The following is a 70,959-nucleotide window of genomic DNA, read 5'->3' as shown; positions in this document are numbered from 1 at the left end:
TCATGGGTGTACTCAAAGACAACACCTTATGGGAGTAGCTCGACTGGTTACCAAAATACCTTCAGAACAATGCTCAAACTTTAGGTTAAGGTAGTAACGAGTTTTTTTTTCAAGATCCTTCATCTCAAATTCCAACTTCAGGTGCGAGACGGGTTTTTCATGTTCTTCTAGAGTTTTAATAAGATTCGTGCCATCAATAGAGACTGCAAACTTAGCAATTTTATGGTGTACTGAAACTTCGGGTTCAAGGTTTAGTATGAACTTCCGGTTCATAGTACCTGTATTTAAACGAAATACAAATATACAAAATATGCAATTAAATTGACAAATAAATAATCAATATTGCAAGATATAATCCCCAGTTAAAGTCATTAATTTAATTAAGTGGATAACTTCAAAATCTAGGAAGTCTTCCAAACTAGTCATCAGGTGTGTTTGAGCCTCAGGCGGAATGGGTTGGTCTGTGGGATAATGAAGGATACAGATGTGTGGGCTAAATAGCCTAATTCCAAAACCCAAGCATTTAATGCTACTGTTACTTTTGCACTGGCTCAAAGTGGCTGTAGGCCACAACCCAAAACAATAGAAGGTGACACATGCCCAAATTTAGGCTCGGGTCATGGATAGAACTCGCGGGTTGACCCGTTTTAGAGGCTCAAAGGCCTTGGGTTTTTTTTCGGTAAGGCCATCTCCAACCAAGGGCTGGCCAGATTACTCGGTTTAGCCCTCTGACTCTCCAAGATATAAATATTTTAATGAATAGTACATGGCCATATTTTCCTTCGTCTCCAACCGAGGGCCAAAAGGCCATAAGGCTTGTTTTAGCCATATCACAAAAAACCGTCTCCAACCAAGGGCCAAAGGGCCAAACATAATTTATTATTTAAATTTAAAAACTAGCACAACTTAAATTTAAAAACTACAACTTAAATTTAAAAACGACAAATTAAATTTAAAACTACAAATTAAATTTAAAACTTAAATTTAAAAACTACAACAACTTAAATTTAATATCCATAATCAACATCATCATCCGCCATTGTATGAGTATAGTCAGAGGTAAACAACTGTTGCCGAGTCATAATTTATTTCTTTTTTTCCTATCAAAATAGACCTTACTCATTGGAGTGTAATTCGAAGTGTTCCTTTTCATATTCTTATCATCCATCTCTTCTTGTATTTGTTTGGCCCGTACTTCATGCCTACACTTCCTTTATTCTGCCTCAAGGGCATTTTGCTCCGCCATTAATCGCAATGAGGTTGCCACTTCCTGTTGAGCGATGTAATCATCATTTGCCTTGCCCTTTTCCTTCAACCTTTGCCCCTTGTTTCGTCCCACAACCCTACGTATGGAACCTTCACCTGAAGACGGATTTTCTACCCTTGTTTGTTGAATGGTAGGACATCCATTTTCATCCATATCTGCAGCTGAAGATGCAGTTCCGAACACCAGCGTAAGAGCTCTATGTGGTGGATCTTCAAATAACACCCACCATTTACAAATTTCCCAACAACTGTGAAACTGAAAGGGTTTTGAGTTGCTCTCCATATACAATTCCTCCGCTTGGCGTACCTAGAAAAAAATTAAAGGAAATTAATTTATGAAATTAAATGTAATATAATTAAATATTTAAAATAAATTGTGAAAACACTTACTTCGTCGTAGTAATTAGTACCGTTTTCATGTCTACTTGCAGCTGCTAACAATGCTTGATGCCATTTGTTCAAACTTGGCTGAAGATATTTCTTCCATCTTGAAGAACAATTCTCGTGGTTTCAAATATTCAGTGGAGTGGTGCCTTCATAGAACTCTAAGTATTTTTTGGACACATGAGTCCAAACACCGTCATTTGTTTGACAATTCTCACTCACACTATGTTCCGACACCCATCTATAAGCCTTGCAAAGAGCTTCATCTTCTTTTTGACTCCAAATCCTACCTTTCATTGTAGACGAGCCCATTTGAAAATTATTGAAAAAATTGAAGGATAGATTTTTGAAAGAGGAAAGAAAATATGAGAATTGAAATAGTGAAAATTTTGTGAGGAATGATGAATGAATCGTTTAGGTATTTATAGGAAGAAAAAAAATTTAGAATTTAAAAAAAAAAAAAAAATTGGCCCAAAAAACCAAAAAAAAAAAAATTAATCCAACAATAACTAGAGTCAGCTAGCCGTTGGATTCAAATTTTTCTTTAAGCAATCCTGTCAATTAGAACCAACAAGATTGCTCTGATTTTCTGGCTAGCCCAGGCTGGTTGGCTGGTTGCATGCGGCCAACCCTTTGGCCCTTTCAGATTTTATGGGGCCCACGAGCCCTCTGGCCTAGCCCTTGGTTGGAGATAGTTTTTGAACTATTTTCGACCCTGTAGCCCTCTGGACCTATCGATTGGAGATGGCCTAAGCACCAACCAAAGTTGGATGGCTTACTTGGTACTCCCCATCTAAAGTTGGGCGTGTCCTCTTTCTTACCAGATAAAAACAGAATACCCACACCTGCTACTGCGGTTAGGGTTCATAGGGCTGAGCTAAAAGCTCAAAGACGTCATCACTATCCTGGATCTCATTTGAGGGATGATTTCAGACGAGAACCAAGATGTATGACAAGGTCATTGGGATTTGCAACTACAGGTGCAAGTAGTTGTGGTTTGGTGCCTTCGATCTTCCCTCAAAACGTCGTCGAAGGTTTTCATTTGAATGAACAAAATCCGTCAAGAATTCATTGAGATTCCTCAATCAATTTTCGTAAAGGACGACTTCTCCTCAATGAAGACAGCGTACAGGCTATCATGTGTATGCAAATTTATAAACCCTGTCTTAATGAAGGCATCACTGTCAACATTTCTGTTTTATTAAAACAACATTTGAAAATATAGTAATAAAGGTAAAAGGCAACATCTTTTGTTATATTACACTCTAACCGTTCAAAATTATCAAACCAACGGATAAGAAAACATCGATTGTCCTTCCCCATAACTATGTTTTTTCTTTGGGATTTTGTCAGTTTTAGGTTGACAAGAATCCTTTTGTAGATAGTGTCTATGGATTGCTTCATGATAATTAGGCTTATAATCAATCATTCAAGGTCTAAGTCCATGGTTTGTAGGAAGATTAACCCTTATTTCAATATTTTCCAACTCAATGATCTCATTTTACTGTGAACGAAAGGGAATATTCAAAGTAGGATTTGTACTAACCGGAATATTCAAAGGAGGACTACCCTAAATATTTTAAGGAAGATTTAAGCACTGTTTAATATCGTATTCCATTACGTAACTATATAATGAGAAAAAAGATCTTAGACTCTAAGTCCTAGAGTACTCTACAATGAATAATACTAATTAAACAACAATTCAAATAATCAATAATCATATATATTAAACAATAGTTCAATTAATCAATGACTATATTAAACTATATCAATTAAAAAAAATTCATATATTTTTTTTTAACAAATGATATTATTTACACTAAGACCATCTCAAACTCTTGGATTAAAATCTAAAATTTTTAACCCAAAAACAGTTTCTTATTTTTTCTTTTTTTATATTTTTTTTAGGGTTTAGGGTTTAGGATCGTTCCATTCCGTAACTATATAATGAGAAAAAGGGTCTTAGACTCTAAGTCCTAGAGTACTCTACAATGAATAATACTAATTAAACAACAATTCAAATAATCAATAATCATATATATTAAACAATAGTTCAATTAATCAATAACTATATTAAACTATATCAATTAAAAAAAATTTCATATATTTTTTTTAACAAACGATATTATTTACACTAAGACGATTTCAAACCCTTAGGTTAAAATCTAAAATTTTTAACCCAAAAACAAATTTTTTTTTCGCTCCAACCCTTATGGATTTAATTTTTAGCCCGAGATTATTAAATAATGAATTTATGTTATTTAAAAAAAATGTAGGTAGACCATCTTAATTTAATTTTATGAACATTTTAACCTAAAAATATTTAGATTCCGATAAGGGTAAATTACATTTAACCCCCTTAGGTTTGGATTTAATTGCAACCTCATACAACATCTTTAATTACATTTAAAAGAGATCTTCTAATTCCAATTACGAATTCGTTAGGTCCTTTCAGAACAACCTCTCAAATTTGAAAATCACTAATATTAATAGAGTTTTTTTAAGTAAATTTTGATTTAAATAAAATTTTCTTTAATTATTTTAGCCGTTGGATATAAATTTGGACTGTTAATATTTTTTTGTTCCGTTTAATTTGATCATATTAAATTTCAGCCGTTCGATTTAATGAATTTATAAATTTAAAACTACAAATTAACAAAGTTTAAATCTGAATCATTGGATGGAATCAACGGTTCGTTGCTCTACACTGTTAGATGAAAGAAAGAGCCATTGGGCTCATAAATCTTCCTCGACATGTCCACATGGGTGGGTCTCTTGCTGTTTGTTTGGGAAAAGTGGGGGGCGTGGGATTGTAAATGTCGTGTCAATCCTATGCAGTTTTGAAAAAACTGGGCTGGAATTTGGCCCACTAACCATACTCATACTTACGTTAGCCCACTAACCCGAACTCAAATCTTGGCTGGAATTTGGCCAATTTTTTAGTTTTTAACCTATAACTCCATTTTAGGCCAAAGGTTGGAGTATTTTGCGGGGGGAAGGGGGGGGGCAATAGAAGGCAAATTTTGAGAATTACTCCAAGGGTTGGAGTTGGTCTAAGAGGTGGAGAAATGAGTTAAGTTTCACAATGAGTTACCAAAAATGTGGTTCACAATGGGCTAACTGACGCAGGATAAGCCAAGGGAGTCTAGGGAGACAAGGGATGATAACCTAGGAAATGCTCAACCAGGGGGGATGAAATCACTCGTGTCTTTACGGGGATAGAACCTGGGAATCACTCGACCAGGGGCAATGGATTCACTCACGTCGCTAATTGTGGATTCACTCGACACGACCAAGTCTCACACTTGATTTTAAGGAGGAGAAAACTCACTCTCTTCTTAGATTAACTTTAATTCACTAATTTCACTTCTTAATCTTACATATAGAACCCTTTAAATAGTAGGCTACCTTACATTGATAGGATAAATAACTTGATACTAAAGATTATAGTTACTAGGCATCTAATTAAAACATGGCTTTGAAAGATGAAAAGTCTCCAACAACATGTTTAATGTAGAAACCATATTAATTGTTCTGCATTGCATCATTCTCCTCTTCTCTAAAAAAACTCTTCCTCAAGTTTCCTTTGATTTTTTTACCTCGATCTTTTGCATGACCTTTCAAAATTTTCCACAACAGCCATAATAGCAAAAGCAATTTCAGAGCTGTCAAGTTGTTCCGTCCCACAAAACATTCCTTTGAACTCCACTTCCATGTTATTCCAAAGCAAGTACACCTTAGTTCCTTGTTAACAGAAATTGACTTCAAATCAAGAACATACGCTTTCCAAATTATTGTTTCTTGTGATGAGTAGCGTTGGAGGGATATTGAGAAACCACAATAAAATTCACTGATTATTTTCTTCAACAATTTCCGCTTTAGATTGTGAGTAATGAAATCTTCCCAAATGTAATCATTATGCACAATCAATGTTTTTTGCCTCTTTATGAAGCTGCACATAAAACGTTTCCACCATTGTACTCATGTTATGTGGATAACCCCAATCCACAAAGCCTTCTTCTCCTGACAGCAGACAAACTTTTTGATGAGCCACATCAACGGTATACTTGTTGTCGTCATTAGATTTGTCGTAAATTGGTGAATAATTCCAATCGACGAAACTAATCTCTTCAACGATGTGATCTTGAAACGGATTGATAATCATAGCCATGATCTTCAACCGCAGCGGAAAACCTGCTCTAATGCCACTTGACGCAGGAGAAGCCAAGGGAGTCTCGAGAGATGAAGGATGATAACCTAGGAATCGCTCAACCAGGGGGACGAAATCACTCACGTCTCTACGGGGATAGAACCTGAGAATCACTCGACTAGAGGCAACAAATTCACTTACGTCGATAATCGTGGATTCACTCGACTCGACCAAGTCTCACACTTGATTTTAAGGATGAGAAAACTCACTCTCTTCTTAGATTAACTTTAATTCACTAATTTCACTTCTTTATCTTACATATAGAACCCTTTAAATAGTAGGCTACCTTACATTGATAGGATAAATAACTTAATACTAAAGATTATAGTTACTAGGCATCTAATTAAAACATAGTTTTGAAAGATGAAAAATCTCCAACCACATGTTTAATGTAGAAATCATATTAATTGTTCTGCACTGCATCACTAACGACATATTAAATTATCAATTAGAGATTTAAATTAAAAAAAATGAGAGATTTACCTCAAAATGAGCCGTGGAAGGCGGCGATGCGTGGTTGGCGGTGGTGGGCTGCTGCTTCCATGGGCAGAGCATTATATGGTCAAATTGACCCATATTTTCTAAGGACAATCCGGGAACAGATTTCCAAGTCGCTACAAGAACATAAATTAATCGCATGACATTGTTTACTCATTCTTTTTAATGAATGGGATTTTGAATTACGAAGGCGGCGTGTCCAAACCCTTGCTTGCAGTGCAGGTAACTGAGCTTGTTGATGGCATTTTCATAGGTTGCACTATGAACCACTCCATCGTTGATGGGTCTTCATTCTGGCACTTCTTCAATACTTGGTCAGAAATCTCTCGGCGTGGTAGTACTAATGGTAAACTCTCACAACCTCCGCCAATTTTTGGACGTGAATATCTTGACGGCATCATTGATCTCCCAGTTCGCATTCCCTTCTTTCAAAATCAAATCCCCAAAACTAAGTTTTTGGCACCCATCCTTAAGCAAAGAGTGTTTCATTTTTCCAAGGAAACAATTGCGCAACTCAAAGCCAAAGCGAATTCTGAAATGGGAACTACCAAGATCTCATCCCTTCAAGCACTGTTGGCTCATCTTTGGTTATCCGTAACCCGCAACCAATGTCTCAGCACTGGTCAAGAAACTATGTACAAAGTACTAGTTGGAATGAGGCAGAGATTGCAGCCACCATTGCCAGACCAGTACCTTGGAAATGCGGTTCTATTTGGCATAGTAACATCCAGTGTAGGTGAATTGCTTGAGCGCGGACTAGGCTGGGCTGCGTGGGAAATGAACAAGATGATTGCTGCACAAACAGAACATGATGTAAGGAAGCTGTTGGAGGATTGGATTAAAAATCCCAAAGTACCAAACCTCGGTAGCTTGGCAAGTAACTCATTATTGACAGGAAGCTCGCCGCGATTTGATGTGTTTGGTAATGACTTCGGTTGGGGAAGGCCGCTGGCTGTTCGAAGTGGCGCTGGGAATAAGTTTGATGGCAAATTAACTGTATTTCAAGGGGCTGAAGAGGGAAGTATTGATTTTGAAGCTTGCCTTTCGCCTCAGACACTGCATGCTTTGGCACACGACGCAGAGTTTATGGCGAGTCTGACTAGGCGAATTTAGTTGTGATGGTATTGGTACAAGCCAATACCATCTAGATCTCAAGCTTGATTTACACTTTCGTGCTTGTTTGTTATGTATGAATCAGACTCTGAAAGGCGGTACTTAGATAATAGCCAAAAACTGGATGTTGTTTATGCAGTTAGAATTCTTGGCCTATAAATTGGACTCAGTTAATTGTATCAACAAATTGTTTCTCCTGGGTGTTATTTTTCTTGCTTCTCAGTGCCACATAAAGGTTTGAGAGAAGAGAATAGCGATCGTGTCACTCTATGCTTAGATTGTGTTAGTGCGAGTGTAATACACTTTTCTTAAAATATAAACCAAGCGGTTGTGCACTAAGACCCTGTTTGGCAAACCGTATAGGGCACCGGATAGTACTAATAATACGGTGTACGGTGTTTGGTGCCGTTTGGATTAAATAGGCACCGGATTAAATAATCCGGGCCCACGTTTTTTATTTGGCGTTTACCCGACTTATACCGTCCAAATTCATGGTATAATTTAGTCGGCCTTGCTCTCCTTCCTCTCCGCTCGCTCTCCACTCGAACTCGACCCCCTCTCTCTCGCCCTCTCTCTCGCCTTCTCGAACTCGACCAACTCTGCCATTTTCAGCTTTGCCGTACCGAAGTGGCAGATTTTGGGGCCGAGCACGAGGTGGTCCTACTCGGAGACGATGATGCTGGAGCTCCTGATGTGGTTGTGGACGAATGTAGAGTCGAGGCCGGAGCAGTGGTGGATGTAATCGAGGCCGTGGGCGAGGTCGGTAGCGATTTGCATCCAGGAGAGCCACAACGACATGACGATGTAGCTCGGGTTCTTCGGGTTGCAGGACTTGCGCTGGAAGACGACGGCATCTTCGGAGCGGATGGAGCAGCGCCAGGAGGAGGAGGAGAGGCAATGGTTGGGGAGGAAGTTGGAGGTCGCGGAGCGGATCTCAGAGAGGTCGTAAATTTGGGGGTTTTGAGGGAGGGAGGATTTAAAGTACTTGAGGGAGGCGACGGAGGAGGAGGTGGAGGATTTGGAGAAGTTGTAGCTGGAGTTGTCGATGGTGGTGCTGAAAATGGCGGAGCAGACGAAGAAGAAGAATGGAGAGAGGGAGGGATTTGGGGGTTGCGACGGAGAGATCTGGGAAAAGAGATGATTTCTGTTTTTTTTTTTTTTAATTTTATTTGAAGTTTGATTCTCCTATCCGATATAATACCAAACACAGTATAAATAATACGGTAAATAGTCCGATACTGCACCAAACGCCCGACTAATTTAGTCAGTACTATCCGGTGACTATTTATCCTATCCGACATAAATAGTCATTACAGTCCGACCTGCCAAACGAGGCCTAAGTGTGAAGTTGACTTATTTGGATTCTTTTATATACCTCGAATGTTAGAGAACTTTAGATTATTGTGGTTTGTATTCTCAAAACTTAAAATGAAATAAATGAAGAAAAAGTGATTTTAATCATTCCTTACTTTAGAGCAAATGAAAGCATAAAAGACTGGAAATCAAATGCAAGAACTAGTACATCTTAACGACAATACGCTTGAAATGTAACATGAAAGGAGGCTTCTTCGTCCTTGCTAGTAGGTTGCGAGTTAGGGTAAATCGGACCTTTTGTCCTGACAACTCCTGTAATGGATGCTGCGAATTCACTCGCCACCGCAGGCGAGCAATCCTATGAGAACACGCTGATCAAAGCCTTTCCAGCTAACGTGGACCTCGTACCTTGAAGAGGCACCCATCTCCAAAAATAGAGATCAAATATTCGATACAAAGTTGAGTTCTTAGGTATATAATAAGGGACATCTATCCTCTCCAGATCCATTGATCCTAATCCACTAAGTCACATCATTTGGAACATTAAAATTTGATCAAACGGTTAAAGTTATTATAACTTTTAAAATGAATCTCCGTTTGTAATCATTAGATTAAATTTCAATGGCTTGGATAATGTGACTTGATGGATTAGGACCACTGGATCATAAGAGGATCCATATCTTATAATAAGGGTAATGTTAGAGATATTAAAGTTTTTAAATTGAATTTGCAAATCAAATGATATGGATGTATATAATTGGATTATTAATTACGTGTCAATCAACGTACTTGCTTCTTATTAGTAATACATCATTCGATTTATAAATTTGGTTTAAAATTTTGTTCTTTCTAATATTATCTATATATTAAGATAACAATAATCAGTTTTTGTTTGATTATTTATTTGGTAGAGGTACTTTCACTATTGTGCATATTTTCTCTGATGCTAATTAACTTTTGTTATCTGGTCATGTGCTAAATTCACTATTTGCAAAAGAATCCACCGACCCACATTTAGTTGGCACGCGAGACAGAGCTTAGTCTATATTATATTAAGCGCAGGAAAGCGATAAACACATTTTAACATTTCATACAATTTATTTGATTTTGTTCGTTGTTTTGTTTGTTTTATTTAATTTGATAATTATAAATAAATAAAAATTCTGTGAGAACTAAAAATAGTGAGTGAAGATCACTCCCTTAAATATATATGAATTCAATAAATATGAATCATGCACTGTATTAATTATGGTGTTATAATAAAGACAATCCATATTGTAAATATTCACACTTCAAAAATTACTCATATACAGAGTTTTATTTTTTATTTTTTGGAATAAACGATATAATCGATACTAAGGGTGGGCGAGTGTGCTAAGTCTTGTATTGGGCTAGCCATAATAATGTGGTTCAAATTCGTATTTAACGAGAATCAAACGTAAGACCTCAAATTTATAAGTGAAGAAGAATATCACTAGACCGTTGTATTAAATGACATAGCGTTTGTGGGTTCAATTATTACTAATGTATAGAGTTAAGGCCAAAACGGATTAATGGTCCTCATGTTGATATGGCTTCTTGCAAAGAGAGAACAGATTCATCAATGCTTGAAGCATCCCACATCTCTCAAAAACTAAGTGTGGGGAAAGAGGTTAGGAGGGGAAGCCTAGGATTTAATTGAAATTGGGAGGGGAAGGTATAGGGGAAAAAGGTGCACAAGTTAAGGGGTGGGGCGTAGGTTAAGAGGGGAGGTGTAGGATATAGAAAAGTGATGAGAGGGGGTTGTGTTTGGTGGTAGAGGAACAGGGAAGGCCTCGTCTTTGGCTATCTTGTGGGCAAAAGATGGTGTGGGGAAGTCTTTTGTTAGGTGTCACCCTCCAATATCTTTTTTTTTTTCCCACTAAGAAATTAGGTAAATGTTTGTAAATGTTTCTTCTAAGATGGAGAACGTTACAAGTCAATAGCAGAGCTACAGTGGTGACCTTGAGTGCCCATGATTCAAAAGAAAAGGAAAGAAGAACAATTGATAACCGGATTGGAGGAGAGGATGGTGGAGGAGAAGAGGCCACATGAGGGGAGGCATAATTACATGGAGAGAGGAAGAGAGAGGAAGAGAGATGAAGGCACAAAGAGAGGAAGAGAGAAGAAGGCTAAAGAGTGTGGTTGGACATTTTTAACCATAAGGGTTTAAATTCTTTTTTTTTTTACCACATGGACTGTCTTTCGACACCACAATGTTCTATTTTTTTTACCACAAGGACTGTCTTCCGAATTTCCTATCACCACAGTGACCATTAATCGTCCGATTTGGCCTAGAGTTAAAGGCACCCTCAAAGCTTCAGTATATTATAGTCTGCCTTCCTCAAGAGAACAATACCAAAATATGAGACACATTCGCTTGATCTCCACCACAATTGTTCAACCGACAACCCACAGTGATGAGTTAACTCGTAGAATTGAGTTAACTCCATGGGATATGTAACTCCTCCTTATAGATCAAGTTCAAAAGTGCATTCTCTTCCACAAGCCTACTTCTACTAACTATGGGAATGAAGACCTACAGAATAACCTAGTCGAACACTTAAAGACCTATTTCTCCACCGCCTTAGACATCTTCTATCCCCTTGCCGGTCGTCTTGCCATCACGGAAAATAAAGACGATAACACCATCTCTTTCACTGTCAAATGCAATGGCGCCGGACCTGAGTTTGTCATGCGATTGCTGATGAAGTCACTGTGGCGAATGTCCTTGACCCTGTCTTGGTCCCTGATGAAATTGTCTACGACCTCTTTTCCATGAATGGGGCATTGAATTACAAAAGTGTGACCAAACCCTTTCTTGCAACGCAAGTAACATAACTGGTTGATGGCGTTTTCATAGGTTGCACAATGAACCACTCGGTTATTGATGGGTCGACATTCTGGCGTTTCTTCAACATTTGGTCCAAGATCTCTCACGGTGGTGGTGGTCGCGATGGAATTTCGCGATCACCTCTTATTTTTTACCGTGAGTTTCTGGACGGCATCATTGATCTTCCAGTTCGCATTCCCTTCTTCCGTAGTCAGATCCCAGATAAATTTCTACCACCACCTCTTAAACAACGGGTATTTCATTTCCCCAAGGAAAAAATTGCTCAGCTCAAAGCCAAAGCCAATGCCGAGATGGGCACCACCAAGATCTCATCCTTGCAAGCACTTTTAGCTCATCTTTGGGTTTCCATAACCCGCACTAGGCATCTCAACCCCGACCAAGAAATTAAATATCGTTTACTAGTAGGCCTGAGGCAAAGATTGCAGCCGCCATTACCCGATGAATACCTTGGCAATGCGGTTCTTTTTGGCATGACCACATCCACCGTGAGCGATTTGCTCTACTGCGAACTAGGCTGGGTGGCTTTGGAAATGAACAAGATGATTGCTTCAAAGACGAAAGAGGATGCTATAAATTTTTTGAAGCAATGGATGAAAAGTCCAAAAATGACCAAAATGAATGCTTTAGCAAGTGATCACGCATTGGCCACAGGAAGCTCGCCGCGATTTAATATGTATATTAACAACTTTGGTTGGGGAAGTCCTCTGGCAGTTAGAAGTGGTGCCAGGAACAAGTTCGGTGGGAAGTTGACGGTGTTTCCCGGGGCCGAAGATGGAAGCATTGATTTTGAAGCTTGCCTCTCGCCGTAGACGCTACAAGCTTTGGCGGAGGACGAAGAGTTCATGGCTAGTGTGGCTTAGTGAACCTTATTTTAGAGAAAATTTTTATTATTGCGGATCTTCGATCCTTGATGATTTCTTGGTTTTTAATTATGCCCATGTTTTATTTGTGTCATTCTATTCTTAAGAACATCTACCCTCTTACTTAAATAACCTGATTATTAAGCGTCTTCCACTCAATCATTGAAAATTTGTTGGTTTATTGTTATGGACAATTCTGGAAATAGTAAAGGTTGTAGGCCTTCACCATGTGATCATCAGACAACTACCAATCAGCACCAACTCTGTAAAGAAAGGGACAGATTTATTGGTACTATAATCGATGCTAGATGACAACAATAATTACAGAATGGCATTATTGATTCCTACAGTTTGCAAGGATTCATGTGATGTAGCCATTTCACCAAGCAATGCTACTAGGAGAGTGCAGTACCTCTCCCTTAACTTGGAGGGCACCTACTCGTTAGTTTTCTCTCATTTACTCTTATGTATTTGGTTTGTCAGTGATGTGTTAATGGGATTAAGACTATCTCCCCTCCTAATCTCCCTCTCCTTCCTTCTTCTCTTATTTTTTTTTTAACAAATGATATTATTTACACTAAGGGGGGATGGGCTTAGCCTCACAATAGGTTAATAATAATGTGGTTCAAACCAAACCTAATACCTCTCACTTACAAGTGAATATAAATACTAGTAGATCGTAGTGCTAAATAGCATAAATACGAGCATGCCGGGAGTAGAACCAATGCATAAGTAAATGGGAGAACCAGCGATAAATGACTCTGCCAACACTACTTTCCCTTCTCACCTATTTAAACGATTACGATTAAGCTACGTCAACATCTTGTTTTGAATTTTTTATATAGACAAAAAGACAAAAAGAAAACTGTGAGAGGAGGGAAGGGAAGATGATGGTAATAGAAAGGAGAGAATCCTACTTCGTGTTAGTGATTAACAAGAAGAGTTCTATAAATTTCCTTTATAAATTTCCAGTATGAAGTTCGTGGAAACCCACGAATGACATTGTCGAAACCGACATATAACAAAGAGAAAGTGGTGGTGTTGGAAACACCCGAGCTAGTGGATACACCAGAACTGTACGCATGATCTCATAAGGATACATGGCTGAAGATCGAAGCAAGGAAAAGTTAAGAAAAGTAATACCTATAAGGATAGAAGAATATGATATATTGGAGTAGAAATTTGGAATAAAAAGCAATGGAATTAAGGGAAACAAAAGAGAAAGAAAGCAAGAAGGAAATGGCAACTGACCCCGGCCAAAGCTAGGGTCGGCGCCACCGGATTTTCTATGGTTTGAACACCTCACACAGGAAGTGTGAATAACTTTCAGTTTGAGAGAAAAGCTCTCACCATAGAGAGAAATTGTGAGCTGTCACTCCTTAAACACACAATAATCCACATAAGTAGCAAAATATCTTAAAGTAAAACAGAAGAAATTTAACATTTCAACATTTATCTCGTTGATCTGTCCTCCCATCTTAAACAAATCCACAATACTAAATAACATCTAAATTAAGATAAGAAGAGGTTGAAGAAGCTAGAGATGGGGAGTGAATCTGGTTCATGAACAAGATTATAATTCTGATGACCTAGAAAATGTACACTCTGAAGATGGGGAAGAAAGCAAAAAAGAGAGCATTATCCAGAGTTTAATGAGAAAACGGACATGAAGAATCCACAGCTTACTCTAGGGCTTATTTTCAGAGATAGTGTGCAATTCAAGAGAGTTGTCATCATGTATTCTTTAGTGAAAAGATATGAGGAAATTCACTTTCCTAGGAATGAGAAGTTGAAGATTACTGCAAAGTGTACAAAAGACTACCCTTGGATGTGTTGTGATAGCTAGATGCATAGATCAAACAACATCTAAATTAAGATAATCTTTCATCACCACACCTATGCAAGGACTTGGGTGAATAAGAACTTTGACTTTTCCTTTACTCACAACTTTGTACCTAGATCGGATAAAGCTCAATCCCACATGGCAGGTGGATTATTTTTAAGCCATTGTGGAATCCAAGTGGAATCATGGGCATACAATGATGAAGGCTTATAGGGCACTACATAAGGCTTTGAAGATTATTGAAAGCAAACATGCAAAGCAATATATAAAACTGTTGGATTTTGCTGAGGAAGTAATGAGGACTAACATTGTTGATGCACAAAATCAGTGAGACTGTGGAATAACGTAAAGTGTTAAGTTTGTGACATTTGTTTGGTTGCTCCGGTCACCTAATTATGATAATATGTAAGATATAGAGGTAGGGAAGTAAACACAAGATGTACGTGGTTCACCATAAGTTTGACTTCGTCCACGGGGTAAAGGAGTTCTCATTAATAGTGAAAGGTTTGCACAATATATAGGTTCAAGCATAATCATCATTAATGGGTTCTAATGACGAGTTCAAGTAAAATAATGGCATTATGAATTAATTGTAGGATAATGGTCTTCTTTTATAGTTGAAGGAAGTCTCCAGCTTTAGTATGCGATTAATGTGGGACTCTATGAGCTTTATTCTAACATTGACACATGTCGTGATGTGATTGGCCTTTTTGGTTGGAGGGAAACTTTGTGCTTTAATATGGATGCCTCGGCATGAACCCCTAAGTGGGTCCTTAAAGGTATGACACTGACCGATGCTTGGTAGTTTCGAGATTAGTCAAGTATGGTACAAACAAACCCTAGAAGCATTGTGAATTTGAAGTTGGATGGGTACAGGTTTCAGAGAATATATATTTGCTTGAGGGATACAAAGAAGGCTTTAAGACAGAGTGTAGACCTTTGATAGGTTTAGATGGGTTCCACTTAATGGTTCCACATGTAGGACAGTTACTTTGTGTTGTAGGCATTGATCCAAATGATGAGACATGGGTTATTGTTTATGCAGTGGTGGAAATGGAAAATAAGGCAGCTTGGATTTGATTCTTGGAACTTTTGGCTGATAATGTAGGTATTGTAAATCAAAATTGGGTGGACACTTATCAGTGACAAGCAAAAAGAGCTAATTCCAACATTTCAAAACATTCTCCCCAATTGCCACCACAGATCATGTGTGAGGCATTTATACACAAACTATAGGTATTTGTTCAAGGGGAAAACTTTGAAGGGTGCTTTATGGGCAGTTACCAAAACAACAATGGTTCCACACTTCAAAAAGGCAATGGAAGATGTGAAGAAGCTAGATGAAAATGCTTACAATTGGCCAATGAAAAAGCCTGCAACTCATGGAGCACGTCACATTTTGGAACCTATCCAAAATGTGACATGTTGTTGAATAATCTATTTAAATCCTTAAATGCAGTTATACTAGTGCCAAGGCAAAAGTCTATTATGGCTATGCTACAAATGATTCACACTATGTTGATGAAGAGAATTCAAATGAGGCACGTCATAATGATGAAGCAAGTAGGAGATCTTTGCCCTCAGATTAAGAAGAAGTTAGAGGAAGCCAAACTCTTAAGTGGCAGGTGTATTGCACAATGGTCAGGATAGACCAAATTTCAAATGGATGCTGGAGGTAAGGAACAATATGTTGTCGCCTTGCTTGAGAAGATATGCTTTTGTAGGAAGTATGGCTTGACAGGAATATCTTGCAACCAGGCAATAACTAACATCATTTCAAGAGAGAAAAACTAGAGGATTATGTGGATGTTTATTATTCAAAGGCACAGTACTTAGAAGTTTATTCAAACTTAATAATGCCAATGAATGGTATGTCTTTGTGTGGGATACTAAAAACCCATCAATCTTGCCTCTAGTATATATATATATATATACAAGGCAACCTAAAAGACCAAGGAAAAGGAGAAACAAAGAAGCTAGTGAAGTGGAGAAAGATGGTGAACAAACTCCCACAAACCCACCAAATGATCCTGAAGGCCCTCCTAAAGCCACTTAAGCTTGGAAGGAAAAGGCAAGACGCTTTGAAGTGTACTATATGCAAGCAAGAAGGTCATAATTCAAGGACCCATCAACGACATCTTCCTCCAATGGACAAACATGTAACAGTTTTTGTACTTTCTAATTTAATCCTTTAATCCCTTATTCCTTAATCCCTTAATCTTTAATCATTTAATGATTTTGTACTTTGTTCTAGGCATCCACATCAACGCAAGAAAGAGTATCATCATTAGTCAAAGCTGCACCTAGAAAGAGGATAAGGAAATCTAAGGTTAGAACCTAATCCCCTCCTTTGTAGTTTACAACATCAAATTTAGTTTAGAACCTTGCTTTGCATCTTACTTTTTGTAATGAACATTGGAATTAGGCATCACAAATAGGGGATGGTTCAACTGCAAATCTTGAAGCTCATTCACCGAGAGCCACCAAGCAAAGAAAGACAAGGCAAACAAAGACCTGAAAAGGCCAAGAAATGTAACAAATTACTATTTGTTGTCATGTTTTATGTGCAATAGAAACTGAAATTATGGTACATGCGTTTTGGAATTAGACATCACAAACATTGGATTTCTTGGTTTTTTGTATTGATTTGTAAGCCTAGAAATGCATCGATTTGCACTATTTTGCTAGATGGATTTCAGTTGGTTTTTTTAATCAGTGCACTGTGCATTTTTGGATATATAAGGATGTCTAATACATATCTTTTAGATGGATTAAGAATGCTATATGAATTACAATTCATCTTTTGGTCTTTGCAAATGTTTTGAGTTATTAATTTTGAAGTGGAATTTGTGTTCATCTTTTGGTTATATCATGTCTTTATGTGTGAATTGTGTTCATCTTTAGGTTACATTATGTGTTGATGTGAGATTTGTGTTTATGTGGAATTTGGATATTTATGTTGTATTAGCTTCCAAAATTGAACCCTTAAAAAAATTAGCCAACATGGAATAGTTTTGGTGGGAAAAAATAGTGTTCAAAATTTTATATTTTTTTAAAAATTATTTTGAAAAAAAAATGACGTGGAAATTTTTTGGCGGGAAATCTATGTGGCAGTACAACACGGAAGTCCATATGTGGAGGGGGTGAGACCCAGCATACGCCATGTCAGCATTTAACGGATAAATTGATAGACAAACTGACAAAGGTTTGACATTATAACAAATTTGTAAGATAAGGTATGACATTGAAATGTTTTAAGGATGATGTATGAAATTGTGGTTGGCCCAATAATTGAGGTAGTTTTGTATAATTTAACCAAATAGATTGGTTAGGTTTAGTTTTATATCGTTAAGTCCAGCCAACTTGCCTTTAGTTATAGTTTTGCTTCTAATGAAAGTTGGTAAATTTGCTTATTTCTATTAATAATTGGCTTATTTGAAAAGCTATTCTAGTGAGGTTTGAAAAAGCACGCAGCTTTAAGTTATTCACATCACCTGTTTGGTGAGCTGCCATGTCTCTTACTCTTTCTAACCTAGACTCTTTCTAACCTAGACTATGCATGTGGATGCAAATTTCTTCCTTCTTGTTCTTGGACGAAAATGCACCTGCAAAATCAATAAACACCTTAGGTCAGGACCAAGAGCCTCACACGTCCACAATGATTTTTTTTTTGTGGGGGGGGGGGGCTTTGGCTGAAGAACCTCTGATGCCAAAGTTAGAATTTTGAGGGAAAAGTGTTTGGAGAATTTAGAGAATTTTGCAAGATGATTCCGCTTAGGTTTTTTGAGAAAATGAGGTGGTATTTATAGGGGTGTGGCCGGCCCTATTAGGAGAATGGGGACCGGCCACATTTGGTGTTTTTTGGTGTTAATTACAATCAATTAGCTAATTAATTGAGTGATGAATCAATTAATTAGCTAATTAATATAATTTGGAAGAAATAATTTGGAAGTTACCTTGTGAGGAAGATTTGATGAGGATGGATGAAATAGGTTTTGAATAAATACCTATTTTGATCACTTTTGACCTTGATTGAGCCATGATTGTCCGCTGCTTGCACGTAGAAGCTTCGGTGTGTCTCGAAGGTAATTTTTTCTTTTTATACCCTAGAATTCATGTGTCGCCTCCATATTTTTCTCGGTTATTTTTGGCTCCACAAATGCCCGCACATCTGTTAGCCTACTCCCGAGAAAAGGCATCAAGTGTAAAGACCTTCTTGCTTTCGGAAACATAAGATTGTTTCCTATTTTGATGTTGATTCCCTCTTTAATTGGAAATTAGATCCTTCTAGGTAAGGAAAATAAATTTCTCTCAAAGCCTATTTAAGTCAACCTTATTTAGATTATTAAATCAATTTTGGAGAGCGATTTATATTTCCCTACAGGAGAGAAAGCTTAAAGGATATATGTTCCCCATCCCCTAGCAATCTTCTTCATCTTGCCCATGCAAAAGATCGTCTTTCGTTGCCTGCTTCATCTTCACACTACTTCAAGGTAAGAAAAATTAATTTTCCTTGTCTTCTTAATTTTTTGGGAGCCTCGTGGCTTGAATTTTGGCTCGAAGAGGGTCGACGAGGCATGAAAAATGTAATGGTGGCTTGGCTCAAGCTGAGGGCTGGCGGCTCGGGCCTTGGCTCGACGCACAGTTAGCAAGCTTGGGTACTTGGGTGCTTTGGTCTGGGCCGCGTGGAGAGATGGGCTGAGGAGGCACGGGCCTCCTTGTTTTTTTTTCCCTAGGTTTGGACTAGTGTCCGAGAGAAGAGAGAGAGAGAGGCCGATAACTGCTTAGGTTGTGAGGCCTGTTGTGCCAAGCCCACTGTTTTTTTTTTAGCCAGGCTCAGGCCCGCAATAGTATATGAGGGAGAGAGATGCCGATAGTTGTTAGGTCGTGAGTCCTGTTATGCCATGCCCCTTCCCTTTTTTTTTTTTTTTTGCAGCCGTCTAATGAATCTTCCTTGCATCTTTGTAGAATTTTTTCAAGCATGTCTTCCTCGAGCCATAAGAATGATGATGATGTGACGTCCTTGTTTCGTCAAGGCGAGTCTTTGAGCAAGGTTGGCTACTTCAAGGCTGCTCACTTCAAAATTATCTCTGATGAATTGTTTAGAGACTTCCTTGAGGCATATAGGCACATTATTCCGTTGGGAGTGCGAGTGAAGCGTGTCAAAGATGGTAGCAGTCGTGAGCCATATGGTGGGGGCTCGGAGAGCCATCAAGTTCCACCCCTACTACTTTGTGTTGAGATTTACTTTTCCCATGCCTCGTTTCTTCCAAGAAGTACTTTACTTTATGAAGTGTGCCTCAGCTCAATGTTCTCCGAATGCGATCCGTGTGATGGTGGGATTCCTTAATCTAAGCCAATTCTTTGACTTAGATCTAACCGTCAACGAATTTTGGTACTTCTTTAACATAGGCCACATTGAGGAAATTAGGCAGCTGCGATCTCGTCATAGGATTTTTAATCATTCGAGCAAGGGAGATCATGACTGGGCCAAGGAAACTTTGGAGATAAGTGGAGAATGAGAGTTTGATTCTTCCCCCAAAGTGTGTGTTCCTACGATTTTCATATCTGGCAAATAGGTTGTTTAATCTCTTGGCTGTTTTGTATTTATGCTAAGCTATTCTCTAATTTTCTTATTGTCTCCCGCTGTTTTTGTATATTTGAAATTTACCTCAATTCCTAAGACTTCTCCGGATGTGAAGAAAGTAATGTCGCTTTGGGTATCCCCTCCAAGTACCGTAAGTGGAGTTGGCTGCTTAGTCCTCTTCGTCGGGAGAAATATAGGCTGCCCCTAAGAAAGGAGATAAAGCGGATCAATGAGGAGGCATTAGCTCGTCCGATCGTCGTTATGGAGCCCGTTGTAAATGAAGGTGGGAAAAATGGACCTTCCCCATCTACTCAAGAGATGCTGGCTGAGAAAAAGCCAAAGACTTCTTTCGCTACTCGCGAAGGTTCGCCAGCTGCTCTCAAGTTTGTGATTGACTTAACTTCTCCTAAGGGTGAGAAGGATGAGGCTGCTAGATCCATGTCAGTGATGACTGCCGTTCCAAGGGTGGCTAGTTCAATTGCTAATAGAATTACTTAGCGTAAAAGTTCCTTCATGCCTCTAATGTTGAAATTTATACGAAAACGTCCATCTGGGGTTAAGTCTAGTTCACCTTTGGATATGCTTGCTACTATGAAGAGTGAGAAAGTGCCTTTACCTGCTAAAATGGCACCAAAACCCGTTCCCTCTGCTGCTGGGACGATTCGTCTGTTGAGAAGAAAGAGACTACTCATGCAGGCAGTTGTGTGAAATCCACCAAGTCTGTTTTCGGGGAAGCTGCTAAGATTTATGCTCTCTTGAGACCAGATCTGCTCGAGGACATGAATGTGTGTGCTAAGTTTGTTGATAGCGTTAAGGGGGTTGTTGGCCTAAGTTCATTTGCAAAGCATACGACCGAGTATAGGATGACTGCCCTACTGGCTATGATGCAGAAAACAGCGACTAGCAGCTAAGTCTATGTTCCTTGATCAAGAGGATACCACGACTACCAAGGATGTGGCAAGAATCGTGGCGGCCAAAGCTTACTCTTCAGCCGAGAAAGTCAAGAAGTTAGAATATGAGCTTGCTGCTTTAAAGGGGTCTAATATTTCTGCCCCTACTTTTCTACAGCTTGAGATCGCTCGCCAAGATATCGTGGATTTGAAGACTAGGCTTAACGCGATCCAAGTAAAGTATGAAAGTGCAGAGAATGAGATCAGGTGTTACATACCTCAAATTCAAGATCTTGAACGTGCCATCTGAATTCCGTTCTGCTGCTTACGCAAAGGATGAAGAATTGATCCCTACTTACAACCAAGTGATCTACTTTAAGAAAGTTGTTGATAGGCTTGAGCCTCAAGTGTTGGAACTCTAAGGTGCTTTGAAGATCAACGACAGTTTGAAGAAGGAAATTGAAAAGCTGCAGTGGGTCTATGCTTGTTTATTCGTGGAGAATGAGCAATTGAAGAGTGAGAATGATGAGTTCGAGGCTTCGCTTACTTAGAGTCAAGCTGATTTCTACAAGCTAGGTTATGTAGACCATCTCTTTGGGTGGCCGTCTAACTTTGAGTTTTCTAGTAAAGACCTTGAGACCTTCTCTATTTCTTCGGAAGACTTGCTCGCCTTTACTTTTGAGGCTTCTATTGGTGAAGTAGTCGGAAAGGTTGGCGTTTAGGCTGGGGCAGTTGGAGGTTGATGCCCTGGATGGTGCAGCAGCTGAGAGTGTCACGGCTGCTGAAGATGTAACGACCGAGTAGTCATGGGATGTTCAAGCTGCTGAAGAGTATTCTTCTAAGTAGTCTTTAGGATTTTCTTTGTGTTTCCTTGTTGCTTTTGCTTTGCTTGAACTCCTTCGGTCTTTGCTAGTTGTTTATCAATTTTGCTAGAAAATTTGATAAACTTGTTTCCTTCGCTTTTCTCCATCTTCGTTTCTTTTGTTCATGCCTTAACCTTTAAACTTTATAGACCAGTGGCAAGCGTGCTACTTTTCTACAACCAGACATGCCCGTGTAGCCTATGCAGTCGTAGGTGTTGGTGTAGAACTTTGCAAAGTTGTTAGTCATAGGGTTGGCAGCCGGACGCCTTACTTACTTGTTAGTCATAGGGTTGTTAGTCGTAGGGTTGGCAGCCGGACGCCTTACTTACTTGTTAGTCATATGGCTGGCAGCCGAACGCCTTACTTACAGAAGCAGACAAGTACGCGTAACCACTAGGCTGTTAACCTTGGCTTTCTCCAATTCTGTAGGTTGCGTAGCAAGTATCACAACACTTTAGGACTTGGGGTAAATTGTTCTACGCTTTGGCAAAAATGAAGCCCATCGACTGTGTAACATGTCGGTAATGGATGAAGCTTCGTATACGCACGCTAACTTATTTAACCTCTCACAGAAACGTGCGGTCGTATAAGTTTAGCGTGACTTACTGCTCGAAGGGCAAGCCGTAGGCAGTCTTCTAGAAACCGTAGGCTACCTTAATGCAATCGGTAGCAACTTTAAGGTTCCAGGGTAGCCGTCCATAGGATGTACTGCGTAATGTGCCCCCTCCGTCTCTAGGGCCTGGTTCCCTACGAATTAGGCCAAGAGACCCAAAATCCTTCAGTTAGCTAATCCTTGAAAAAAACCATTGTAGCTACTTCTATGAATCCCAATGCAAGCCATCGTGCATCTAGTTATACTAAGGCAGCCCAGCTCATCCACGTCTGGATATTCAGAGTGTAGAGTTCATCCTCTAGCTTTGGAGAGAAGACCCATGTAGGTGTCGGGGAATTGGTTTATCCTCTCGCACTGGAGAGCATGGTTGGTCCATCGGGGGGTGCAATTCCTACAATGAGTCCCTAAGAAGGGCGCGACCTTCTTTTAAAGTGCAGGAGTGATAAGTTGTTGTAAACATGTAGTCGAGCTAAGTTGTAAATTACTTTTGAATTCCCCATTGAAAAATGAGTAAAACAAATAAAAACTTAGTTGTAAAGTAGAGACTGCATAACAACTGGATAATCCTTGGCTCGCGAGATGGTGCCCGTTGAGCTACTCGAGTTCTTCGGGCTTTGATGTAGTGAGAGGTCACACATGGTACTTCCTCATATTGTAAGTGTTCCACTATTTTTCGATCTATTTGTCATTCATGGTGGCGAGGGTGTAATTACCCTTACCGCATACTCTACTGATCTTGTATAGACCTTCCAAGATGGGATCCATCTTTTTAAAGCCTTTTCTGCGTGCAGTGATGAAGACTTTTCTTAGGACTATATCTCCGAGTTGGAACAGCATGATCTTGGCCTTTTTGTTGTAGCTGGAGATGAGCTGCAGCTGGTAGGCTGCAATACGAGTGATGGTCTGCTCGTGTTTTTCCTCTGCCAGATCTAAGCTTATGGTCATCTCCTTACTATTACGCTCAATGCTTGGCCATAGAATGTTGATACTTGGCACGATGACATTGGGAGGAATGATTGCTTCTGAACCAAATGCCAAAGAGAAAAGAGTATCACCGATTGCTCGCCTTTTGGTGGTACGATATGCCCATGGACATTCGGGGAGCTCGTTTGGCCATTTTCCCTTCTTGTCGGTTGGGGATTTCTTGAGGTAGTCTAGGATCGCCTTGTTGGATGCTTCAGCGTACCCGTTGCCTTGAGTTAAAGTTTTGCTTCTAATAAAAGTTGGTAAATTTGCTTATTTCTATTAATAATTGGCTTATTTGAAAAGCTATTCTAGTGAGGTTTGAAAAAGCACACAACTTTAAGTTGTTCACATCACCTGTTTGGTGAGCTGCCATGTCTTTTACTCTTTCTAACCTAGAGTATGCATGTGGATGCAAATTTCTTCCTTCTTGTTCTTGGACGAAAATGCACATACAAAGTCAATTAACATCTTAGGTCAAGGCCAAGAGCCTCATGCGCCCACGATGAATTGGGGGGGGGGGCTTTGGTCGAAGAACCTCCGATGCAAAAGTTAGAATTTTGAGGAAAAAGTGTTTAGAGAATTTAGAGAATTTTGCAAGAGGATTCAACTTAGGTTTTGGAAGAAAATGAGGTGGTATTTATAGGGGTGTGGCCGGCCCTATGCCCTATTAGGAGAATGGGGACCGGCCACATTTGGTGTTAATTACAATCAATTAGTTAATTAATAAATTAATTGAGTGATAAATCAATTAATTAGCTAATTGATAGAATTTGGAAGAAATAATTTGGGAGTTACATTGTGAGGAAGATTTGATGAGGATGGATGAAATGGGTTTTGGATAAATACTTATTTTGATCACTTTTGAGCTTAATTGAGCCATGATTGTCCCACCGCTTAGGTGTAGAAGCTTCGGTGTGCCTCGAGGGTAATTTTATCTTTTTAACCCTAGAATCCACGTGTCGCCTCCATATTTATCTCGGTTATTTTGTACTCCACAATGGATACCTCTCTTTTGGCTTGGAGGGCACTACCCATTAGTTCTCCTCTGTCATTTACTTTTGTATTTGGTGTGCTAGTGATGTGTTAGGGAGTAACAAGAAGAGTTCTGTAAATTTCTGCTCCTATGTTATTGTTGGCTCTTCTAGTTACGAGTTGCTTCTCATTTGTGTGCGAAAGTGATATGGGTATATTTGGAATTTAGATTGTGAGAGCTTAAACACTTTTAGTAATGGAATTTCCACGTTGTTTTTGAACAAGACATAAGCTTTAGACATAACCAGTACTAACTATGAACCTTTGTATTACTTATTGTTAAATTATTGGTCTCATATCTTTTGCCTCCTCACAACAAAATGAATGGTAGGTGAGAAATATTAGTATGCAAAATCAAATCTTCCATTATACGATGGGATTAAAAAGTCCTGCATGAATGGTAGGTGAGAAATATTAGTATGCAAAATCAAATCTTCCATTATACGTTAGGATTAAAAAGTCCTGCATGCTTATATCGTTGATAGGGATGGGCAATGGTTATGCGGGCGGGTAACCGCGGTTAATTTATCCATAACCGTTTATGTTCATACCCGCATAACCGTTTATTCGTTGGGTAATTGCCTAAACGGTTATACCCATACCCATAACCGTTTATAAACGGTTAACCATACCCATAACTGCATACCCATTTAACCGTAACCGTTTAATACCCGTTTACCCATTTATCCTTTTTAACCCGTTTATCTTTTTTTTTTACCATTACACTTTTTTCACCCGTCTACATGTTTTTTAACAACTTGAAAATTAAAAAAAATTGTCATAATTTTTTTTTGACAATTAAACACCGTTATAAGTACATTCATCATACATTTCCATATTTTAATTTTTTAAGTCCTTGTATCATTCCAATAATTGAAATAATAGTTTACGGACGATATTTTTAACTGTTACCAATGAAGGTAAATATAATATTTGCTAAGTATTATTGGGTTACAAAAATTGTTTAGAAGACATTTCTGTCAAAGCATTTCTGTCAATTTCACGGTTACCTGCAAGGAATTTAAATTAATTTGGTCAATTCCTTGATGATGAGATCATCATTCATGTAGTAGTGTTATTGAGAGAATGACCGATGAATTCCTTGCTAATTTATTGGGTGCTAAGTATTATTGGATTGAGAACATGGTTTGTGTTAGTTTTACATATATAAAATAAATAGGTAAACGGTTACCCGTTTATAATAGTGGTTAATATCCATAACCGTCTATTTAAATTTTGCGGGTAAACGGTTATACCCATAACCGTTTATTTATCTAAACGGTTACCCATAACCGTAACCGTTTAATTTAAATGGACGGGTAACCGCAGTTACCCATAACCAATGGGTATTTGCCCATCCCTAATCGTTGATCTATCTTCCATTTTAAAAAGTAGATAAAAGATTTGGTTATTGGTCTCATATCTTTCGCCTCCAGATAACAGAATCAACGGTAAGTGAGCACTACTAATTTACAAATCCACCGTACTATATCACCACATTCTATAACCATCACCTTTCAACATTGTGAGCTGCAATCAATTGAAATGACTCCGATTCGGCACATCTCTACCAGCACCATCCGACCAACTAATGGCGACGATGACGAGTTAAATCACAGATCAATCGAGTTAACTCCTTGGGATCTGCGCTTGATCCAGATCGATTACATTCAAAAGGGGTTGCTCTTCAAGAAATCAGCAAAGGGGAAGAGAGCAGCAGCTTGATAGACCACCTAAAATCCACACTTTCCCGTACCTTGAATAATTTCTACCCGCTCGCTGGTCGGCTTGCTCTGACTAAAAATGATAACGACAACACCTGTTCTTTCTTCATCGATTGTAATGGCAACGGAGCTGAGTTTGTCCTTGCGGCTGCCGATGGTGTCAAAGTGGAGGATATCCTTGATTCCGTTTATTTTGCAGATGACATTGTCAACCACCTCTTTTGTATGATGGATGCTTGGAACTACGAGGGTATTACAAAACCATTGGTCGCAGTACAAGTCACTGAACTTGTTGACGGCATCTTTATTGGTTGCAGTATAAACCATGTGGTCGTTGATGGTACCTCTTTCTGGCATTTCTTCAATACGTGGTCTGAAATTTCCCGTGTAGGACCTTCTGGTAAAATTTCTCAACCTCGTCCTGTTTTCGCTCGTGAATTTTATGACGGCGTGATCGATCTTCCAATTCAGCTACCCTTCTCCAACATTCAAGAAATCATGACCAAGAAGCCTCTAATTGGACATGGATTATCGTCTCCGAATTCTTCACAGCGGGTAGTATTTCATTTTCGTAAAGAGAAAGTGGTAGAGCTCAAGTCCAAGGCTAATGTTGAGATGGGCACCACCGACAATAACACGATCTCATCCCTTCAAGCACTCATGGCTCATCTTTGGCGAGCGGTAACGCGTGCCAGAAATCTGAACCCAGATCAAGAAGTTAGCTACCGAATTGCAGTGGGAGTGCGGCAGAGAATGGAGCCACCATTGCCAAAAGAGTACATCGGGAATGGGGCTCTGGGCCTTATTGTGAAGTGCACCGCTGGGGAGCTAATACGACATGGACTAGGGTGGGCAGCCTTCCTAATAAACAAAAAAATTGGTTCGCTGAAGGCTGAAGAAGCTAGGAAGTACATGGAGGATTGGGTAAAAGCTCCTACGTTTCTTTCAAATCCACAAAGGGATACAGCAACTCTTGATTTGCTCACAGGAAGCTCGCCGCGGTTCAATGTGTATGGTAATGATTTTGGGTGGGGAAGGCCGGTTGCTGTGCGAAGCAGAACTCAAGAAAGAAAGGTTGGGAAGTTAACGGTGTTTCCTGGGCCTGAAGAAGGTAGCATCGATTTTGAATGTTGCCTTTGGCCAGAGACTATACGAGCTATGGCAGAAGATGTAGAGTTCATGCAAGCTATGCTCACATAACCTATGCTTTTAATTTTGATTGTAAGCTTCAATTGTGCTTGGTAATTTCTAGAGTCCAAGTAAACGAGTTGTTGCTTAAAACTACTTAACTTGAGAGTCTAACTTTTTGTCTTTCCCTATGTAGTGTAGTAGTAGAGTGATCAAATGATTTCAATGTCGCAAAATGATTTTCGTTGTGTGGAAGGAGAAAATGAGAGTGGAAATACTACCCACTGGCACATGTTATACAACGGTTTTAGGATGATGAATGATTTCAATGTTGCAAAATGATTTTCGTTGTGTGGAAGGAGAAAATGAGAGTGAAAATACTTATTAACTACATTGCAAAAGATGGAGAATTGGTACAGAGGAAGGGAAATAATTGGTAAGAATTGGTAGAGAGAAACAAGAAAGATTGTATTAATTGAATAGAGAAAATGTATACAATAGAACTAAAGAAAATAATAACTTAACAATCCCTTATATAGCCATATAATCCAATTACAATAATACCCCTCTAACTATATTTCTGTTATATCAGTTATTACTCCCTCCTCAAACTAAACTTGGAGTATCCAAGTGAAGTTTGAACTATCCAGGTATTTGAGACTAATCTGGAACAATCCTGGCATTCTTCGACAGACATTGGAAGCCGTAAGGAACCCTGAACTCATGCGTGAGATGAGGCGAAACACTAACAGAGCAATGCGTGAGATGAAAATGTTTCAGGAGCCATTTTGAATGCTACAACCAATCTCCACAGAAATTGCAGCTTTAGTGATGCTTTCTGATTAAAAGAAAATTCTTGTTGCCCAATTTCTTCACACAACGATATGACATAGAGTAAGTAGCCACAAAACCTATCATCTGGTTTAACCCCTTTTTCAACTGCAATGCCATATCACCAAATCTTCCCAAAGAGTTTCAGCCGCTCAAAAAAATTGCACATTACCAACTGGTGCAAAACAGAACCCTGTATCATCCTTTCAAACACACATTATGCAGATAGTATTACATCTGGAGCAGGATCGAATTCTCATTGTATGTGAATCTGCAAGGCTTTCCTGATTATGAATGAGCTTAGCAATACAATTAAATTTGGTCTTGATCTGAACATACCCAACAAGTTTTCGACTGTGAACTGAGAAGCCATAGTTGACACTGCCAAGAAACTAAATCTACCAAGGAGAATGACACTCCAAGAAACTAAATCAACTAAGGAGAAATACACTCCAAGATCCATAGAAAATATTCTACGTAGGAGAATGACACTCCAAGATCTACAGAAAACACTTCGATTCAGGAGAATGACACTCCAAGATTCACATAACACACTTCGACTCTGGAGAATGACACTCCAAAAATCCATAGAAAGACTGCTACTTTCTTCTTCAAACCCACAAACTATAAATCCTAACATATTCACAAATTTTAGAGAATTATACTCCAAGAAAAGATACAGAAATAATGATCATTTCAGTTATCACCATATCACAATTCTATCCAGAAATCAAGAACCCCCAAATCTTTGCTTCAAACAAACCAGGAAAACAAGAACAAACACATACCACGACTTCAGAGAATAAGCAGCATATAGAATCGAGATTCGAGAAATAGAAACAAATTCACCTGAATCACCACACAAGCATCACCAGATCGTCAAATAACACTGAACTCCAGACATCCAATCGACAAGCAACCCAGATACCCAATCTTTGAGCAACCCAGATTTGTAATTCTGAGCTGGGCAATTCGTCAAGCACTTGGGCTGCACATAGGTCTAAACGTTCTTCCATACCAGGAAATAGAGTAGGGATCAAAATCGCAAAAAATAGCATTCAGAAATCCAAGATCTCAATCAACAGTGCAAAGAATTAGTCCTGCATCCACCTATTTCCCAGAAATCCAAACAACCCATCTCTCCAAGAAACCAGAGGATTCCCTCGTTACCAAATCATAACATGAAAAGGAATCCCAAGCTCCACCATATTCAAGATGGACAAGTCACCGTACATTCACCACCTCCGCTGGCACGGCTCGCTCGCCAAGCTCATGTTCTAGTCCTTCGTCTTCCTCGGCATAATCTTGAAACTGACAACATCCCAAATCAGGAATGCCAGATCCAGATGCGGAGGTGATTGCTCTGTCGTCGAAGACCCGTCTAGCGACGAACCAATTCGTCTGCAAAATTTGCAGCAAAGGGTTTCAGAGGGATCAGAATTTTCATCTTCATCGGCGCGGCCATAATCTGCCATGGAAGCTGCGACAGAGGCCGAACAAAGAGGTGAAGAAGTGAGTCTACGTCTGTCCGGAGGCTTCTTGTGTACACCACGATCCGTCACTCCAAACAACACTCCAAAGAATTCCCTGACTACGATCTGTGATCCGACATCTCAATTCACAACCCAGAAAAACCTTATCGGAATATATTGTTCACAACCCAGAAGTTACGGAACAATTGCGGAAACATTAAGGAAATTAACAGAAGAAAAAAAATGAAACTAATGAAAAAAAATACGGAACCACCAGAATAATGGCGTTAGCCTGGTGGCTATGATACCATATTAACTACATTGTAAAAGATGGAGTATTGGTATAGAGGAAGGGAAAGAATTGGTAGAGAGAAACAAGAAATATTGTATTAATTGAATAGAGAAAATGTATACAATAGAACTAAAGAAAATAATAGCTATACAATCCATTATATAACCATATAACCCAATTACAATAATACCCCTCTAACTATATTTCTGTTATATCAGTTATTAATACTACCCACTGGCACATGTTATACAACGGTTTTAGGATGATGAATTTTATACTTTGTTTTTCATTAACGACCATCATTTTGCATGCTTTTCTTTTTAGGGTATTTTTTACAAGGGTTCAGGCCTCATTTTTCCCGCTGACTGAGGCGGTAAGGTGGTTCTTAAACAAGAGTCAATGCTTAAGTGAAAGTCACGTGGTCTTGTAATATTATTCATCATTTGTAAGTGATTCGATTCTCGTCATAAACGAATTTGAACCATATTATTGATAACTCATTGTGAGACTTAGCTCACTCTCCGGCCTTACACATAATATCATTTGTTAAAAAAAAAAGTAAAAGATTAGTTTGTTATTGTTTTATTCAAATTTTATCATCTCTTTTCGGCTTCATTGCTCTATATAACCAAGCTATATGGTACTTTGAAGAAAGAAAAAAAAAACCATTTGTGCAAGATAAAACTTCGAAAAGAAATAAATAACAACATTATTATCAACTATAAATTTAGCGAAAGATAAAAGACACAATTTCATATTTTGAAGTGTATTTCTAGTTCATTTAACCTAAATTTTTTTCTTGCATATTCATCATCCAAACATATTATCGTGGATGCATATGTGAGTGCATGTGAAGGTGAGATTTTTCAATGTGCGGGCAATACAGTTCGGTACACCAAATGTAATATTACAATTGGTTGAACATTTGAAGAAAAAAAAATTAAATTCAATCAATTATATTATAATAGTTATTGTACCGGACCGTGTTTTTAACTTATTGAAAATTTTCTCCATGCCAAAAGGTTAGTGTCTCATCAGACAATTCAAAATAAACGATGATTATACATTTTCCTCCCATTAATCCGACTTTTTTTTTCCGATTTCACACCGACTATTTAAACAAACACTACTAACAATTTCCTACCTATAAAAAAAGCACCACAAAAAAGAATACACTCATTCATGGTTTTGTTTTTATAAAGAAAAGAAAAAGAAATACGTCTCCGTTAAAACGGCCAAAAATCCTCCGTAGGCCCTCCCAGACCTGATTAGGGTTTCAAGCCCGACCCGCCAAAATCCTCTCTACCAAACCCCCTACCTTACAGTTCCTCACAGGACTGCCTCCGTATGAATCGGATCCGATCCGAACCAAAATTGAGTTTCCGGCCGGATTAACCTCCCCCAGCTTCGCCGCCGACAATGGCGTCGAAGGCTTCGCCTTCCGCTTCTGCCAATAGATCGGAGCTTCACGACGACCCGCCGGTATAATCCTTCGGCTCTTCTCTCGATCTCTTTCTCTATGTAAATCAATGAAAACTCATCTTAAATTCTTGTCATTAATGGAAGGTCTTATGTTGGGTTTAATTTGGTCAATGTGTGTGCCTGGACATATACATATTTGTTCTTTTATATATATAACATTCAGTATGCATGTAATATAAGCGCATTTATGTATGAATTTTACCAATGTGGGTTGATATGGAGAGAGATATAGCAGCATTGCTCGTTTGACTTCTGCGTGCTTAGATTTTTAAGTGCCAATTTTGATGATGCTATCTATGTTTTGGATAATTTACCATGTAATTTTGACGAATGTCTTTCAACTTAGAAAGAGATAAACTTGTGAAAATTGTTTCGCTGATCGAGGGTTCTGGACTTACGTTTTATTTTTCCTGCTTAGCTTGCATTTTAAAAACCTATTACAATAGAAAGGTTGGTTATAGCTTTTTGTGCTCAAATTGTTGATAGAGAGTGCTACCCGCTCTTTGAACCACTTCGTTTTGTGTTCATTCAACTCCACTCTGACTTTTACTTGCTTAATTATTTTCTACTTTTTTGTCTGGGTATTTTATAATTTTGTGTTTTTATGTTGGATTAAACTTATCTTCTACTTTTACAGATGACGAGATCACAAGAAAACATGGATGTAACCCGGAAGGAGATTTCATTGCTCATAGAAAATCTAAAGACGCAAGTTGTTTTTAACCGGGCTACTTCTATAAAGGTGCATCCTCACGGATCTTATGGCGATCATTGTATTGATACAGAAAACTGGAGGACTATATCACGTTTTTGTTCTCATAATACTAAGTATTTTTTCATTGCAGAAAAGAATGGAGGAAAACAGGCAGAAGTTGGCTGGTGTCACCAACAACATGTATAAACTGTCAACGGAAAGAGCAAGTAGTAGGTTAACTGATGCTGGTAGAAGTTTAGATCTATTGACAAAGAGGCAAAAAGATGCATTTGCCTTGCAAAATGGAATTGAATTGAGCAATGGGAGCAACGATAGCTCTCAAGAAGATGGTCATGGGTCCACAGCAGTTCTACTTGAATCTAATGTAGCAGTCAAGAGTTCTGTTCGTCCTATCAAGCTTCTGGAAGTTAAAAGACTACCTCCTTATACTACATGGATATTTTTGGACAGGTTCAGCCTGCACATGGTCTATACTTTTGATGACCCATATACTTCAACTTGAATTATATTCTTGTGTTGCATATCACTCCATGTCCTTGTTCGCTTGTGGAAGTGGAATATTTTTTACATTCTGGTACACAAAAAAGATTCAATTTATAAGTTATTTAATGAAATTTGAGGTCCTTCTACAAAGCGTCAGCTAGTTGCAAGTATCTTGTGTAGTTTAATCTATGTTCACGGAAAGAGATAGAAAACATAATGGAATCGGTACAAAGGGAATCAGTTTCATTCGTCATTCTCTTTTTGCAGCTCCAAACTAATATTGTATGTACATTTAAAGGCCAATTGCAAGATCTGAGACGACCCATAAAGCATTTGGTCATGATCAATTTTGTAAGCCTACTTGGGTATTGAGCATTTATCTAAGAACTGAATTCCTTGCAATGGTTAGTTGTTGCAACTGCGAGAAAAAATTTACTGCTATGTCTTGAACCTTTTGGTATGAGTGCTACAAGATAAGATTCATTGTATTTATTGGTCTCCTTTCCTTCTTGTTCTCCCTTGTTTCCAATTAGATCATGCAATTTTTACAGATCATTGTATCATTAACATCAATCAATTACTGCTTCAAATATATATCGTTTGCATGTTTGACTTTTGTGTCATCTTTTCTTGCGCTATTAATTGAATTTGGTAACATGCAGTTACTGATTTCTACTGTTGTTGGATGTGGCCTCATTGAGTTGATGGTTTATATTTTTGTTCGGTACTATGAAACTCATGCCATATAATCCAGCTGCCTATTTTTCCGTTTCATTTCATTTGTGCCTGTTAGTGATATCATTGTTTTGTTTTGTTTGGCATGTGTTGCAGAAACCAAAGAATGACAGAAGATCAGTCAGTGGTAGGTCGAAGAAGAATTTATTATGATCAAAATGGAGGTGAAGCTCTTATATGTAGTGATAGTGAGGAGGAAGCAGTTGATGAAGAAGAGGAAAAAAGGGATTTTGTTGAATCTGAAGACTTTATACTTCGGTTGGTATAACCATGTTAACTAATGTTATAAACTGAGGATGGGGGCCTAGTTGCAGTGGCACTAGAGCCAAGAAAACTCCCACCTCACTCAAGTTTGATTCTCCCCACCCCCAAATTTAACTAATGACAAAAAAAAAAAAAAAAAAAAAAAAACTAATGTTATAAACTATGATTTATTTCCTTTTGTTGCAGGCCTAATAAAGTATAGGTACATTATAAGTTCTCATCAACATCTAATCTTAGATATTTTGTCTTAGCCAATAATACCAGCTCAAGTGGCTTTCCCTGACCTAGTTTATGGTTATAGTCCTTAGCTATAGTGGAAGAGTTAAATTTGTGTAGTATCTGCTACTCTCTCTCATTTCTGGGATGGACACGGTTTTATAATAGCTTGGTCAATTTTGAACATACAACAGGGAAGGGAGAAACAAAAGTCCAGTTTTGTACTGGGTACAGTTGAGTTAATCAAATTATTATTTTATTTTTGTTTACATTATGCAGAAAATATATTAATGTGAACTGAACTGACCTTTATATTCAGTCCTCTATTGCCGTAATATTTGTTCAAGACCTAGGTTCTCATCTTGACATAATAATTTCAGTTTGATATTTTTTTTCCTTAAACATATGGAGAATCTCAATTTTGAAATTGTATGTGCTTATATACCATAAGAAAAGTGAAGTAATTGTTCCCTGGTCATTTCATTGAATTTTCCAGCTCGGCTATAAAAGAAGTTGGCTTCCCTGATCCAGTGCTGGAGTCATTAGCACAGTGTTTCTCTAGAAGTCCATCTGAAGTCAAGGTATGGTAGTTTCTTTTTTCTATTTTGCAGGAATACTTGCCATTCTGCCATGCTTCTGTCCAATGTATAACACGATAAAAACCAGTCAGTGTAAGCTTTGGTCCAGCCGTTTCCCATTTGCTTTGTGCTGGCTTTACAGAGATATGAAACTCCATCAAACGTCTTATACAGGCAAGATATGATACTCTCGTAAAGGAAGAGGAGGCTTCGGGGGGTTGTAAGAGCAGGGATACTGAAGACATTTCACAAATTGGGAATTCTTTTATTGATAAAGATCTGGATGCAGCTCTGGATTCATTTGACAACCTATTTTGTCGTCGCTGCCTAGTAAGTATTCTTTTTCTAATTTTACTTGTATGTTTGTTGGGTTTGTTGGGTTATCTTTTCTAACTCTGTTCCGTGGTTGTTTGTTTTGGTAGGTATTTGATTGCAGATTACATGGATGTTCACAGGATCTTGTCTTTCCTGTAAGTAATTTTTTAATAGCTGTATGACTGTGACACCAGACTTTTATATCCTACGCTGATAAAAAAAAAATTGTCAGGTTGAGAAACAACCTCCATGGAGTCCCCCGGATGACGAAAAAGTATCATGCGGTCCGAATTGCTATAGATCAGTATGTGTCGTGAACGTGATCTGTGCTGTGTAGCTGGGAATTTTGTAAAGAATTGGCAAAAAGTGATTTTGTGGTTTCAAATTGTCTCATTTTAGGTACTGAAGTCTGAAAGAATTGCTAGAGTGAGCTCTGGTGATCTTGAAGAAAAAAAGGTCACATCATTCGATGGTGCTAGTGCTCAAATATCAACCAGAAAGAAATCTTCTAGAAAGAAGGCAAAGTCCGGGCAAAGTGAAAGTGCTTCATCTAATGCTAAAAACATCTCAGAAAGCAGTGCTTCAGAGAATGGATCCAGGCAGGATACTGATAACCATCATCAATCACCCACAAAGACTAAGCTAGCAGGAAAAAGTGGAATTCGTAAGAGGAATAGCAAGAGAGTTGCAGAGCGTGTTCTAATTTGCATGCAGAAGAGGCAGAAGAAAATGGTGGTTTCTGATTCCGATTCCATTGTTAATGCTGGTCTCTGTTCAAGTGATATGAAGCTTAGATCTAATTCATGCAAAGATAATGAAGACACTAGTTCTTCTTCACAAAAGAATCTGAAATCTTCTACCAGTGGAGGGTTTAGGAGGAGGGAATCACCTGCTAAGGGCAGCAACAAAGTTGTTCAGGGTGAATCTCCTGATGGTGCACTGGATGAGATGATCGCTGATCCACCTGCTACAAGTAGTGATGACAATTTGAGGAGAGAAGAATGTGTTGATGAAAACATATATAAACAAGAATTAAGTGATGATAAAACATGGAAAACTATTGAGAAGGGCCTTTTTGAGAAAGGCATAGAGATATTTGGCAGCAACAGGTCAGTGGATGTAATGTGTTTTCTCTAGATTTTCATTTCTGTTCTGTATGTAATTAGTTATTGGTAGTGATGTTGGCTATTATTTAGATACGTGTAAAATTATCTGCACAAAGAGCAGCTGCACACACACAATACCACCACCCTCCCCAAAATAAAAAGTAAAGAAAAGAGTTCACGTGTACATGTCATAATTTTTTTATTTTGACGTGGGTATGTCTCAACTTTGTAATGTATAGCATCCTATAGTTTTGTAATCAATCTATTGTACCGTCTTGGGAAGTTCCTAAGGTGGATACAGTATTTTGTAAGTTTTTCTGTACTTCTATAATTTGGTTAAGAATATCCATTCTTGAAATATAAGGTGCAACTGTGCCAGTGGTAGAGAGTTTCCTTTTAAATACTTGATTTGCACTGCATCTTTATGTCTGGATATCCCTTTGGATTTATTAACTACTTAAGGTACTTCCTTCTGTTTCCATCTTATAATGGGTTTCTTATCACAGCTGCTTAATAGCAAGGAACCTTTTAAATGGAATGAAAACGTGTTGGGAGGTTTTTCAGTATATGAATTACTCAGAGAGTAAGATATCCTGCCAAGCAGGTGATGCTGCAAACTCCCTTGTTGAAGGGTATTCCAAGGTTGACTTTAATGGATTTATAGTCTATATTTTATATAGGCTTATATGGTTATGACAGGACCCTCCCTGCCCTAACAGGTGATTCTATTTTGTCTAAATTGAAACAAACTTTAGGGCAATAATGAAGCAAGAAGGAGATCAAAATTTTTACGTAGAAGGGGTAGAGTTCGTCGTTTGAAGTATACTTGGAAATCTGCGGCTTACCACTCAATCAGGAAACGAATTACTGAGAGAAAAGATCAGCCTTGCAGGCAGTATAATCCATGTACTTGCCAAACAGCTTGTGGAAAGCAGTGTTCTTGTCTACAAAACGGGACTTGTTGCGAGAAGTACTGTGGGTGAGCTTCTATTTTCTGATAATTATATTTCTGAAAAAAGGATAGATACCTCAACGTCTTTTGTTTAATTTTCTCTTGATCTGCAGCTGACCTCATCGATTTGGCCAATTAGTTCATAGATTTAATTGTTTCTTTAGTTAATGTCCATCGAGTTTTTTGGCTTTTCCAATGATAATTAAAAACACAACTTAATTGTCTAGGTGTCCAAAGACTTGCAAGAATAGATTTAGAGGTTGTCATTGTGCTAAAAGTCAATGCCGAAGCCGTCAGTGTCCTTGTTTTGCTGCAGACAGGGAATGTGATCCGGATGTTTGTCGGAATTGCTGGGTTAGGTGAGCTCATAACTGTTACTATGTTTTCTTTTTCTTTGGTGGAAAATCTTTTCGTATCACTTTGTAACAGGTTTGGACTACGTTGTATGGTATTCTCAATGTGCTTCAGACAGTTGCTTCTTTGTGATTGGATTTATCCTATATTAACTTTTAGAGTTGAGCACACTCAACTTAGCCGTTTTTCATTTCTGTCTAAATTAGTAACACATTTTAATTTTCTGTGCCTAAGCTATGGGTTTGTATATCTACACCATTTTCACATTTTCAATCGGGCAGTCACAATTAAGTGATTGCAAATTTAATTAATCACATAAAGATTGTATATTCCACAATCTGGTGATTGCCTGATGAATGCTCATTACCTACTGTATGAATTAGTTTTTGACATTTGTAGTATGATGAAATGGGTTGAAATTTTATTAAGTCAGAATGGCTTGGCAAAATAAGCCGTTTGCATGTTATGTTACAAGTGTACGCAGGGTGTGGAAAATATAGTTTGTTGTAGGCTGATGTATATGGAATACATGAAGGTGGGAGCAGTAGGTGCTATCTGACATAGAAATAAGGGTATTCATACCTTTTGTTTTTCAGGAAAATAAGTTTGAAGTTTGTGTTTTACTTGTATAAATATAAATGTTTGCTGCTTTTTTGCTCTGGTCAACCTTCAACAGTAAGGGGCTGTCAAATTTCATTTTGCAGTTGTGGAGATGGTACCCTTGGGGTTCCAAGCCAAAGAGGTGACAATTATGAGTGTAGAAATATGAAGCTTCTTCTGAAACAACAACAAAGGGTAACTAACACTTCACTTTACCGTTTCATTTCTTCTTATTCCTTCCTTCTGTAGATGCATGGTCAAAAGGTAGCATTTATGCCAAAAATTTACTTGACGAGTTGGTAAGTTGTCGGAAGCTAGTGTCCTAATATGAAGTCTTCTAGTAATGACTGCTTGTATCCTCATTTATGTTCAGGTCTTACTTGGAAGGTCTGACGTATCTGGCTGGGGTGCTTTCTTAAAGGTATGTCCAAATTTTTTATGATGTCTGGTGATCGTTTCTCCTTATGCTTCTAGCTAATTTTCCTTGCCACCCTCCAGAATAGTGTCGCCAAACATGAATACCTTGGTGAGTATACTGGGGAGTTGATCTCACACCGCGAAGCAGATAAGCGTGGAAAAATATATGACCGTGAAAATTCATCATTTCTCTTCAATCTGAACGATCAGGCATGTATATCGACACCTTTGAATTCCATGTCATATCTAACCTCTTATCTTATACTGCCGTGAATAAGCATTTGTTTTGTACAGTTTGTCCTTGATGCTTATCGGAAGGGTGACAAACTGAAGTTTGCCAACCACTCTCCAGATCCAAATTGCTATGCGAAGGTATACCCTTTTGACATCCTTTTTTCGTTATTTTTTACCGTTTGAAAACATTTTGGATTCGACAATAAACCCTTCCGTGGCAGGTCATTATGGTCGCCGGAGATCACAGGGTGGGCATATTTGCCAAGGAACGAATTGCTGCAGGAGAGGAACTTTTCTATGATTATCGCTATGAGCCGGACAGAGCTCCCGCTTGGGCCCGGAAGCCCGAGGCATCCGGGTCAAAAAAGGACGACGGTGCTCCTTCAAGTGGTCGTGCAAAGAAGCTTGCTTAACCCGAAGATTAATTTGAATCTTTAGATTTACGATTCTTTCTTTGGCCATTCTTTTAGAGTTAGAGAAGATGCATCGTTCTCATTGACCACAGAGATGTATTCTTCGTCATTTTGTTGGAGAGAGAGGCCATTGCCTTCTCAAAACAGACATTGAATAATATTTTCTAACAATTCATGCTTATTCCAAAAGCTAATTTTATTTTACTAGAAACATGTTTGAAATTTCCACTGAAAATCTAAGTGCTTCTTAATAAAATACTTGGCAGTGGCTTCTTGAGAAATAATCCTGCACGTGCTTTTCCAAAATGTGCTTCTACGACCAACAAGTACTTTTACTTTTCTGTTCAATGCGGTCAAAAGCTTTTTTAGTAGTTTAGTAGTCAGAAAACACTTTTAGCCATTTCGAAAGGGATTCCAAAAAGACTTATATAATTCAGTGAGCGATTTGCTTATATGCAAAAGATTTAAGTTAGTTTAAAAGTAATGTCAAATAGCACACATAAACACAACCACATGGGTTAGAGTGAGTATGATTTCCCTATAGACCCAGCTTTGAATTTTTATCTCTATAATTTGGAAAATATCTTTTAATAAAAGAGTTTGAATCTTCTTTTTGTAGTTTAGATTATATTAAATATCCTTATTTTTCTTAATGACAAACCATATCATAATTTGCACTACAATTCTTTGAAATTACAGGGCAAAAGGAATTGAACATGAGACCTCGAATGCACGTGCAAACGCTATTAACCAATTGAGTTACAAACTAATTGAAATCAAAGTATCATTCTTAGAAAGATATAGCGTTGCCAAACCGGCTCTACTGAAAACTTGTATGAAACAACAACCACCACATTACATTATTGAAGTTAAAATTATGTTCCTTGATAGAAAGCATGAGTTACAAACAAGCCTTCATACAGAATTGCATGATGCGAGAGGGAAGATATAAACGCCCTGCCCTACAGGCTACTGTTGAAGTTGCTGACCAGAAGCAAAACCAACCCCCTACCCCACCATGTGAGGGGCATTAAAATGTAACTTATTGGGGGGGCAAAATTCCAAAAACCTTACAAGACAAACCACCAAAAACATAACTAAATAAAAATGTAAACACCCACTCTTTATGATCACTCACGATTCCTCGTTTTTAATCGATTTATTGAATTTGATGGACAAAGATAAAAGTAAGCGTGTGACAAAGTAGAGGTGTTATTTCCTTCATGGTTTATTACTTCCTATTCTTGTTGTTCGTTGCTTGTTGCTTCTTGGTTGTTGGTTGTTTTGAATTAATTTATATTGTTGATTGCATCGTTGTCAATCCATCAGAGATCAATGTCTTGTTTGAAAATATTATTCAAATGTGCGGTTGAAGTGAAGATATAAGGGCTAGTTTTCTTTTAAGTTGAAAAATGGATTAATTTTTAATTATCGTTCTTCTTTAATTTATTATATCTGACGATTTAAGATTGAAATGATATGTAATTAGTAAAAAAAGTGTGGACAAAATGAGGCGTTTTTATCCATAAAATAAAAGGAGAAAATGAAAGGTGACAAAGCCCGCGTTTAAGACACAAAAACTTGTCAGTATCACTCTCCCCTCTCCCCTCTCCCCTCTCTGTGAGTAAAAATTCTCCCTTTTGCTTTCTCTCCGACATTTCCCTCACTCCCTCCCTCTCTCTCTCTCTCTCTGGGCGGTGGATTTTTGGAGCTCTCTGCATAACCACAAGCTGCCATGCCACCGTGCTCGGCGGATCACGGCGGCTTATGCATAGCCCCGTCAACCGGCCTCCTCTTCCTGCTACTCTTCTCATTCTTGGCCACCAGCACCACTGCTTGCTCCAACGGCAATTGCCAGGTTTCTCTCTTTCTCTCCCCCCCTCAACGATCTGCACAATCTCATATTTTCTCTCGGAATTTGAGCTGAAATGTTGATATTTTACAGGTTTTAGAAGCTTGTGCGGCGGCGACGGACTGCGGACCGGGTCTTTACTGTGGCAACTGCCCTGCTTCCGGTAGGAACCAGCCCGTGTGCACTAGAGGCCAAGCAATTGTTCCCACTTCAATTGTGAGCATTTTCGACTTAAAATTTGTAACTTTTTTATGGGTTTGTGGTATTTTGAGGTAAATTCAAGAAATTAATGGCTGCCCACTTTGGGTTTTTGTGAATTTGATGATGGATTTGTGCTGTTTTTTTAAATGTCTTGGTGTTTTAGATTAATGGGTTGCCATTCAACAAGTACACATGGTTGGTGACTCATAATTCTTTCAGCATCGTTGATGCGCCGCCCGTGGCCGGTGTTCAGAGACTCACATTTTACAACCAAGAGGACACTGTTACTAACCAGTTGAGGGTATGTGCCTTACCTTTTAACTATGCCGTTTTCGGTATAATCTTGATAATGAAAAAACGAAATGATCAAGCCACTGAGAACAGATACGTTTGGAATCTCATTCCTTTCTTTAACTTTGTTTCTTGGAATCTAAGATTAGAATGTAACTGTCTGCTTCTTTTATTCATTAATTATTCGTTATGAGTATTAATTTATGCAATATTGTTTTTAGAATGGAGTGAGGGGGTTGATGTTGGATATGTACGATTTCGAGAATGATATCTGGCTTTGCCATTCCTTCAAGGGGCAATGTTACAACTTCACTGCATTTGTAATCTCTCTTCCACCTTATCAATTTAAGACTTAATATGTGAATGGTTATAGTTTTGCGAGGTTGTTTATGATGTGTCCATTGGATTTTTCTCAGCAACCTGCAATTAACACTTTGAAGGAAGTGGAAACATTTCTAAGTCAGAACCCGACAGAGATTGTGACCATTATAATCGAGGACTATGTGAAAACTCCAAAAGGTTTAACAACATTGTTTACCAATGCTGGGTTAGACAAGTATTGGTTTCCTGCTGCGAAAATGCCAATAAAGGGTGAAGAGTGGCCCACAGTTACTGAGATGGTGCAAGAGAATCATCGGCTTCTTGTTTTTACCTCTGATGCTTCAAAGGAAGCACAGGAAGGAGTAGCTTACCAATGGAAGTACATGGTGGAAAATGAAGGTATTTATAAATGAAATGTCGTAGTGCTTCAAATTATATTTGAATTTTATAGTTAATAGCCTGTTGTTTACTGGATTTCAGCTGGAGATCCTGGGGTAAGACCGGGCTCATGCCCCAAGAGAAAAGAATCAAAGCCTCTGAATTCAAAAAGTGCATCTCTTTTCTTTCAAAATTATTTTCCAACATATCCAGTTGAAGCTGAAGCTTGCAAAGAGCATTCAACTCCACTTGAGCAGATGGTCGGTACCTGTTATAAAGCTGCAGGGGTGATGCCAAATTTTTTGGCGGTCAACTTTTATATGGTATGGAAATCTTAGCTAGGGAAGAAGCACATACTAAACATCATCCAATTAGGCATTTTAACTAAGCATAAAATGATATTCATGCAGAGGAGTGATGGGGGAGGTGTGTTTGATGCTGTTGATAGAATGAATGGCCAAGTGCTTTGCGGGTGTAGTACTGTCAGTGCCTGCCAGGTGTGTTTTTGTAACTTGTTTCCACATTCATTTTTGTTAGTTATGAACTTCTTTATTGCTTTTTATGATCCAAATCAGCGGTCAAAAGCTGGTGCCATGAGTCCTACTTTGTCCAACCTACAATAATCCAAAAGTTTCACCAAATTTTCAAACATTTCTGGATCTGTATAAAACTTTAGGGTACTTCTACTGATTTTACCTATACCCTTGTGATGACACACCAATTTTCGTAGTAAGGAAAACTTTAAAACACTCTACTGTTGGATTTTTGCAGGCTGGAGCACCTTCTGGATCTTGCAAGAATATTTCTGTACCAACTAGAAATCCAGTGACCAACAATGCAGGAAGCATTACTGGCTCTGTTCAGTTTTCAAGATCTGCTTCAATACTCTATTCTCCAAATCGCTTGGTTGTCTTCTTGTTTTATATTCCGTTGATGGGATTTTTGCTATGACCGCAACATCTAAATACTAGGATAGGTCATTAGTGAGTTACTTCTGGCAGTTCTAATATGTCATACTAAAGTTTAGAGTGATAACCGTTACACCCTGCCTAGTAGAGTGGAAGGTAAAGGAGTGGTTCTGTGGTTCTAGAGTAATGACACGAGATTGTAAAGAAAAATCTTTTATAATTCTATTGGGACAAGGATTATAGAGTTGCAGAGGCATCTGAAGTAGACAGTTACCACGAAGGACCAAGAATGTACCAGGAATCAGTTGAGGTATGTAGTACTCTTCCTTATATGGCTGGTTCTCGGCCATTGGAATGACTGTTGACAATCCTATAGTTTCATCTTTTAAGTTAAGAGCTCGGTACGCTTATCACATAACACATCTAGACTTCATTTCGCTTTGGTAATATGGGTGGTCAGTCCTATAAAAGCATATGGTTTTCAAGAGGTCACTTGGGTTGAATGACATGCCTCCTTTTGGTCGATTAAACATTTTGCAGATAAATTTGGTCCATCTGTTTTTGGTCCGATTTGCGTATATTGTGGAATTTGCTGTGTTTTTTTTTTCACAATCATCTATTGCATTGAGCTGTTTTCATAATTAAGTATCGTGTAGAAATGGTAAAAATCATATGCAAAGGAGTAGCTGTGGCACCAAACAGGATCTCATACAGATTCCACCGGTCGAAGAGTTTATGCAGGATTAGCTAGCTTCACTTTTGTTTTGTTCCATCCATCTCGTTCACACTTTGTAACCAGCACTAACACGTTTCTTTTCTGTTTTCAGGTCCTCTGTCAGGGAGCGGTGTGTACGTAGTATAAAGAGGAGATTGTACGACTTAGCATTTGTAGATGTGCTCGTATTACCCATACTAGGTTCTCCTAATTGTTGTATTCTAACATTTAAGTTTAAAGGTCTTGTTTTATTCGCTTTCCTACGAAAAATCTGGTATTTTGGTCTTCTGGTCTTCCTTTATTCTCTTATTTGCAGAGACTCAAGACCTTTACAGAGGGTTATTCCGAAAGATGTAGTTTGAAAATGGAAGGTTGATTTAGTTCTCCACTTTATCTTTATGCACTACTCAGATTCAGTTTAACCTTTGGCTTGCAAATGATTTCTCATCTCTTATTTGATTAGCGTTGGAAAAATGACTAGCCTTGGATACTCTGTTTTCTGCCCCACATCATAATATTCCTAAATTCCTAATCTACCCTTGAAAGGTGAAAAAATTCATTACAAAATTGGTCTAATGAGGCCTTTTGCCTATTTGTTATAAGACAATTTCTCGAAAAATAATGTGCAGAAATCACTCTGAATCTGATCTAAACAATCATGCCAATCACCTTTTAGTCCCATCTCCTTTTGGGTTTTGAATTTCAACCCTTATTCACACCTTGCACAAAAGAATATAGGTGGTGGTAGTTCATGTGAATTATATACAGAACAAGGGTATTGAGCTGACAATTTAACCTCAACCAACCTCCCACCGAGGCCATTGAGCTGTAGAACGAAAATTATATACGGAAATGTCGAAAGAAGTTGTATAAACGGGCGGCTTACACATCGGGAAACATAGAAGCATCAACATTTAGCGGCAATGTAGAAAGAACTTATGTGAATGGGCGGCTTATACAATGGGCAACATAGAAGCGTCCACATTTAACGACAGTCCTTGCGGTTTTATCTTTAGAGCTGGACTGATAGTGATCAAGGCAAGGAAGCAGTCTACAGGAACTCTCGTCCCCCACAAATTGATGGATTCAAGCTTGCGGCAATATTTTACAAGAACAAAGAGGCCGGTCTCGGTTACATGACGGCAGCTCCACAGGATGATAGTCTGGAATAAACAACAGAGAGTACCCACGTTTAGCATACATCTATAGAACAAACAAAAGTGAAATGCACTTGAACAAAATTGGGGTAATGAAAACTCATGTCGTAGTTTCCATGAACAACTTACCTTCAAATGTGGACAGCTATGAGCAATGGCATATAATGAGTCATCTGTGATAAATGTGCCACCGATATTCAGGTGGTGCAAGGAATTAGCTCTTGATATCTGTTGGAAAGGAATGCCGAACTGAGAAAGTTATTCCATAGCTCACGTAAATGAAAGAAGTAGATCAAACATACAACATTTGCTTGTACACATACCAGTTGCACAACACCTTTATCTGTGATCCCTGTGATGCCCCATAGCGATATTGATGTTAAGTTGCTGATACACTTTGCCATAGATATTCTGCACAATCCAGTGTCGGTTATCTGGCAACCCCAACGACTCCTTGAACTGAGTAAACAAGAAGATAAATCAAGAACTAAATCATGAAAGAACCAAATTGGTACGTCTCGGAAGAACTAAATCTTGAAAAGAGCTGTATGAAATAACTAAATCATGAAACTCAAATGCTGAGACTATGACGGTATTAGGTATCCCTCCTAGGACCCTTAACTATGCTGTTATACTTGACACCAGAGTTCCAAATCGAAAACTTACAGTAATCAGATGCAAATCTGATGAAAAGGCAAAAGAAAAAGCATAGAAATTGGCAAAGTCCGAGTTTATCTATCAATAAACCTGCAAACAAACAGAACGATGTCTTCTTTTGTGTTGCTAAACCCTGTAGGGGCACTAAGTACAGAATCACCAGATAAGAACGCTTCTAACCCGGAGAACTTTTCTGAAGTACAACCTAATCGTTACAGACCTACTGAGTACCGAACACGAAAAATGCACTCTAACACATAACAGCCAACACAAAAACTTGGAGGTAAGTTATTTGAGTAATCGTGATAAATGACACTCAAAATTGCGCAAGAAATCGTAAACTTCAACCAAACCGTTCGTGTTCTTGTTAGATTAGGAAGCTCTTACAACCAAGTTCAGAGCCTAATCTCTCTTCTTCTTAACGGATTTTGTCTCAAATTCTGAGTAGTTGCAGAGCTATATTTACAACCAAAAAATTTACCAAAAACACAGAAATTTAAAACCTACAAAATAATCCAAGAAACAATGCGCATAACCTTCTCCATATAACTTTAACTTGCAACTAATTAGTCACTGAAACTCTAATAATCAACAAAATTTACAGAAAATACCACCAAAGGGTAAAATTTTAGAAACTTTTGTTTGGAAGAATCCCTCTGACATTTAAAATTAACAGAATTTCTTAAAAATAAATAGTTAGTAAGAAACAGAGAGAGAGAGAGAGTATAAATATTATACATGTCGAGCTCTTTAAGGCTGTAAGCAGAGCGAAGCAAACGAGACGTGGAGTCATCATCCATCTTCCAACCTGCAAAGCTCAAACACTCCCTCCGCCCCAAAGACTGCTTCACGGCCTGTTTCCATTTCCGGCAAACACCGCTTGCCCTTCACAGAATTCACAACCACCACACAAATTAATACCAAAAATAACAACCACCCAGAAAACAAAAACAAAAAATACAGAAGAAGATAAAAACGAAAATTAAATTGGAAAAAAATAAAAAAAGAACTTACTGGGCCAAATCAGTGAAGGAAGTTATGAGAACAAATATATGCGCCAAGAGGTCTATTGGCAACCGATCAATCTCTGCCTCTCCCTCCATCCCACCAAGTTTTTCCACTCCACAAAAACAAGATTGTTATTTGGTCCGAAAAGATTTTTGAGGGACTCGGCGTTTGTGGTACGTTGGAGCTTGAAAAGGTTGGTTACATATACATGTTAGTTTTTTGTAGCAAAATGCCAAAAACCATAAAATAAATGGAAAGCCGAACAAGATGTGCTCATGTTTTCGTCATTTTTCGTGAATAATGCAGGTCCAGCACATCTTTGCAATCATTGACTTGCTCGCACTTTTCTTTCGCACCGTGTCCATATTATTCAAACGCTTGCTCACGATACCTTACGTGATTTGTGCTCAGTTTTGGTTGTGTTTTGAGTCAACATTTGAATTTTGGGCCGAAAGGAAGGAGGGTCCAAAAAGACTAAAGAAATGAGGCTTGCTCAAAGCCAAGCACTAAGCCCAGACCGTCCATCTCAAGATCAATTGGCGCTCCCCCATTAATGCAAAGGCTATATGCTTACATGAAAATTGACAACTGATGGAAATCAACCTACTCTCAGCCCCAAAGTACTTTTCAGTGGCAATACAAGTAAAATACTGATAAGTCACTACCCTTCAATTACTTTCGGGCAAGAACAAAGTTACAGGCAGTCGGGCTAATTCATCTATAAAAGGAGGAAGAGGGCCCAGAGACAAGGACACTCAACCAATCAAACAAACAAATATACAACTTACCTCTCAGTCAAGCAAATACCCAAAAAGATGTGCTTTGTCCAAACTCTGCATCCTTTTAGCCATAGATTCCCCTTAGAAAAACATCTTTTGTCTAGTGTAAAAGCTCTGCTACATTTCCCAAATGTTGTAGTATCAATTCTCTCATGTAAACTTGTTCATCTTTCATCTCGTTTTAGTACTCAATCCCCTGTAACCACAAGGAGAAAAGACCGCAAGACGTTTAGACCTTGCCCGACAAGGTGAAATCTTGCCCGATTCTCTTTGTTTTGTCTTTAAATCAATAGATCTAGTGTTATAATGTATTTCCCAGTATATGTTCAAGTTGTTTCTAGTCTTTTGACGATCCAAAGTCCCATCAGTACTCAGATCTGGCTTACTTAATGGTTTACCATCATTAAAAAGACTAAATGGGAACTAAACGGGTGACTTAATCAAGTATGGACCTTCACCCTTTAAGCATACAAGATAACGAACTAAAAGTCCTTAGTCTCAAGGCATAGAAAAGAACTTAATGTGGACTTAACCCATCCATGATAATCCTTTGATAATAAAGAAGTCAGAAAAACTTGGGGCGTAAGTAATCGGCTTAAATACACCTATTCTACATCTGTCATACAGAGATGGTAGTGGCATGCCTTCGCACTCAGTTAGTTTTGATTGTAAGCCTCAAGGCCTACACATAAGGCCCCATAAAGGCACCTTTCTGTGTCTTCCTCTTGTAGCATCCCGACAAGCAGGAGCCTGACAAACAACCAAAGTGCCAACTCCTCGGGGAGCTATGTGTTTGACCCAGGGACCCTTCCCAGTGAAATTCCCGCCCGAACATAGTTTTGGCACGCTCGATGGGACCGAAAATCTTGTATGCCAAGAAGAAGAAGGAAAGAACAAACTCTCAGGAGGAAAACAGGGCTGAAACCACCCTAATACATGCCAAGATCTAGCATGGAAAATCTCCCCGAAGACGTGCAAAGACCTGTCTTGATGAAAAGCCCGACTCCTTTTGAGAAATCAATAGGGAAGGTCATAAATAAAGACCTCCAGGCCACTATGATGGCTGTCATAAAAAGCATGGAGAGAAATTCTCTACAAACAAGAGAAAAAATAAGCAGACTTTGTTCCTTAATAGGAAATCTGCAAAGAAGGCTAGATCTGGAATATTCTACCCCAGAAAATGATCATGTTAAAGAGACAATGAGAGAAGCCAGTCCTATGGGGAAGCCAATTATTCCTCTGTTTCCTTTACTTGGGGGAAAGAGGAAGAAAGAATCTGGAACTAATCAACTAGTGTTAGAAGAGATCCAAAAAGCAGAGGTGCTCGATCCATTGTTATCTTCACTAAATAATATGAGGCAATGCGGGCCAGAAGTAAAGTTATTACTAGAAGAGCCACAGGCTGATACCATGATTGATATTATTCCCTTTCTACCAGTCCCAGTAAACATGATCAACCTAACATGGGCAAAGAAATGGAAAAGGAAAGCCACTTGGGAAATGAGAACAGAAAGGAGGCCAGTCGAGAGACCAACTAAATGAGTCATCAAACTGCCCGAAAAACCCAAGGATGCTATAATCAAATGAGTAGTGCTATGCAGTAGGTGTCAATGTGAATGTGAACTAAAGGTACCAGCAGCAGAAGCCGTTATTGATCAGGAGCTGATCAAGAGAATGGAGAAGGATAAGCATGAAAACCACGGGAACATCATACGGGCAGCTGAGAGGGAAACCTCTAGGAACGTCTTCCAAAGGTTGGGGGGAAACTCTTAGCCTAAAAACTTATCAGAAGTATTTAGAAACTATGAAGCTTTAAAAGAGGTGGAGGACAAAGAGTCCAAGACACCAAGGTGGGTGGATGTGAGGCCACCCAGCCAATTTATGCCGGGGGAGATGTTAGAATGAAATGAAAGACAATGAACCTAGTCACAAAGAAGAATCTTGCCCGACGCGGGCGAAAATGCTATATAGTCAGAAATGACGGGAAGCCTGTAAGAGAGATGAGAGCTTCCACGATCAGAAGGATCCAAAGGCAACATAAAGCCCACATGAACTCGTTGAAAATACCCACTACTTCAGAAACCTCGGAGAATGTAAAATTCGAAAACGTACCTCAGGAAGGGAGAAGACAACCTTATTGGAAGAGTAAGAAGGAAGTGAAAAAGGCAAACAGCAAAACCGAAAGAGAAGGAGATCATGTGCCGCAGAACCCCCATCCTGGAAAGTATAGAATCCTGAAGAGAGTTAAGGATGATATGGTGATGATGCCGACACTTAAGTGGAGCCTAGAGCCAATTTGTTTTGGAACAATCTCGCCTTAGAGGGGGATACCTTCACCATTGCTGGTTGACACTCTCTGTGAGAACCCAATACAGGCACATAACTTTGGCATAACTCAAGAAGAGGCATTGCCTAAACTAATGCTGCCAGAAGAAACACATGCTTGGTTGGATGAGTTTATGAACCACATTGGGGGCAAGGAGAAAGAGTTGCCCAAATCCAGCAACTTTCATGTAAACATGACATGTTTTATCAGCCATGTTTCCCGCCGAGAATGATCAACCTCCCACAATGGAAGGTGATTACGTAGCCACGAAGCCTATGATGGTGCATGTTAGTGTTGAGGAAGCAGGGAAAAGAGAATCAAGCGGGATCAATGTGCCCGAAATAATAAGGAGGGAGCCCAAGAGAGTGTATACAGACAAGATGGTCTCCTGCCACCTGAATTTGACCCTGGCCAACCATCTCAAACCCATATATGTCACAACTCATCTGGATGGAGTACCCTTCAAGAGGGTCTTGATTGATGGTGGAGCTGCGGTCAACATACTGCCATACAAGCAGATGAAGAAAATGTGCAAGAGTAAGGGAGATCTTATCCCCACAGATCTTACAGTTTCTAGTTTCTCAGAAGCAATCACCAAAACTCATGGGATACTGCTTTTAGAGGTTCATTTAGGTTCTAAACAAATCATGCTAGCTTTTTTTTTTTGTTGTAGACAACACTTCCACTTATGGGGCTTTGCTAGGCAGAGATTGGATTCATCAGTCTCTCTGTGGCATCTACCTTACACCAACAAGTGGTTGTCTACCACGATGAAAGGGAAACAAGACCTGGGTTCTGGGAAATAATAGAGGCCGAATCACGGCCATTCTTCCCCATAGCCAACGTCACAAAAGCCAACTTCTACAATCCTAGTGTTGGGATTCTTCAATGTTCAGGAACTAATAAGAACGACAACTCAACTAAGGTGACAGCCCAAAAGCTTCTAGAGCAAGGGTTATCTTTTACAAGAGAGGAATAGGATCAGACCTATATCATCCAACTCCCCTACACCATTATGTTAAAACAAAAAAGGAATGACCAGGTGGTTGTGGTCAGGTCCTTAATAAAGAGACTATTGGTATATTGAAGGGAGAAAAAACAAGAGAGGGAAAACTCGGCCAAAGAAGAAAATGATTGGAGCAGAGAGGTTTCAAGCAGCCAAATGAATAAAGAAGAAATTTTTTGGGAAGAATTAGAAGCGGCCATCCAAATGGCTGAGTGCATATACGACCTGGACGGGCTAGAAGACTTGCCCGAGAACCAGGAGCTAGTTGAATTTTTGTGTGCAGAACCTAACAAACCAGCCCCAGAAGTACAAGACCCCTTGGAGACCATTGACTTGGGAATTGAGGAAGATCCAAGGCCTATACAGGTCAGTTGTTTGTTGGAAACCGAAGATCGGGCAATAATTGTCAACCTTCTGCGTGAGTTTAAAAACTGTTTTGCCTGGTACTACACCGAAATGCCAGGTTTAGATCCAACCTTAGTGGAACACATGATTCCTATCAATGAGGGGTTTAAACCTTTCAAGCAAGCACCACAGAGGATGTCGAAAGAGATCAAGGAAAAGGTCAAAGAAGAGATCGAAAGGCTGGTAAAAGTCAAATTTATTAGGCCTGCCAAATATGTTGAGTGGTTGGCCAACATGTACCTGTATTAAATGCCATAACTAAGGCAGTTAGATGTTGTGTTGACTATAGAAACATTAAAGAAGTCACGCCTAAAGATGAATACCTCATGCCCATGGCTGACCTATCCATAGACGCAGTTGCTAAGCACAAAGTTCTATCTTTCATGAACGAGAATGCATGATACAATAAAATAAAAATGGCTAAATAGGATATACATAAAACAGCTTTTAGGTGTCTAGGTCATGTCGGGGCATATGAATATTTGGTAATGACATTCGGACTCAAAAATGCTGGTGCAACTTATCAAAGAGTAATGAACGCCATTTTTCATGACCTAATCGGCCATAGCATGGAAGTATATATTGATGACATCGTGGTGAAGTCCAAAACTGAAGAGCATCATTTAATAGACCTCAGACAAGCCTTAACAAGAATGAGGATCCAAAAGCTAAAAATAAATCCAAAGAAGTGTGCTTTTGGGGTAAGATCAGGCAACTTTTTAGGATTCCTTAATCACCAAAGAGGAGTGGAGGTCGACAAGAATAAAGATCGGGCAATAATGGAATCACCTCCCCCCACCAATAAGGTACAATTGCAAAGGCTGATAGGAAAAATCAACTTCTTGAGGAGGTTTATTGCGAATTTAGCGGGCAAAATTCAGCCGTCAACCCCTTTACTCAAGTTAAAAGACAAAGAAGAGTTTGAATGGGGCCCGCCACATCAAGAGGCTTTCGATAGCATAAAAGCTTACTTAGCCTCTCCACCAGTGCTCATGCCACCTCAAAGGGGGAAGTCGTTGAAACTTTATATATCTACCTCGGAGAGGTCAATTGGGAGCCTGCTGGCCCAAAACAATGAAGGAGGAAAGGAACAAGCCATATACTACCTCAATAGAATCCTTACTGAGGTAGAGACAAGATATACCTCAGTGGAGAAACTATGTTTGGCTTTGTACTTTACTACTTGCAAGTTAAGGCATTACATGTTGCATTGCCACATCCATATCATTGCCAAGACCGACGTAATCAAATATATGATGTCAAAACCAATGTTGACAGGAAGAATTGGAAAGTGGATTCTGGCACTGTCCGAATTTAGTTTTCAATATGTGCCTCAAAGGGCAGGCAATTGCAGATTTCTTAGCCGAGCACCAAGAGTCTTAAAAGGAAATAGTTAGCATCTCAAGAACTCTAGAAATGGCAAATGTATGGATCTCGCCAAACAAAGCCTGTTTAGGCAAGGAAGAATGGGTCCAGCAAGAAGTAAAAAGAATAACTAGCCTCTAGATCACTCCTTGGAGACTATATCATCGATCCCAAAGGTTCTCACCATTGTTATTCATTCATCTTGGATTATCAAGAGATTACCAACAATCGGGCAAAATATGAGGCACTGATAATTGGCTTAGAAATTCTGATGGAGTTGGGGGCAACCGAGGTTGAAGTATTTGAAGACTTAGAATTGGTAATCAACCAGCTAAATGGAGAATACAAATGCAGACACATTACTATCGTTGGTTATTACTTGGCGACCACGTAATGATTAAGATATTTGGGTGATGAAATTTCAATCAGCCATATCCCTAGAGAATCAAATACAGTAGCCAATGAAATGTCTCAGTTGGCTGTTAGAGTGCAGATCCAAGAAAGAAGGTTCAAGATAGAAATAGAAGTGCAAAAAAAAAATCTCCCTTCTATCTTTGATAGAGGATTCAGCTTAGATGTAATGATCGAATAGACTAAGATAGAAGATTGGAGGTCACTCATTATTCAATACTTGGAAGATCTCTATTTTTCCCATAAGTAAGAAGAACAGACAACAAGCCACTAGATATGTGTTTTGGGAAAAGAACCTGCTAAGAAAGACTCCAGATGGGTTGTTGCTAAAATGTTTAGGCCAAGAGGAGTCTATAAGAGTCATAGCCGAAGTGCATGAGGGGATCTGTGGAGCACACCAAGCCGGAACCAAGATAAGGTAGCTACTACGAAGATGTGGCTATTTCTGGCCCAAGATGGAGAAAGATTGCAAAGCTTATGCTCGAGGATGTGAAGAATGCCAGAGACATGGGCCACTCCAACATCTGCCCTTAGTGCCATTGAACCTCGTAGTCAAACCTTGGCCCTTCAGATGATGGGCAACGGACTTCATCAGACAAGTTCATCCAGCTTCTAGCAAATGACACACATTCATAATTAGTTAAAAAGTTCATTGAAACCAAGATCTTACACAGATTTGGAGTGCCCGAGACAATTGTCACAGACCACGGGCTATCTTTTATTTCAAGAGAGGTAGAAGAGTTCGCAAGTAAGTTCAAGATAAAGATGATTCCGTCTAGTCCTTACTACCCCCAGTCAAATGATCAAGCAGAAGCCAGCAATAAGATATTGGTTAACATTATCAAAAGAATGGTGGTAGATAGTCCAGAGAAGTGGCACGAGAAGTTAGGAGACACATTGTGGGCCTGTAGAACTTCCACGAGGGCGAGAATTGGGACTACACCTTACGCTCTAACCTTCGGGTAAGATGTCTTGATTCTTATGGAGATTAACGTGAGTTCAGTCAGAATTCAGAACCATTTCGGGCTACACAGTGAAGAATACATTGAGGCTATGTGTAAAGGAATTGAAGATTTAGATGCAGCTCAAATTGAAGCCTTAGACAAGATTCAAGAAAGAAAGAGAGATGTTGGCCAAGCATACAACAAAAGGGTAAAATTGAAGACTTTTGAGGAATGAGGCTTAGTATGGAAGACGGTCTTGCCCTTAAGAGCCCAAGTAAAAGGCTTCAAGAAATGGAGTCTGACTTGGGAGTGTCATTTCATTATTCATCAAGCACTGGATAGGGGGTTATTATTTGGCCGATTTAGAGGGAAACTTACATAAACATCCAATTAATGCTAAATTTCTGAAGAATTATCATCCAACCTTATGGGATGTTAGGGATTGTTACGTCGAAGAGGTTTAAATGATTTGAGAGATCTAAAGACAATTAACATCTTCATCACAGTTGAGTACAAGCTAAAGTAAAGAAAATAAGACATTTTCATTTCATTAAATGATGAAGTTACATGGAGATTCTAATCAGCTCATTTGAAGCAACTATCCTAAGACGATGTGTCGGCGTAAAAATGAAGATTATACTCAGCTCCTCTGAAGCAATAGAATCCATTTGCATCCATGCTTAAAAGACCCATGAGGCTATGTGGGTGCACTAAAGCTTCTCTATGGAATGGAAAATTTGGGGGCAGATACTGAGGCTGAGGCCCATTATCGATCTCATGGTTGAACACGTTATTCGAATCAATGAGAAACTGATAGATACTTTGACGCTCGAGAAGAAGAAGGCTCGGGCTGATGATGGTCCTCCCAGAAACTTTGATATTGATCCCAAAGCATACACCTATGATGATAAAGTGACCAAGAATCCAGAAGCTAAGATTAGCCTTAAGCATGTCGCTTTTTGCGGCTACTGAAGCCTGAGATATCCATGCAGGTCCTAAAGAAAGCACATATCCCTCATCAAAGAAAAACTCAGCACATAGGTCAGACCAAAAGTGATGAGGACCATATGACAAGTGGCACATGGTGGAAATCTCCTCACCAATCTCACAAGAGGGTTGAGTTCAAACTCAAGGTGCCATTAAGAGCTGTGAAAACCAGGGAGGATTCTCTGGAAAATATGAAGGTTCTGAAAATTCTGAGAAGAATAGGAAATTAAAAGCTTGAAATTATTAAGGTGTTTAACCAAGTAGTCGAGAAGGAAATTTATAGTGGACAATCAACTTAGAGATAGGATTCATGGGTTAGCGCAAGGGTCTGGAAGTGCAACGGCTGTTTTAATTAATGAAAGTTCCAAGGAAAACGCACACCGATTTAATCATTATTAGCATCTCGAGGTGCCGACTCAACAATGATTAAAGGGGGCACTGTTTAGGTTAACATTTGAACTTTGAGCCGAAAGGAAGGAGGGCCCAAAAAAACTAAAGAAAAAAGGCTTGCTCAAAGCCCAGCACTAAGCCCAGACCGTCCATCTCAAGACCAATTGGAGACCCCCATTAATGCAAAGGCTAGGTGCTTACAAGAGAAGTGACAACTAATGGAAATCAACTTACTCTCAACCCAAAAGTACTTTTCAGTGGCAATACAAGTAAAAGACTGATAGTCACTACCCTTCAATTGATTTCGGGTAAGAACAAAGCTACAGGTAGTTGGGCTAATTCGTCTATAAAAGAAGGAAGAGGGCCCAGAGATAAGGACATTCAACCAATCAAACAAATAAATATACAACTTGCCTCTCAGTCAAGCAAATACCTAGAAAGATGTGTTTTGTCCAAACTCTGTATCATTTTAGCCATAGATTCCCTTTAGAAAGACATCTTTTGTCTAGTGTAAAAGCTCTGCTACCTTTCCCAAATGTTGTAGTGTCGATTCTCTTATGTAAACTTATTCATCTTTCATCCCGTTTTAGTACTCAATCCCCTGTAATCACAAGGAGAAGAGACCGCAAGACATTTAGACCTTACCCGACAAGGTAAAATCTTGCTCGATTCTCTTTGTTTTGTCTTTAAATCATTAAAAATACTAAATGTGAACCAAACTGGTGACTTAATCAGGTCTGGACCTTCACCCTTTAAGCATACAAGATAACGAACTGAAAGTCATTGGTCTCAAGGCATAGAAAAGAACTTAATGTGGACTTAACCCATCCACGACAATCCTTTGAAAACAAGAAGTCAGAATAACTTAGGGCGCAAGTAATCGGCTTAAATACACTTGTTCTACATCTGTCATACAGAGATGGCAGTGGCACACCTTCGCACTCAGTTAGTTTTGCTTGTGAGCCTCAAGGTCTACACCTAATGCCTCACAAACACCTAATGCCTCACAAAGGCACCTTTCAGAACTAATTGTGTCCTCCTCTTGCAGTATCCCGACAAGTAGGAGCCTGACAAACAACCAAAGTGCCAACTCCTCGGAGAGCTATGTGCTCGAGCCAAGGACCTTTCCCAGCAAAATTCCTGCCTGAACAAGTTGTAAAAGAAAATCGAGTCTCTTCCCTCTTTTTTTTCCTCCTTTTCCCTCTTCTCTTATTCGAATGGTCACTGTTAAATCACATCAATATCTTATATTATTTTTTATAACAAAAGAAAGATAAAATAAAAGAATGTGAGAGAATGGGATAGAAAGAGTAGGAATCCTAATCCAAAGAAAATTACCGATTGGTGCTTTGCTGTAGTGCACGTGAAAAGGTTTTTGCTACAGTATAATGAACATTGTTTCTGCTACAGTGCACGTGAGTGTTTTGGTATTGAAAAAAAATAAAATTACAATTATGCTGCGTATTTTTCGGGTCGTTATTTGTCGTGTTTGCTTAAATGGATCCATTTAACTGTGGCGTTGCTAAGCATCTTTCTGGAACTAAAACATGGATAATTAATATTGGTGCCTCTCATCATGCAAGTTCATATCCCTAGTGTATTTGATGAATTGAGAAATTACATCCGTTATCCTCATGTTACGAGCGACAATGATTTGCCTTTTTTACTAAAATAATGCAATTAAAGTTGAGTGTAAATAGTTATTTCGAGCGTTAACAACAATTCTCTTTAATAAAATGCTATATAATTAAAACCTACTCTTAGTTTATTTATTGATATTTTTTTCAATCTGGACATAATGTGAACATTAAAAGCTTTTAATATTTTAACAGTCGTTGGTATGCAACCTGCTTTATTGATACTTTTTTTTCAATTTTGACATAATTGAACTTTAAAAGCTTTTAACATTTTAAAAGTTGTTGGTATATAGTCAATCGTAATATAAGCTTATGGATTGTCGTTGTATAGTTGCTAAAAAATGTTTTTTGCTAAATTAAAAGTTAATATGGAATCCCATTTTATGAAGACAAATTGAACATATTTTTTTATTACAAACAATATTACGACTCTAATCTAACTGGTGAGATGGATTAAGCCATAACACGGTGAATTGAAAATTTTATACACTAGAATAATCCTAAAGTTGCAAATTAAACATTTGAATCATTTTTCTATTTCTCAATTATTAAAAAAGATTCTTCTATAAACATATTCTTTTTCTATTTTGATGGGGTCCGTCATTGGGGAGTTCGGTTTACTATTTTTTAAGCTCAAACATTTACATGATTCAGAATCTCACTTTATGGCTACTTGTTTTCGTTTTATTTTGTTTTGTTTTGTTTTATTTTTCTCACGGCTTTAAGTTATTTCTTGATAAAACCGCTTTACGTATAACTTGTGTGTTTCATAAAGTATGTCTGCGTTTTATTGTCCACGCCTTTTGTTTTTGTACTTTTCGTGCTTTCATCGTCAATCGGTTTGGCATCGTATTCAATCCACGCCGTTTCATCATTTCTAAATATCTGGGCCAAACTACAGGGACTTTTAGGTCCAAGAAATTTGGGCTACCCTGAGTATATGATACAAGGTTAGCAATTTGAAGTTGAATTACATGAAGAAAAACTTACACTTGATATGATATTAGTAGTTAGAAGTTACAATAGCCGTAAATCCGCTTCATACAAGTACTTCGCAGCTAGCTAGTTGGGGTTTGCACATCCCACATAACATGACCTATCATACAAAATGTTGTGGTAGGAAGTGTGAAGATGTGATCGTAAAAGCGTCTCTATTTGTGAAAAGAAAAACTTTGCAAGAGTTGATAAGTGGTCGGATCACTCTCTATCATGTCAATTGGATTTAAGGTTAAATCTCAACTTCTTTCATAGTATCAGAATATGTTGTCTTATGTATGAAAGCTAACGATCACATTTGTTTCATGTCACTCAATTTGAATTGGTGTTAAAAATGAAAATTTACCACACATAGAAAGGCGTGTGAAGATGTGAAATTTACATGCTAGAATGCTTGAATGTATAATTTTAATCGAGAAAGAAAAAAAAAACTTTGTTACTTGTGATATTTACTGTCCACATCTGGTTTCTAAAATATTATTTTAAGCGTTTTTCTTTCTTTTCCTTTTGACCTTTGTTCGTGTCAGGAATTTCCGTCGGGGATGTTTCCTGGCCGACGAGCACACAGCTCCCCTGGAGGTTGGCGCCGATTGAGGGCTGCTGTCGGGCTTCTGCTTCGCTGTCGGGCGTTGTCGGGCAAGTCTCGTCGGGCAAGACTTGTCGGGCAAGACTCTTCGGGCAAGGCTGAAAGAGAAGGACATCGTTAACTTTGAGATGTGCCTTTGTGGGGCCTTAGGTGTAGGCCTTGAGGCTCACAATCAAGGTTAACATTTAGGTGCTCAGGCGTGCCACTGCCATCTTTAGCATGGCAGATGTAAAATGGTTGTCGTGCTTTAGTTGTACATATGTATGTATCCGAGAAACCGTGTTAGTTATAATAGGTGCTTTGTGGGGCCTTAGGTGTAGGCCTTGAGGCTTCCCATAAATAACTAAACCAGTGCTCGAACGCATCATATTTGTTCTCGTGGTTGTAGGAGTTTTCTAACTATTATACTTCTGATTACCCAAATCCAAGAAGTAGAATGAACCCAAATATGTGCCTTTGTGGGGCCTTAGGTGTAGGCCTTAAGGCTTCCCATCAGAGTTCATTCTTATACTTAGACTCTTTAGATCGTCGAACGGAATGAATCCAAATGGATGCCTTTGTGGGGCCTTAGGTGTAGGCCTTGAGGCTTTCCATTAGAATCCATTCCACGCTCAAACGTTCTATGATAATCATGGTATAATAGAAAGAAAACTAGAAGGTAGATTGATTACTTGCGCCCCAAGTAACTTCGGACTTCTCGTTTATCAAGGACTGTCGTGGATGGGTTAAGTCCACATAAAGTTCTTTTTTATGCCTTGAGGCCAAGGACTTTTAACTGATCAGATTTACATGCCCGAGGGCTTAATACTTGGATCTGGTTTGAACACTGATAATATATTCAAATCGAATTCAAGTGCTGAGAAGGCTTTTTAATGGTCATGTTGCTAGAAATAACTTGCATATAACTGGAAGTATACAACATATTTAAAAGACAAAACTAAAGCAAAGAAGGTCAGGCAAGGTTAAACCTTATCGGGTAAGGTTGCTCGTCTTGCAGGCTCCTATCTTTGTAGTTTTGTCAAAGGTCTGAAAGCTTAGAGGGGTAGAGAGAGAGATTACAAAAGATGAATCGATACTACAGCAAGGTTGAACAAGGTAGCAGAGCTATTACAAAAGGTTGAAGAGAGGGTTATCCCGAGAGGGATGAAGGCTGACTACAGCTTTGTTTTGAAGGCAAATCTGGCTTTGAGCAGAGTTTGTGCTTGCATTTGTTTGTTTGTTTGAGTGTCCTTATTCTTGGTTTCTCCTTCTTCTTATATAGACAACTTGGCTTGGCTCCTGTAGCAGTGGCCTTGCCCGAATGCAGTTTGAGGGTGATGACTCATCAGCTATTTTACATGGACTGCCATCATAAAGTACTTTATGGGCTGTATAGCTGATCAGTCTATACCACTTGGCCTTTGGGTAGGTAAGCAAGTGGTCTTCATGAGCTGCACCTAGTCAGAAAAGGCCATTTCTGCCTTCTGGGCTTCGGCTATCTCCCTTTCGGGCCTCCTTTTGGGCCAACTCCTTTCTTGAGCCCAAAGTTTCAAGTTTTGATCCAAACAACCTTACTAGTGTTTTATTGTTCGGGAATAGTTGTAGTTATCAGTTTGATAAGGGATGCTATACGCACTAGCAAATTATCACGCCGATGGAAGAAATTGTATGCATACAGGTCAAATCTTGAATTCAATTGGCGTGACATAATTTCTGATGCAGCAGACACATATACTCCCGGAACAGTTTCTATTTTCAATGTGTGGTATTTTCAGAGAAGCATAGATGCATTCTTAGCTTCATATTGGGGCTCGAAAGTCGAATCCTTCAAGGTTCATTGCTGCTTTGGAAATAAGCATCCTCATTGCTATAATGGCTGGATCGAGTTTGCTGTTACAAGGGGTGCTGAAATCCTCGACCTTGCCTTCCGCGCGGTGAAGGGTCAAGCCTGAGGCATCTCAAGTTACGTACATGCAATAACTACTCTAGTTTTGCGCGATGTTAAGTTCGACAGAGAAGTAAAGCCGCTGTTCTCTTCTTGTTCAAAGCTTGAGTCCTTAAAATTGGACTGGTGTTCTGGATTCGAAAGCTTGAGCTTTGACTCACTTGAAGTTTGAAGACGCTGGTGTTAGAATTCTTTTATCCCACATCGGCCACAGAGCTTGAGAACAAACCCTTTAAATAGAATTACCCCAATCTAACTAACATCGAGGTTTTGTCTATTAAAACCCCATACCTGAAGGATTGAGCAAGTAGCCAAGTGGGGACAATATCGGTGTTGTTGAAGTGGGTCTATGACCCGTCTACCTAAAATTTAAGAGCTGGTGGTGAGGCGGTGTGAAGGGTTACGATGGATTCGCTTAATTGGTGTCACAAATCTCACAACTTTTTGTTGTGTGGGAGATAATGTGAATACTATTGGAAAATTAATTATTAGTTTATTTGTTTATGGTTTCCTTGTGGGACAAGGATATTAGAATTTTCTATATCCTTTAAGGGTTAGGATTTAGGGTTTATTAGAGTTTTCTATATCCTTTAAGGATTAGGATTTTGCTTTAGTTTTCACTATATAGTAGTGATTGAATTAGTTAGTTTAAATCAATAAGTCAGTCACGATGTAGTCTCTTGGGATTGTGTAGCCGTTTCGACATTCTCGTTTGTTTAATAATATTTCTATTATTTTGTTAATCTTGTTCGTTGCGCACTCTGATATTCAACTTGGTATCAAAGCAGGTTTGATCCTTCGGGATTTAATCTGTTCTTGATTAGTGTCAATTTGTTTGTATCAGTTTTGTTTGTCAGTTTACTGGGTATTAGTTTCGTCCGTAGTCAAAGTCGTTCTTGTCGCCACCACCGCACTGCAATCTACTCAGATAACCCGCACCACCATCTCCACTGCTACATCCACACGTTCACGGTACTTGCACTGACTCCTACCAGTCGGATCTGTCAATCCCCTTATGCAGGTTAACTTTGCACTAGAAGTTTTTTTTTGTTTGTTGCAATTGGTTTTGCCGGAAGAAAGGCAGAGAGAAGGAAGGAAGAAAAAGAATAAGAGGGCAAAAAAAAAATAGAAAAGAAAAAAAGGAAAAAAAAACATTGGTTTTTTGTTTGAAGGCCCACATGGGCAAGAAAGAAATATGGTTTGTTTGGCTTGTACCACCGCAACGATCGCTCGAGTGCTTGGACTGGTGATCATTCGAGTGACGTTACGAAAGTTGGATTTTTTGTTTTTTGTTCAAGTTTGTTCAGAAGTTGGAATTTGCATTGGCATCGGCATTGGCATTAGCACTGGAATTTGGAGTTTTACATCCACATCTACTTTGGCAAACTCATGTCTGTGTTCCGTCATGAGTTTGATGGGGGTGTTGGAAAATTAGTTATTAGTTTATTTGTTTATGGTTTCCTTGTGGGACAAGGATATTAGAATTTTCCATATCCTTTAAGGGTTAGGATTTAGGGTTTATTAGAGTTTTCTATATCCTTTAAGGATTAGGATTTTGCTTTAGTTTTAACTATATATAGTAGTGCTTGTATTAGTTAATTTAAATCAATAAGTCAGTCACGATGTAGTCTTTTGGGATTGTGTAGCCGTTTCGGCATTCTCGTTTGTTTAATAATATTTCTATTATTTTGTTAATCTTGTTCGTTGCGCACTCTGATATTCAACTAATACTACTTTGCAAAGGGTTCCCAATCTGAAGGATGTCTGCTATATAATGAAGCAAATTAACATGATTTCTGCCTTTGCTGGGTGGCAGAAAATTATGAATCCTAATTTCAGGACTTCGTCTATCGGCGAAAGTGGGTAAAGGCTAGCAAAGAATTCAACAAGGGCTCGACATTTTTACCTTCATTTCAGTCTTCTGAAGGGAAGTGATTTTTCTCAAACATACTCGTCCTCCCTCACCCTCTGTTCTCTCTCGCCTTGCTTGCCGTCAGCCCTGACTTCGGTCAGTGTCGGAGGCACCCCTCTCTTTCCTAAGCGTTTTGTCTCATTTTTCTGAGCTTTTATCTTAGTTTTTCTGAGCGGTTGTCTCAGATTTGGATGGTATGCCCATCTTGTATTTTCTTCTTGTTTTGTTTTTCCTCACCCTCTTTCTCGATCTATAGCTTTCCATCTTCCTCCACCACTTTCTTTCATCCTAGCCACACCCACCCCATCCTCTGCAGATCTCTTGTCTAGACTTGTTCTTTGCCTTTTCCTTGGTTTGGTGATGGCAGGGGCAGTGGTTCTTGCGGTAGACGAGTAATTAGGGTTCCTAGAGTTTGTTCTTTTGTTTTGAGCTTCAATCCTAGTATTTGGCCCTTTTTATGTTGTTTGACTGGTTCATATCTTTGATTTGTGTTTAGACCATTTGGTGTAACTTTGTTATGATAATAAATTATCATTTTCTTCAAAAAAATAAAAAAATAAAGTAATTTTCACTCTTTTTTAACTTCTCGCTTTTTTTTATCTCTAACCATTTAATTGGATAAATCAAACGGAATCAACGACCATAATTAAACAAGAAATGCTAAAAACAATGTGTGTTTATTGTTTCTCCTTTAAAAAATCTTGAATATTGTTTAGTACATCGATGTAACAGGAATTTTGGATTGTTTAATAATTAGTACTTTTCTGCAAAAGTATTATGCATTTAAGTTTTTTTTGGGTAAGTACTAAGGCCATCTCCAACCGAAGGGTCTAGAGGGCCAGAGGGTCAAAAATAGCCCTAAAACCGTCTCCAACCAAGGGCTAGGCCAAATGGCTTGGGAATTTGGGAGGGCCCCATGAAATTTCAAAGGGCTAAAGGGCCAAAGGGCTGGCTGCTTTCAGTCAGCCAGCCAGCCCCGGGCTGGCAATTTTTTTTTTAATGTTTTGTTATTCCTGTCGATTATAACCGACATGATTTATTAAGAAAAAATTCAAATGAAACGGTTACTAGCCATTACATTTGATTTGATTTTTTTTTTTACATTATTATTATTATTTGTTTCATATTTTTTTTCCTATAACTTCTATTTCACAAAATTTGTTTCATATTTTTTTTCCATTTCTTTCTATAACTTCTATTTCACAAAATTTGTTTCATATTTTTTTTAAATTCTATTTTTTTTCCTATAACTTCCTAAGCCATTATACAACATTAAATTAAATTAAGTAACATGAAACAACATTAAACAATATGAAACAACATTAAATAACATTAACCAATATAAAAATTATACAACATGAAACTTAAACAACATTTTTAAAAACATTTAAAAACATAAAACGTAAATGCCTACTACATGCTTCTTTGGGCCCAAAGATGTGCAACAAGATCTTGTTGTAGGTACTTATTTGTGGCACGAGAACGTATCATTCTATAGCGCCTCATGTTCTCATCTATAGAGATACTACTAGTTCTTGGATTGAAAGGCAAATTAGGCTCATCATATATTTTTGCACGAGCCCTTCTTGACCTTCTTGGTCGTCATCGGACTCTCCATCAATATACCCATCTCACTCATCCTCCACTATCATATTGTGTAATATGATGCAAGACATCATGATGGAGTCCAAATTTTCTCGACTCCACCCTCTTGCCGGTTCGCTGATGATCTTCCACCGTGCTTGTAGAATACCAAAAGCTCTCTCAACATCTTTCTGATATGCCTCTTGGTGTAAGGTAAACAACTTTTCCGCATCATTCCTAGGGTTTGGAATTGCTTGGACAAGTGTCGCCCACTTTGGGTAGATGCCATCTGCCAAGTAATACCCCATATTGTATTGATGGCCGTTGATGTAGTAGTCAAGTTAAGGTGTTTTACCTTCCGTCAAGTTATTGAAGAGGGGTGAATGCCCAAGAACTGTAATCTCATTTTGGGATCCAGGGACTCCAAAGAAAGCATGCCAGATCCATGTGTCATATGAGGCAACCGCCTCTAACATAATAGTTGGCTTTCTCGACCTTCCGCTAAAGCCTATTTGCCATCCGGTGGGACAGTTCTTCCAATCCCAATGCATGCAGTCTAATGATCCTATCATGCCCAGCCGATTCAGATCTTCTTGATTTAGCTTGCGGAGGTACTCGTTTTTGTAAAGCTGAACAATTGTGTCACAAAATTCTTGAAGAGTATCAAGACATGTAAACTCAGACATACCATGGGTTTCATCCATCGAATCAGCTAGGGAGCCATAGGCCATCATTCAGAGTGCAACAGTAACCTTCTGATGAGGTGAGAAACTAGGGCGGCCTGCTCTGTCCCGCTTCTGTCGAAAGTACGGATTGACCTGCTGGACATCACAAAGTAAACGCTCGAAGACATGACGCCTCATCCAGAAGCAACGTCTGAAATCCTCTTCTGTGTACACCAAGTTGGGGTCGAAGTAGTTGTTCATCAGATTAGCATGCATCATCGCTCTGTTTTGTGGTTTGTAAGAGTGACCAGCAATAGAGCCACCCCATTGAGGTTGTTTCTCAATTGGCTGACACACCATGGCCGCAGCGATGGCTGCTGCTATGTTTTGTTTGTTGCGCCTTACTTGAACTTCTTCATCAGACTCCTCATCTTTTCGTCTCATTTGCACCCATTTTGCTTCTCTTTTGGAATTGGATGAGGACCCCCAGTTGGAATCTGAAGAGGATCCAAAGTTGGAATTCATTGCAAACTTGAATTGAAAGAGATTCAAATGAAAGAGATTGAATTTAAATAGATTGAATTCAAAGTTGTGTGAATTATATCTCAATATCCACCCTATTTATAGCAAAAAAAAATTCAAATCCAACGGCTAGCTGATGTCAGCATGATGTCAGCTACTAACGGCTAGCTGACGTCACTTAGCCGTTGGATTTGAATTTAAGTTGTAGTTTTTAAATAATAAGTTACGTTTGGCCCTATGGCCCTTTGGCCCTCGGTTGGAGATGGTTTTTTATGAAATGGCTAAAATGAGCCCTCTAGCCCTCTGGCCCTCGGTTGGAGACGAAGGCAAATATGGTCATGTACTGTTCATTAAAATATTAAGGTCATCTCTAACTGAATGGTCCAGAGGGCCAGAGGGCTAAAAATAGCCCTAAAACCGTCTCCAACCGAGGGCTAGGCCAGAGGGCTCGGGAATCTGGGAGGGCTCCACGGAATTTCAAATGGCCAAAGGGCCAAAGGGCTAGCTGCTTTCGGCCAGCCAGCCCCGAGCTGGCTATTTTTTTTTTTATAGTTTTCCCATTGCTGTCGGTTATAACGGACAACATTACAGAAGAATTTTTAAATACTGTCGGTTATAACCGACAGTAATAGTTATTCAAAGGTATTTTTTTTTAATTACTATTAGTGTCGGTTATAACCGACACTAATAGTTTGAAATTTTTTTAATATAACGGCTAGTAGCCGTTATATTAACTTTTTTTTTATATGAATTTAAACTTCTTTTTTTCCTTTTTTTTTCCTTTTCATATGAATCAAATTTTGTTTCATATTTTTTTTTCACTTCTATTTTACAAAATTTGTTTCATATTTTTTTAAATTCCATTTTTTTCCTATAACTTCTATTTCACAAAATTTGTTTCATATTTTTTTTCAATTCTATTTTTTTCCTATAACTTCCTAGGCCATTTATACAACATTAAATTAAATTAAGTAACATGAAACAACATTAAACAATATGAAACAACATTAAATAACATTAACCAACATACAAATTATACAACATAAAAAAACATTTAACAACATGAAACTTAAACAACATTCAACAACATGAAACTTATACAACATACAAAATCATGTTGACGTCACTTAGCCGTTGGATTTGAATTTAAATTGTAGTTTTTAAATAATAAATTATGTTTGACTCTATGGCCCTTTGGCCCTTGGTTGGAGACGGTTTTTTGTGACAGGACTAAAACGAGCCCTCTAGCCCTTTGGCCCTCAGTTGGAGAAGGAGGCAAATATGGCCCTGTACTGTTCATTAAAATATTAATATCTTGGGGAATCTTGGAGGGCCAGAGGGCTAAAATGAGCCATCTGGCCAGCCCTCGGTTAGAGATGGCCTAATATCTTAGAGAATCTTGGAGGGCCAGAGGGCTCGTTTTAGCCCTCTGGCCCTCCAAGATTCTCTAAGATATTAATATTTTAATGAACAGTACAGGGCCATATTTGCCTCCGTCTCCAACCGAGGGCCAAAATGCCAGATGGCTCGTTTTAGCCCTGTCACAAAAAACCGTCTCCAACCGAGGGCCAAACATAATTTATTATTTAAAAACTACAATTTAAATTCAAACCCAACGGCTAAGTGACGTCAACTAGCTGTTGGTAGCTGACATCATGTTGATCGTTGGTTAATGTTATTTAATGTTGTTTTATATTGTTTAATGTTGTTTCATGTTACTTAATTTAATTTAATGTTGTATAAATGGCCTAGGAAGTTATAGGAAAAAAATAGAATTGAAAAAATATATGAAACAAATTTTGTGAAATAGAAGTTATAGGAAAAAAATGGAATTTAAAAAAATATGAAACAAATTTTGTAAAATAGAAGTTATATGAAAAAAAAATATATGAATCAAATTTTGTAAAATAGAAGTTATAGGAAAAAAAATAGAATTTAAAAAAAAAATTGAAACAAATTTTGTGAAATAGAAGTTATAGGAAAAAAATGGAATTTAAAAAAATATGAAACAAATTTTGTAAAATAGAAGTGTAAACACGAAATTTTCCTGAAACGAAAGAGACAAGAACAACGTGCACAAACAAATATTTGTATTTGATGATTTTGGGTTACAATCTCTCTCTATTTTGATCCTCTGATTCGATCTCCGTAAAGTGTTGATTTGTGGATGTTTCGTTGATCCAAGGGCCGTCGAGGCTTGATTTTGGATGAACTGTTGGAAGTTTCTTCAAGGGTCGTGGGCTTGATCTTTGAAGGTGGATTTGAGCGAATCTTCAAGGAGCCGTTGGGGCTTGATCTTGAGGATGAGTGTTTCTTCAAGGGCCGTTGAGGCTTGATCTTGAATAACGGTGATGAGCGGATCTTCAAGGGCTTTTGGGCTTGATCTTGAAGAACAGTGATGAACGGATCTTCAAGGGCTTTTGGGCTTGATCTTGAAGAACGGTGGCTTGTTGATCCAAGGGTCGTCGGGGCTTGATCTTGATTTGGTGGATTGTTGATCCAAGGGCCGTCGGGGCTTGATCTTGGAAGAACGATGAACGAAGAACGAAGAACGCTTTCTTCAAGGGCCGTCGAGGCTTGATCTTGAATTGGTGGATGATTGTTGATCCAAAGGGCCATTGGGGCTTGATCTTAGGATAAACGATGAACGAAGAAAGAAGAACACTTTCTTCAAGGGCCGTCGGGGCTTGATCTTGAATTGGTGGATGATTGTTGATCCAAAGGGCCGTTTGGGCTTGATCTTAGGATGAACGAAGAACGAAGAACGTAGAGAGCTTTCTTGATTCTTCGGGAACCTGGATGCTTGAGAGCTTCGGAGTTTCAGAGCTTCAGAGCTTCAAGAATTTTGCCTAATGATTTTTTTGGTTCTCCTAATGAATGAAATTGGCCTCTATTTATAGAATTTTCCAAGGCCTAATTTTGAATATAATATTCCAGATGAAATAAGTCGTTTCTGCCAGGTGTTGACACGTGTCCTGTTTAATGACTTTTCCAACTTATTTCGATTTTTGTTTAGACACACGCTACGTGTAAAATTTATGTAATACATGAGCGTTGAAACTTTGATTTATCGGTCAACATTTATTTACCAAAATTTCGATGTCTACAAATGCCCCCACTTCAAGGCGCATCGTATACATGTGCTTGTCACGTGTAGGAGATGCGTTTTGAAGTCCCTTACTGTAGATGTCGATCCAAGGGCCATCGAGGCTTGATCTTGAATTGGGCTGGAGATTTCTTCAAGGGCCATTGAGGCTTGATCTTGAATTGGGCTTGAGATTTCTTCAAAGGCCGTCGAGGCTTGATCTTAAAGGTTGAAATTGGACCACAAGGAGTTTCATGTGGTAGATGATCCTTGGCTTTGGTAGTGGATGAATCGGCACGTATTTTGTTGCACTTGTTGACTTTCCACAGCTTTGATCTTGAACTGGGTTGGAGGACTTTCTGGATTCCTCCAATTGTTGACTTTCCACAGCTTTGATCTTGAACTAGGTTTGATTCAATGGTGGTGGACACTTGATCTTGAATCGATCTTGTGATTTCTTCCAGGGCCGTTGAGGCTTGATTTTGAATTTGGCTGGAAGCTTCTTCAAGGGCCGTTGAGGCTTGATTCTTGAAGGTTGACTTGAACACATGACAAGCAGGCACGAGGTGAAGGTGTTGGTCCGTTTCTTTCTTCAATCTTTCCAAGTGCCGACCGATTGCTTTCTTTCTACTTGTCCTGCAGGCAAGAGCAAGGGTAAAGGAAAAGCATGCCATGAGATATCTTTGCTTTCGACTCTGATGATATGAGGTACTTTTGCTTTTGAAGAAGTTGTGGATGAATCAACACGTACTTTGTTGTGCTTGTCTCCACATGCTTCAATGTATCATTTTCCTTTGCCTTATCTATTCTTCTGGCAGAATGTGGCATCTTCTCGAGTTCCTCATCTCAGACTCCTTCTGCTGAGTTGACTGTGCAGGCTGCATTCTTCTCTGCTTGTTTCTTCAAGCAGATGTGGCAGTTTCTTGAGTTCCTCAGCTCGGACTCCTTCTGCTGAGCTGACTGTGAAGACTGCATTCTTCTCTGCTTGTTTCTTCTGCACGTTGTCTCCACATGCTGGAAGGTATCATTTTCACTTGCCTTATCTGTTCTCCAGGCAAATGTGGCATTCGAGTTTGAGTGAAGGTTCCGGCATATTGTTTTCTTTATCCTTGTCTTTGTAGGTAAGAACAAGGACAAAGGAAAAGACAAGGAGAAAACATGATATGAGATACTCTTGCTTTCTACTTTGATGATATGAGATACTTTTGCTTTAGTGTCATTTGCTTGCAGAGGTACGCCAAGGAATAAGAAACACTGAGTGACTCGAGAGGCTTCTTTGGGAAGGCATTCTCAAAGATGAAGAAAGGTTTTGTATATCTGCCTTGCTATGGAAGGTGAAGGTGGACAGTTATAGAAAGTCTTTTAATACTTGTAGAGGTACTATTCTTTCACTCGTGTCGGCAACCAATGCGTGATTGATCGGTATGGCTTCACGTGCTTTCTTCTTTATCAGAAATCTTCGACAAATTGTCCATAATTTCCACCAGGCTGAGTGTGCATGTGACAGGTGTTGACGAGGCTGAAAAAGACTGGCGCCTCTTCGATATCTGGGATCGGCGCTTCGACATATTGCCCGTGATTTCCGCAAAGCTGAGTTTACGCGTAACGGGTGCTGACGAGGGTGAAAAAGACTGGCGCCTCTTTGATATCTGGGATTGGCGCTTTAACAAATTGCCCGTGATTTCTGCAAAGCTGAGTTTGCGCGTGACGGGTGCTAACGCGTCTGGAAAAGCAAGATGCTTCTCCGATTTCTGAGCTTGCCTCTTCGATTTTTGAATTGGCCTCTTCGAATTCTGAGCTCACTTCTTCAATCTCTGAAATCCCGTCGAGTGTTGATTTTTATAGAGGCACGCAGTTCGTTTCAAAGCACACTTGAATTTTTTGCTTGTAGAAAACTCCCTTCTTGCACTTCTAAGATCTTGATTTGTCCGACCTCTTCTTTCTTCAACACCTTTGAAAATGTCTAGACCCTCCGACCGTCGTTTTGATTTGAACCTTGGTGAAGAGGCAGTCCCTTCTTCTCCAGACAACATATGGCGCCCATCCTTCATATCCCCTACTAGTCCTCTTACCGTTGGGGATTCGGTGGTGAAGAATGATATGACCGCTGCGGTGGTGGCCCGGAACCTTGTTACTCTCAGAGATAACAGACTACTTTCCAAACGGTCTGATGAGTTGGTTGTTAAGGATTCTCTGGCTCTCAGTGTGCAGTGTGCAGGTTCTATGTCTAATATGGCCCAACGCCTATTTGCTCGAACCCGTCAAGTTGAATCATTGGCGGCTGAAGTGATGAGTCTCAAACAGGAGATTAGAGGGCTCAAGCATGAGAATAAACAGTTGCACAGGCTTGCACATAACTATGCTACAAACATGAAGAGGAAGATTGGCCAGATGCAGGAATCTGACGGTCAGATTTTACTTGATCATCAGAGGTTTGTGGGTTTGTTCCAACATCATTTGCCTTCGTCTTCTGGGGCTGTACCGCGTAATGAAGCTCCAAATGATCAACCTTCGATGCCTACTCCTCCTGGGGTTCTGCCTAGTACTGAGGCTCTGAATAATCACCCTCTGGTGCCTCTCCAATCTGGGGCTCCGTCGAGTACTGAGGCGCCACCTGATCAATGAAGGCTTTTGTTTGTTTGCACCTTTTTTTTTTGGTATGTAAATGTTCCGTTTGTAATTTTTTTTCCAGAGAAATCAATGAAATGGACTTTATTTCTCTCAATGCATTTTTTTTTTCTTCATGGTGCCAGATCCACCATTCATTTATAAATATATATATATATATATATATATATATATTTTATTTTTTTTTTTTCTTTATTCTTCTTTCACATGGTGCCAGATGCACCATCATTTTCTTTATATATATATTTTTTTTCTTTTTCTTTTCTCTTTTTTTTTTATTATTTATATATATATATATATATTTTTTTTTTTTCTTTCTTTTCCTGCACATGGTGCCAGATGCACCATGAAGGCCCTTATTTTTATTTTATTTTTTTTTTTTTTAATTCCTTCTTTCTTCTCTTTTTTCACGTGGTGCTGATCCACCACTCTTTTTTTTTTTTTTAATTGTTATTATTTTTTTCTTTCGTGCTGGATGCACCACATACATATATATACATATATTTTTTTATATACACACACATATAAACACGCACACAAAGCATCATACCCTTTAAAAAATTCTAATCTATATTTTTTTTTCTTTGCCTTCGGTGCTGGCAACCACTTGGAAACTTTTTTTTTTATTTTATATATATATATATATATATATATATATATATATATAGGGATAGAGGGCTTGCAGAGAGCATCGACG

The 70,959-nt window shown here is 38.8% G+C and overlaps 6 protein-coding genes across 7 annotated transcripts; 5 read left to right on the top strand and 1 right to left on the bottom strand.

The window, feature by feature from the left end:
• Nucleotides 1–6,503: 6,503 nt before the first annotated feature.
• LOC126601869 (uncharacterized acetyltransferase At3g50280-like) lies at nt 6,504–7,665 on the top strand. The gene has a single exon (XM_050268637.1). The coding sequence runs from the start codon at nt 6,524–6,526 to the stop codon at nt 7,469–7,471; it is 948 nt and encodes a 315-aa protein (XP_050124594.1). The 5' UTR covers nt 6,504–6,523; the 3' UTR covers nt 7,472–7,665.
• A 3,449-nt stretch (nt 7,666–11,114) lies between these two features.
• Nucleotides 11,115–12,755, top strand: LOC126601957 (uncharacterized acetyltransferase At3g50280-like). The gene has a single exon (XM_050268730.1). It carries the CDS (start codon nt 11,675–11,677, stop codon nt 12,464–12,466), a length of 792 nt encoding a protein of 263 aa, XP_050124687.1. The 5' UTR covers nt 11,115–11,674; the 3' UTR covers nt 12,467–12,755.
• A 12,898-nt stretch (nt 12,756–25,653) lies between these two features.
• LOC126602857 (uncharacterized acetyltransferase At3g50280-like) lies at nt 25,654–27,235 on the top strand. The gene is made up of 3 exons (XM_050269695.1): nt 25,654–25,657; nt 25,748–25,762; nt 25,971–27,235. The coding sequence occupies exons 1-3, from the start codon at nt 25,654–25,656 to the stop codon at nt 27,233–27,235; spliced, it is 1,284 nt and encodes a 427-aa protein (XP_050125652.1).
• A 3,725-nt stretch (nt 27,236–30,960) lies between these two features.
• On the top strand, nt 30,961–38,833 carry LOC126604457 (histone-lysine N-methyltransferase CLF-like). Of its 2 annotated transcripts, XM_050271709.1 has the most exons (17): nt 30,961–31,240; nt 31,878–31,982; nt 32,086–32,405; nt 33,270–33,431; nt 34,150–34,234; nt 34,406–34,561; nt 34,654–34,701; nt 34,779–34,850; nt 34,946–35,655; nt 36,159–36,294; nt 36,408–36,631; nt 36,832–36,963; nt 37,663–37,753; nt 37,932–37,979; nt 38,057–38,185; nt 38,270–38,347; nt 38,431–38,833. In XM_050271709.1, the coding sequence occupies exons 1-17, from the start codon at nt 31,178–31,180 to the stop codon at nt 38,620–38,622; spliced, it is 2,751 nt and encodes a 916-aa protein (XP_050127666.1). In that variant the 5' UTR covers nt 30,961–31,177; the 3' UTR covers nt 38,623–38,833. The 2 variants fall into 2 exon arrangements, with proteins under 2 accessions (XP_050127666.1, XP_050127667.1); XM_050271710.1 differs by lacking the exons at nt 30,961–31,240; nt 31,878–31,982 and having other exon boundaries at nt 32,275–32,421.
• Nucleotides 38,834–40,205: 1,372 nt separating this feature from the next.
• On the top strand, nt 40,206–43,710 carry LOC126604021 (PI-PLC X domain-containing protein At5g67130-like). The gene is made up of 9 exons (XM_050271070.1): nt 40,206–40,480; nt 40,568–40,690; nt 40,839–40,976; nt 41,188–41,286; nt 41,383–41,686; nt 41,768–41,988; nt 42,076–42,162; nt 42,437–42,883; nt 43,401–43,710. Exons 1-8 carry the CDS (start codon nt 40,358–40,360, stop codon nt 42,614–42,616), a joined length of 1,275 nt encoding a protein of 424 aa, XP_050127027.1. The 5' UTR covers nt 40,206–40,357; the 3' UTR covers nt 42,617–42,883; nt 43,401–43,710.
• Nucleotides 43,711–43,855: 145 nt separating this feature from the next.
• LOC126604022 (F-box protein At5g67140-like) lies at nt 43,856–46,319 on the bottom strand. Its single transcript, XM_050271071.1, has 5 exons — nt 46,117–46,319; nt 45,841–45,987; nt 44,769–44,904; nt 44,575–44,673; nt 43,856–44,451 (listed from the first exon to the last, which is right to left on the bottom strand). The coding sequence occupies exons 1-5, from the start codon at nt 46,203–46,205 to the stop codon at nt 44,242–44,244; spliced, it is 681 nt and encodes a 226-aa protein (XP_050127028.1). The 5' UTR covers nt 46,206–46,319; the 3' UTR covers nt 43,856–44,241.
• Nucleotides 46,320–70,959: the final 24,640 nt, after the last annotated feature.

This window comes from Malus sylvestris, chromosome 15, assembly GCF_916048215.2.
Source record: "Malus sylvestris chromosome 15, drMalSylv7.2, whole genome shotgun sequence".
NCBI lineage: Eukaryota > Viridiplantae > Streptophyta > Magnoliopsida > Rosales > Rosaceae > Malus > Malus sylvestris.
Note: the sequence above shows the minus strand (reverse complement) of the source record. Positions and strands in the feature narration are given on the sequence as shown.

What these genes read in the sequence shown, in the direction of transcription:
- LOC126601869 (XM_050268637.1), top strand. Translation starts at nt 6,524, where the DNA reads ATGAATGGGATTTTGAATTACGAAGGCGGCGTGTCCAAACCCTTGCTT.
- LOC126601957 (XM_050268730.1), top strand. Translation starts at nt 11,675, where the DNA reads ATGAACCACTCGGTTATTGATGGGTCGACATTCTGGCGTTTCTTCAAC.
- LOC126604457 (XM_050271709.1), top strand. Translation starts at nt 31,178, where the DNA reads ATGGCGTCGAAGGCTTCGCCTTCCGCTTCTGCCAATAGATCGGAGCTT. An exon ending in TATTTTGTCGTCGCTGCCTA is followed by an intron (nt 34,562 to 34,653) that starts GTAAGTATTCTT and finishes TTGTTTTGGTAG; the next exon opens with GTATTTGATTGCAGATTACA. An exon ending in TGTCGGAATTGCTGGGTTAG is followed by an intron (nt 36,964 to 37,662) that starts GTGAGCTCATAA and finishes TTCATTTTGCAG; the next exon opens with TTGTGGAGATGGTACCCTTG.
- LOC126604021 (XM_050271070.1), top strand. Translation starts at nt 40,358, where the DNA reads ATGCCACCGTGCTCGGCGGATCACGGCGGCTTATGCATAGCCCCGTCA. An exon ending in GCTCCAACGGCAATTGCCAG is followed by an intron (nt 40,481 to 40,567) that starts GTTTCTCTCTTT and finishes GATATTTTACAG; the next exon opens with GTTTTAGAAGCTTGTGCGGC. An exon ending in GTACTGTCAGTGCCTGCCAG is followed by an intron (nt 42,163 to 42,436) that starts GTGTGTTTTTGT and finishes GGATTTTTGCAG; the next exon opens with GCTGGAGCACCTTCTGGATC.
- LOC126604022 (XM_050271071.1), bottom strand. Translation starts at nt 46,205, where the DNA reads ATGGAGGGAGAGGCAGAGATTGATCGGTTGCCAATAGACCTCTTGGCG. An exon ending in TCCTTCACTGATTTGGCCCA is followed by an intron (nt 45,988 to 46,116) that starts GTAAGTTCTTTT and finishes AATTCTGTGAAG; the next exon opens with GGCAAGCGGTGTTTGCCGGA. An exon ending in ATAGCTGTCCACATTTGAAG is followed by an intron (nt 44,452 to 44,574) that starts GTAAGTTGTTCA and finishes TGTTTATTCCAG; the next exon opens with ACTATCATCCTGTGGAGCTG.